A 72,089-nucleotide genomic window follows, 5' to 3' on the forward strand; every position below is an offset into this window, starting at 1 on the left:
GTTTCCCAAGTACAACATGGATTCAACTTTTTAAGTGTTACTAAAAAATATTTTTTTGGATAAAGAAATCAAAAGATTTTGATTTACATTATCTAATTATAGGTTGAGTTGCGCTTTGAATAAGTTTAAAGCCGAAGCTGAAGTTGTTGCCACTCAAACCCCAAAGGGGCTGCACCTGGCCCAGTCCAGGCTGTTTACACCCATGGATCATTTCAATCCTTGAACCAAAGATGAGTACCACCGAGCCTGGAGGGTTCTGTGGGTGGGGGAAACACATTAAAGCAACCACCACATGAAGAACTCAAGTTTTAAATCAGACCATTGGAGTGCTAATGAACAATACCATGAGTTGCATTGAAAACATGAGCTATTTTTTACCTAGAGATAGTATTCCTTTTTTTGATAGATAACAATGCTATGAAGAGAAAATGCAAATTGTGGTGATACTATGAATATAGATTCATGCAGGATAAAAACAATATGGAATTAAAGATTCATGGAACAGCTGTTTAAACAAACAGTGCAATTTACAAAGAGATGATGTTGTGGAGAATGGTTAACAATTTTTCGCTATATACTGTTGTTGGCTAATACATTTTTTTTTTCTGTTTTCTTTTCTTTTCCAATTTCATATGAGCTACTGCATACAAGCAGTACAGAAACTAAAGTACTAAACATCAACATATCATATCCTAAAAAGTTGGAATAGCTTCCAAACTTGGCATAATAAGAATCATTGTAAGAATTTGACATAACCACTTACATATGTGATTTCAAACAGTTCTGAGTCAATGTCTTTGGGTCGTACAAGACCTAAAGCCCTATGGAACACAATGGTGTGTAGAATACCTGCATTCAGTTTGACACCATTTGGCAGTTGAGGAAGAAATAATTAATAATTACAACAAGTACGGAAGGAATGCAAAGTTGATGAAAAAAAGCTTAAAAAGAACAAAAACAAAAAGAATTTATATTTTATGAGACAGGTCATAGAATCAAGGAAGACCTGACCAATAAATTCAACTAAAAGAATCATTAAGTAAATAATACAAGAGTCTCAATCACACTCCAAAGAGGTGAAGTTAAACCCCAGGTGTCTAGATTGATGTTAGGAAAGTTGCATCTGTAGGATAAAAAAGGAGTACAAATGATTAAAAAGTCATGTACAACCACACGATGAAAACCATGAAGCCAACACGCCAAGTACCATTGCATCCATCTTTTTGATCATTTATCATTGCATCCTTTCATTCATAATAAACCCATCCTTATGTTTGAGGAAACCAAGGTGGGATTTGTTTAGCATAAGCAATTCCAGACCTAAATTAAAGTTCTTAGTATAAGACAACCCTGTCTCTTCTTTTCTCTTCCTTAATTCTCCTGGACTTCTGAAGAACCCTTACCACGAGATTGGAAATTCATTTCAACCAATAGAACTACAAATTCTTGTCGCAGGTTTTAGCATGTATAAAATTTACGGCAGAAGTGCACAAAGTAAGAAACAAATGTACTGGAGCATGCATCCATTGTTTAACAAGAACAGCAAAAGGACACAAACAGCCCCATAATACATTAACCACATATTCATTAATTCATTCATCAAACTCGACCTAATTCTGCACAGAATCAGAAGCAATAAGGCATCTTACATCGCAGTACTTCCCGTATCTCAAAGTTCTCCACTTCCTGCAGTCACGTAATGTTGTAATCAGCCAAAAGCTTCATCAATCACTTGAAATTTAGCAATCTGGAGCTCATACCAAAAAGAACGATGAGGAAGGAAAGAAAATGAATTTTCATTGCCAATATAACACATGTAATTGAAGTGAAACTACTAAAATTCAGAGCCTCACCAGCTCTTTAAGTTGGCAAACCTCGCAGTTCATGATATCGTGCACTAAATAAACCCGCAAAATCAGGTCACACTGAATAAATAACCTAAAAGAGGAGGCAGAAGTTGACAAACAAAGGAAAGCCTATATCAAGAAACCCTAAAGTCTCATTAAGACATGGAAGAAAGGGAAGAACAATCACTGTTTCTGACTCGGGTTGAGGCTTGAGAAGCAAGCACAAATCCGAAGTCAATATCAGTAATCAACAAGATCGTTTTGTATTAAATGAGCAGTGATATTAGATTTGGGTGTTGTGCAGTCGGTGTAACGTTTCGTGGCGGCAAATTTGCAATCCGAGACCTCCAACGTACAATAACTCTATCCACATTACATAGCAGCTGTATATTTAGAGCATCGCCATGAATGATAACATGCAAATACTGAGATGTTCTCAATTTGCGGCTGTAGTATCATATGGGCAGGTATAGATAGGGTTCTCGTAGGAATTCGGGCCCAACCCGATCGGGGCTTGAAGTACAGACATGGGACTGAACCTAAGTTAGAAGTTGATTTGAGTTACAAGGCTGAAGGCCCACAGCTAAGGCCACAATTTGGGTTGGGTTAGTCCGAATCCACGGGTTGGGTTGGGTTGGGTTCATGCTTGGGTTAGGGTTAGGGTTGAAATTTATGAACTCAATTTTACTTTGAGTTGGTTAGGATTGACCCCTCGAGCAACCCGATTCAGCCCGAGCCTAATTCTATAGTGTGTGTGTGTGTTTGTTTGTATGTGAGATTATTTCATACATTGATTTGTTTAGATGCATGATAGTTGTATAGCCACCACCATATACTATCATTTATTTCACTTAAAATAATCACTTCACTTAATCCTAATTGGAAATACTAAAACCTTGATAACATATTTTATATTTTCTGAATATTTTATTCTTTATCTCCTCTCTATTATTTGCCACTCATATAGATTGCTACCCATAAAAGATCTATTATAAATCATCATAATAAACTATAGTCATTTCAATCACTTTTTTTTTTCATAATTTTGTACTTAAAGAACCAATAAAAACATCAACAAACAAATACTAATAAAACATAGGATTAATATCTATTATCTATATATAAAGGAAGGTAGTTAGGTTGAAGCCTCCCCCATTTAGACACGTGGTGCTCTAATTTTTCAGAAAATAGTATTTTAGAAGTGGTTAGTTACATTTTCAAATAAAATTCAAAATTCAAATCACTATATCAAATTATTTACATTAATAGATGCATAGAATCATACATGGTGGGACCCATTAAAACTACCACAAATACACTGTTCAAAATTTATAATATAGAATATTTAAAAAAATGAAATGATTCATATCATGGACCCGTACTTAGTACGGGGTCATGCCTAGTATGTAATGAAAGTTGATTTAAGGTCTAAGATTAAGAAGTTCTACAAGATTTTAAGGGATGGGAAGAAGGTTGGGTCGGGCCCAACTCAAAGTTGTTGGGTTGGGTTAGGGTTAAGGTTAAGGTTAAAGTTGGTCTCAACCCAACATAACAAGGTCCGACTTGTAGCCCTACCCACAACACCTCCATCGATTGTGTCACGGTCAATTTCGGATTAGTTCTCACAAACGATCCTTGCACCGTCCTCACAGTCCCTTTGTGCAATGAGAATATTGAGTCCCAATCTGTTGATCACATAGTGCACCTCACATGAATCTCACAACCCCATCACATCATGTATTGGAAATATCTTCCCATGAATAACAACACAAAGGACGAAAGATGTTCTCAATACATGGCGAAGTGGGGCTTTAGAGATGAAAATTTCACATAAATTTTCGGGTATCCAACCCATCCTGACCCTAATAGGACCCGTTTATCAAAACCCTATAGGGTTTGGGTTTTGACTTGAGGGTATATGATACCCAATACCTAGGATGCATAAATATGAACCTGTTATATATCATGCACAAATTTATGAATTTAAAGTACTAAGATAATTATTCTATTATTAATATTTTATTTGTATGAATTTCTTGGGATTAAAATCATCATTAAATGTAAATTTGGATTTGATAGATTATTTATTTCATTTAGTTATAAAATGCTAATTTTAATTATTATTTATTTTAATTTTTAGTTGAATTGTTAATCATATATATATATTGATTGTTTTAATGAACACAAAAGTTAATAAAATCTATTTTATTTCATTAAATAACACAAAGGGCAAGATGGCTTAGTGGTTTAAAGTAGTGTTAAGAGATACGGCATTATCTTTAATTGATCTGGGTTCACACTATAAGCATTAATGGTATGTTTGTTTGCTGTGATGGAGAAGAGAAAATGGGAATATTCCCATATCGGGCTCTTCCTCCTACTCTATTTCTAGACAACCCTCAATGTGAACCTACGTCAACAATGGTCTTCTTGCCGGCACCGTTATTGTTGATCTCCATACAAGGTACGATCACGAACATGACCACTAACAACCGACGAGTATTTTTTATACTATTTTTGTAGTTGTCTAACTCATCTTGTTAGGAAGAGATGGCTGCTCTATGGCCCAAATCCATTATTTCCGACATGTAACCTTGATTTTTTCTATAGATCTACACTTCTATCTTGTAGATCTAACCTTTTTTTTTGTGTGTATGTGTGTGTGTTTTTTAACTTGTAGGGTCCAAATCTCCTTGCTCACTCGTGCAAAGGTAAGATATCCTAACTATTTTCAGTTCCAAAATGATGAACGGCTGCTATAGATCTCCTTACATTGCAAAATTGATCGATTTTCTTAGTAGACAAACGCAAGAAACTGGTTATTTAGCATATCATTTGTCAGGAAGCAAACACGGGATGCAAATCTATGAAAAAAATATTTTCTCTTCCAAACCCAATCTTTCTCATCCCATACTTTCTTGGCAAGTAGAAAGGTAAGACTTTTAATTTTCTTTATTTGGTTCCTCACTCGTTGTGTCATGATCAAATTCGAGCATGTAAAAACGAAAGAAAATAGGAGAATAAATCTTATTTTTCAACAACAGGTATAAGGTATTCTTATCCTCTTCTCCTTCTTTTCCGTTCAAGAAAGAAGAGACGAACCATTGAGAAGCACAAGATCAATCGCTTGAATATAAAAGAAAGGGAAAGACGAAGATTGGTGTGGTCTTGAGGTATAATTGAACTGACTTATAACTGCTCCAATAAAACTTGTAAGGGTTGGAAATAGTGGATGATGGAGGAAGATTTCTCCATCGAGAAGGATTGGAAGGGATTTGTGCTATAAAGGGAAGAACATATAATAGGAACACAAGTGTTGTTTTTCAGGAAGCTATGAGAGATGGATTGGCCTTGGCAAAGAGAAGGGTTGGCAACCAAGGTAGGCGTATTCGAAGGAGGCTAAGAAATCAATTACTTAAAGAGACTAAGAAATGGTGGAGTATTTATATTACTTATTAAAAGGTTTATTTGGTCGGGGTTTTGTGCACCAGGCATTTGGCAAATGAGTTTGGAGGACCGTCAATTATTCTATGCAATAAGGGTTTTGGTGTTTGTGATAGAGAACTTGGGCTTGGTTTCATCTTCTAGAGGAAGAAGATGATGAATAGTGTGTTTTATTTCCAAGGGTAATTTTGATATTTTCAAAAGTCTTAAGTTTCACATGAGGTCATGTGATATACATAATTGAGGTCCATTAACGACAGTTACTAGATTGTCACGATTCAAAAGTTTGGGTACTAAATTGTTGCATTTTAAAGTTTGGGGACCAAATTGTCACTCGAGCCAAAGTACAGGGTACTGATCGAGAATTTCCCCTAAAATAAACTATAAATTACCTTGATATTACCATGAAAAAAATGAATGTAAAGCTTAATTTATTTATATAAATATATTAAGCTGAAATGTATACGAAGGAAAGCATGATGATGCAAAAAAAAAAAGAAAATGACAGTAACTTTTGCCTTTTTTTCCCTTAGAAATTACAAGAATGTCACATAAAGACAAACCCCCTTATGTGATTGACTTGTAATTACTCATATGTTATTATAAAATTACAAAACTATCACATATAAGACAAACCTTCAAATTTAATTGATTCCAAGGCATTCAAAAAATTAAAGGAATGCCACATATAAGACAAATATTCCAATTTAATTGACTCTAAGGCTATGTTTGGTTTGAAGGAAAATGTAGGGAAATGAAGGAAAATGTAAAGAAACCTTTACAAACCTTATATTGATTTCTCTATATTTTCTTTCATTTCCCTACCTTTTCCTTCAAACCAAACATAGCCTAAGGCATTAAAAAAATTACAGAAATGCCACATATAAGACAAATCTTCCAATTTAATTGACTCTAAGGCTATGTTTGGTTTGAAGGAAAATGTAGGGAAAGGAAGGAAAAGGTAAAGAAACCTTTACAAACCTTATATTGATTTCCCTATATTTTCTTTCATTTCCCTACCTTTTCCTTCAAACCAAACATAGCCTAAGGCATTCAAAAAATTACAGGAATGCCACATATAAGACAAATTTACTCTATTTACAATAATGCCTCTATGACATTCGAAAATTACAGCAATGCTATATATAATTATTTACAATTATGTCATCCTTTTTCTCTCTCGCTTAATCCTCTCTCTATCCTCATATTCTTTATCTCAACTTTTATTTATTCATTTATTTATTTTTATTATTATCTAAGCATTTATTTACATAATAAATTATTTTAAATCAATAAAATAAAATATATTTGACATTGAAATAAATATTTTAATAGACATTTATTTTATTAGATTTATTATTATCTAACCATTTATTTAGTTAATAAATTATTTACAAAACTGTAAAATAAAGGAGATTTTATATTGAGAGACAAAATCTAATAGACATTTATTTATTTATTTTACTAAATTATTTATTTTTATTATTATAGAAGCATTTATTTATTTAATAAAATTAAATAAATAATTTAAATATCAATAAAATAAAATATGGTTGACACTAAGAGAAAGATTTTAATAGGCATTTATTTATTTATTTTATTATTATTTAAGCATTTATTTAGTTAATAAAAGTAAATAAATTATTTATGAACGAGTAAAATAAAAGAGATTTGACATTGAGAGAAAGATTTTAATAGACATTTATTTATTTATTTTACTAAATTATTTATTTATTTACTAACAAATTATTCTCTCCCCTTAAGCCCAATATTTAGGTAGGGTTGTCGATGGGTCATGTTCAACCCAATGGACCTGAACCAATTGGGCCGATTCTAGTTCCGGAAATTGGAATCAGTGGGTTGATTATGGGTCCTAATATAGGGTCCCAATTACTATCAGTTTAGAATATATATAATTTATAATAAATTAAATAAATAAATTATATATACTATACATATAATATATATAGAATATTTAATATATATTATACATAGATATTTATTTTTTATTTATTACAATTAGGTCTGTCAAGGCAGACCCAATTGTCTTGAGAACCGATTGGTTCGGTTCGGGTCCAAAAATTACAAAGCATATTGGGTCCAGGTCTAGATCTATGTCCTCAACATTTCATGTTGGGCCGATTTTGGTTCCGATTGGTTTTTACCTAGACCCAACCCATTGGCAGTCCTATGTTTAGGGCTTTCAATAGGTAGGTTTAAGCCCAATGTTTATGAGGGGGGCAAAAATGCAAGTGGAATGGGGCCATGGCTTCCTTGGGTCCTCTTTAGGGGTGGATTCGAGCCAAGATACAAAAAATAAGAATTATAAAAATTATTTAATATTATACATAAAAATAAAAAATATTATTATATAAAATAAAAATATTTATTATATATATGTATATAATACAAAATATTTATTTATTATACTAGGCTCGCGAGCCTCACGATCCAAGCTTCACTGGGCTCGATATTGGCTTGATTAGCACACTAGGCTTATATCAGGCTTGAGCTCGGCTCGAAGCTCAGTTTAAACCAAACCGAACCAAGCTTTTCATGAGTCGAGCTTGAATAGCTCGTAGCCACCCCTAATCCCCTTGGTTTCACCCTTGGGGTTGGGACTAAACTTATTCACAGGTCACGTTGGAATGTGACCTTTGCCTTTATATCAATCGAACATATTCAAGTCCAAGTTTGAGCATGACCGAACCATCAGACTTAGACCTTAAGCCCAAGCCCGACCCCATGTAAATCTCGACGTTCGACCAAGAAATTGAGAAAAAAAGATTTGTATTCTTTATTTGGCAACAAAATTGATTTATTTGTATTAAATTGACTTCAAATGTGAAAATTTTAATTAATTAATTATTGTTTTATTTTATTAAATTAAATATATCATTATCACAATAAATATTTGATTTATTTGTTTTACATAATTAAGTAAGTTATTATTCATATATTTATATTTATTTAATTTACTAAATTATTCAATTAGTTAATAATTTATTTTACTAACAAATTATTTCTTTTTCTCCCTGAGCCTAATAATTTATGGCTATCAATAGGTTAGGTTTGTGTTGGGCAGGGGTAGGAATTTTTTATGAGGGGCTAAAATCTATGTGGATTGGGGGGGGTAATTTAGGGCTATTAATAGGTTATGTCTGGTTGGGTAGGAGCAAAGCTAGGAATTATGACTATTAATTAAAACATTTATGTTTTGCAAATTAATTTTTCCTATACTATAGTCTATAATTTAGCTTTTGCAAAGGGGCCCCTCTGCTAGTATCTCTTTAAAGCATAAAAAGAGATTTGTATAAGGAGTCAGATTGGTTGTCAGTTTGGTGGAGAAGGACCATTGATGAAAAACTAAAGGGTAAAATACAAAAACATCCCCTAAAGTTTATGGCAATCATAAAAACCTCTACTGTAGTTTAACTTTAAAACAAATACCTCCCTTGATCTTTTGAAAAAAGCAACAGAAACCTCTCTTCCATCACTAATCTAGATGGACAACATATAAAGTTACAAAATTACCCATCATTAATTGTTGGGGCATCATAAAAAATATATTAAAATTCTAAAGTTGCTCTGGAGCCTTTTTTTCAAAGCAAAAGAATAGAATTTAAACGCTAACACCACTAAACACTTGCATGGCACCATCATTCAAAATATTCCATTCACATAAGAATATTTCCCATTTTTTGGAAACCGTTTTTCACCAGCCACTGTTCTTTACCGGCAACTGTTCTTCATTGTCTGCAATATCTAGTTCCCTCCTCGAGCAATTTCTCACCAGAGCATTTTTTTTTGGTTTCTCTTGCTATGAGAATTGCATTTCATGAATAGAAAACAAACTCTGCTACCCATAGTCTCTGGCATTTCACCAATACCGCATGGAAAAATAACCAAGGCTCTCAAGGACAAGAAATCAATTCCTCTTATGTGCTGTAATTTGTTAACGTTTTATTTTGAAGGTGTTACTAACATCATTGGTGGCTCGTAAGTTGAGTAAGTAGTAGCCAACCGAAAAGAAATTGGGGACCAAACAGAGTTATGCTTCATCGAATCCAAAAGCACATAAATAATAAAGCCCACAAAAACCAAATCAAAGATTCAATAAATGACATTTCATAAGACCCAAAATGAGAAAAAAAAGATGCATTTAGATGTGTCCATAAATACATAAAACCCAAAAGAAAAACAAGGGGAAAAGTTGAACAGTGTAACGATTATTTTTATTTTTTATATGCAATCAAACCCAATAACTAATCGTTTGGCATTTCCGCTAGAAAACCAGTATCACGAATCCAAGATGTGATTAAAAGATTAGGCAGCCTTTAACACTTCTCAGCCAACCTTCCGGTGAAGAACAATCACCTGCAACAGTTCACCTTCTAATCTATAGCTAAAGTTCAAAATTTATCCTTGCTTTCCTGTGCATAAACCAGAAATGTTGCCTCACTTCTTCAGCAAACAACCTCCAATGCTCAAATGTTGTTTCCCTTCTTGATTGGAGTAAGTTTCAGGACTGAAAGAGTCAAGGGTGGTTGCTAGCTTTTCTTGAGTCGATGGAGTTTTAAGAACGGGATATTGAAATAGGAGAAAGTGATAAATATTCTTCCAGGGTTCTCTCTTCTTGGGTCGATGGAGTTTTAAACAAGGTTCTTAGTTAATGGAGTTAAAGAATGGGAGATTATAAGAGAGAGAGATTGACAAGAGGGTAGAATGGGTATTTGAAAAAAACTGATGTATTACTCTAATGTTTTCCGTTTGGATTAGTGATGGGAGATTTCTATGATTTTTTCAAAAATTTAGGGGAGGTATTTGTTAAAGTTAAATTAGTGGGGAGGTTTTTGTATTTTACCCAAAACTAAACCATATTACCAAACCGTCGGGACTCGGGAATAAATTAATAATAAATAAACCTTCACAATTCAAAATTTCAAACTGGAACAAAGTCTCCTCTAGTGCAGACAGGTTAGTAATATATAGCCGTTAGAAAGGCTGAAGTGGCTGTTTGTCGTCTATTATTATATCACAAGCCCTTTTTCTTTTAATGCCAAAAGTGTCCCGTAATTCAAAACGCAAATGCGCGGCGACGTCTTCGGGGACCTCAAATTCAAACTAAAACACTATCTCAGCCGTTCAATCCAATTTCATAAAATGTTCAAAACCATGAACTCTGTTCAGCGATTTTCAGTTGGAGAGTGAGTGTGAGAGTGTGGTGAGGGGGAGAGGGTGGAATTGCGAAAGAAGAAAGAGAAAAATTCGTGTTTCTGAAAACTACATTCTGTAAATGAATCAAGATCCAAGAGTTTCTAGCCATCCCTCGACGACCTATTTCTTGGACATTTCAAGATCTCCCTCGAAAACCCTAAAACAGAAGCAGCTGAGCTAATTATCAGATCGATAAGATTTCAGGAGTTCGTCGGTTTTCTATATTATTTCTCAATTCCTCTTTCAGGTATACATATATTATCGTGGATAGCTCCATTAATTTTGTGCGTGTGCGTTGGAGAATGTATGCATAAATCTGGCTTACGTCTTGGCGTTATTTCCCTATTCAGAATAGGTTTATAGTTTTCATTTCCCTCAGTAACAAGTCTTACATTATTGTTGGAAATATATTACAGAATGTTAAGGGACTTGAAAATCTTTCGACGGAATTCTGGGAAGAATCCTACTGCAGAGGAAATTGAGAATGTTCCAGTAAATCCTTCTGATTCGTTGATAATTCAACCAGCTGTTGACGTGTCGAGGGCTCCTTTAAACACGATCGCAGAGCTTACTCAGAATCCTAAAGTTGTAGCACCAGAACAAGATGCAGGCGTTAGGAGTAAGGTGGACAGAACTCCTTCTAAGACAAAGGGAAAAGGCTATGATGTCACAGGGCTGCTTCGCACTCCAGAGAAACAAGGAATTGGTCATTCCTCAAGGAATAGATTTGGGTGGTCACAGAAGAATGAACCTAATTTGAATGTCGCTGAAACACGCGACGAAGGGAGAGCTGACATTAGCTACGGACCTTCAAGCCGTGGGAATTTGGGTTCTGCAAACACGACTCCTCGTTCATTTCGGGTCACGGGGAAAGCTACATCAACCCATTCCGAAAGTAATTCAACACAAAGCACACCAACCAAGAGTGTGACCAAGCCTCCTAATCCAGCATTTGCTCCACTTAGTGTCTGTCGCCCTCCTTTGAGCTCAGGTGCTCGCTCGGGAAATAGTACTGTCCTGTCTAAAGGGGTTTCTATCTCATCTGCGCCACAATTGGTTGTAAATACTGTCGAAGTGCCTCACTTCGAGCCACGAGAGGATCCGTCATTCTGGATGGATCACAATGTACAGGCAAGTTCACCCTATTGTGATTGATTTATTTCTATTTTGTGATCATTAACACAGATCAAATAGATATTTATTGATAAAGAAAACCCCTTCTGTTAAAATCAAACATCTTGATAGCTGACATTAACACAAAAATCGATGCTTTAAATCAGCAGAAAATTCATCCCTGTAATTGAATACAGCTTCAGGATTTCCCATAATGGTACCTTCCTAAAAGTCCCTTCTTTTGCGAGACCATAGACTAAGGAGTTAGCTGATCTAGGTATCCAATTGAACAATCTGTTCAGGAAGGTGGCTAATGCCTTTTTTCTAGGGATAAGTAGACTGCACTCCACCTCAGAATTCTGATTTCCACTGCAGACCTACAACAATTCAAAATTTCAAACACCTCCACTTAAACACCTATACCCTTAACCCACTACCCACCCGTGTATTGGCATCAATTCTGAGCTGGTACTTACCCCAACTGTATGGTGGAGCTAAGATTCGTGGAGGTGGACTGAACAGTAAAAACCCCTTTTTTCTAATCTATTATACTGTTGTCATCACCATCTAATCTTTGTCCCAAATATATGGGGTCATCGGCTACATGAATCCTGTTTCACCATTCCGTTCTGTTCAGTGCCATATCCATTGTTAAATTATGCACTTTCTCAAATCATTGTATAATTTTGTAAGTGATGGAAAACAATAACATGAATGGGCATCATTGGCATTTTATTTATGAGTTAACACTCATTGTGTCGCACTTTTCTAGGTTTTAATACGTATACGTCCTCTCAATAGCATGGAAAGGAGTTCTCATGGTTACAACAGGTGCTTGAAGCAGGAGAGTGCACAAAGCATTACATGGATTGGACAACCAGAAACTCGATTCACATTTGATCATGTAGCATGCGAAACTGTCAACCAGGTCTGGTTAGAAAGAGAGATAAAAGATAAGAGGTAGAGAGAGAGAGAGGGAGTAATTGAAGTTCTTAATTTGTTAAATTTGTTCAAATTTTATTTTATGCAGGAAATGCTTTTTAGAGTGGCTGGTCTTCCAATGATAGAGAATTGTCTGTCTGGATACAACAGCTGTATTTTTGCTTATGGTCAGGTATTTCTGTTATATCTAAACTTGATACCACGTCCTTAGCTTGATTGGAAAATTAATGGCAGACATAAATACCGTGGTAGTGTAAGAAAGAAAACTACCTGTAAATACGAAGGTAATGTGACCAAGGTCAAACATAGGAACTCTAATAAGCTTCTTTATTGGCATTTGTTACTCTACCATGAACACAAATGCTAGCCACATGCCCATGTTCTAATCTTGATATATATGCATAGGCTCTAGTCCCCAGTTTTCATCTGTCATATATGTACTGATATATCAATGTTTGGAGAGTGGGTTAGCTGAATTTGGTAACTGTTTTACAGGCTGTGGGACCAATCATTTTGCTCCTTACCAGCCATAAATGCAAGTGAGAGATTGAGTGATTGTGGGCCATATGCCCATATGCACTTTATGGCTGTTGTGGAGCAAAATGATTGGCCCCACAACCATTTAAACAGCTATATAATTCAGCTAATATAACCATTTAGAGAGTATCTACCATTTATTTAGTGGTAATAAGGTATTATTTGACTTGGAAAAATGGGAGAGTTTCACATCTTCCCATCGGCAGATGGTGGACCTTACATGAGTCTGCACAGATTTGTAGAATGCTTTGAGATTTGAATCCTACCATATAACATAATCACATGCTCCAACTAAAGATCCCTAGATTGAAAAACCAGACCAAATCAATATCATAATCACAACTACATCCCCTCCTTTCTAGGTACTTTTCTATATTATTTTCTAAAAGCAAATTTGTTGGAGAAGATGGAGTTGTGCCAACATTTATCAATTTTTATTACAAGATAAATGCAATTATAAATTACAACCTCATGGGGGGTATTAAAAACATATTATATTTTTCATTGATGGGCAGAAATCTATTTGGGGTAATGGTACCCATTTTTCCAGTCTTCATATGTCTATGTATGTGTGTGTGTATACTATGGCATTTGAATCCAGCGATTTAAAAGGCGCGCCTTAGATAGGCGAGGCGCATTTTGGGGTATGCACCTCGCCCAGGTCCTAGGCGTACACCTGGTGCGCCTAGGCATGCACCTGATGCGCCTTGCACCTTAGCCTAGGCGTGCGCCTTTTTAAAATTTTGTGCTTTTTTGCTATTTTTCGAGTCTAATGGCTGGGCCGGGGGCTCTACCCCCAGATCCCAACCATGCGCCTCGAGGCAAGCCCGAACAAATCTATGTTAGGGTCTGAATTTCTTATTTCTCACATAAAAAATAATGATTTTATAACTTTCATTGCCTTTTAAGAATATATTTTATTGTAGTGAATGAATGAACACCATTAGTAAATAGGGGGTGGGTGTGGTACAAAGGCGACTCATAGAATCAAGAATGCAATATGTTTTACATCACATTAGCTACTTGAAGCAATGCAATTAAGGAGAAAAAGAGATTGTGGGTTTTACATGCTTGAAAATGCTTTATATGTTTACTTTTATCTTTAAATTTTCATTTGAATACGCTTTACATGCTATGTTTATGTATTTTAATTTTAGATAATAGGTTTTTTAAAACATTTATTTTAAACTTTAAGTTTATATTTTTTTTATTAACGTTATGTTTAATATTTTTTTTTGATTTTTTTGCATTTAATTTTTTTTGGCTTTTTTTTTTTAATTTTCTGACTTTTTTTTTATTTTTAGCTTTTTTTTTTTTTTGTAATTTTGTGCCTTTCTTAAAAAGGTGCACGCCTTGCCTTGCACCTCAAGCGCAAATTGGCCCTTGCGCTTTTTTTGCGCCTTGTGCTTTTAAAACACTGTTTGGATCCTACCATATCACATATTCCCATGTCTAAAGATTCCTATATTGAAAAGTAACCAAATCATTATCATGATAAAAATTACCTCCCGTCCTTTCTAGGTAACTTTCCATATTCTTTTCTAATTTGAAGAGAAAATTTAATTGTATGAAATGAGATTTAGGGGACAATTATCAATTTATTAAAAGATAAAGGCGGGTATAATTTGCAACATCAGGAGTATTTGGGAAAACATTTGACACTTTTTCCTTGATGAGTAGAATCTATTTGGGGTAAAAGGAACGAATTCCCGAGGGCTAACATAAATGAAGAACTTGCTCCTTACCTCTTAAATGATTTTTTTTTCTTATTGTTTGAATGAATGCAATGCATGATTGCTAAAATGTTATCAGTTAATAATATTAAATTTTAATATAATTTAGAACTTCTGAATGGTGTATTATGTTCCTTCTCATACATGAATCATATGATGCAAGCTCCATAGCATTCCTGTGATTTCGAGTAATAAATTAACTTGATTTTATCAAATTTACCATATGAACTTGTACAATTACCTTTTCTATTGATGTTAATTACTTAATTGCATCTGGGACTGTCTTCTAAGCCCTTTATAATTTGTTACTAAAACACAAATGAATTTATTCATGTAGACAGGAAGTGGAAAGACATATACCATGCTTGGCGAGATTGATGAACTGGAAGTCAAGCCAAGTCCAAACCGTGGGATGACACCACGCATCTTTGAATTCTTGTTTGCAAGAACTAGAGCAGTAACTTTTAAACCTCCATGTTAATCTTGATGATTAGACTTTTAAATTTCATATACTGCAGCTGATAGATGCTTTCTTTTTGGTTGCAGGAAGAGGAAAGCAGAAGGGATGAAAAGTTAAAATATAATTGCAAGTGTTCCTTCTTAGAGATTTACAATGAACAAATTACGGATCTCCTTGATCCTTCATCCACAAATTTGCTTGTAAGTTGCCATTTTTTACAAAGTTCATTCATCATTGTCATCATCATCATCATCTAAGCCTTATCCCAACTATTTGGGGTCAGGCTGGTCAGCTACATGAATCCTGTTTTTTCATTCCATTCTGTCTAGTGCCATATCCATTGATTATATAACTCACTGCCCTTGGAAATTGGATTATTTCTAATTTGATGGTACCTTGATAACTCTAGCTACGGGAGGACATTAAGAAGGGAATATATGTTGAAAATCTTACTGAGTTTGAAGTCCAGACTGTTAATGACATTCTTAAGCTTCTTGCTCAGGTAATCTTTGATTAAGCTTGGTACATCCTCCCTCCCGTGTTTATCTCTTTTGATTAAGATTGGTACATACACCCTCATGTGGTGCCTTAACTTTCTCTTTCTCAACAGGGTGCTGCTAATAGAAAAGTTGCAGCGACAAATATGAATAGAGAGAGCAGCCGATCGCATAGTGTTTTCACCTGTGTGATAGAAAGTAGGTGGGAAAAAGATTCTACTTCTAACCTACGGTTTGCAAGACTAAACCTTGTAGATCTTGCTGGTTCAGAAAGGTAATATTGGGTTCTCTAGCTTGTTGATGACATGCATGCTTTAAGTATGCTTGAGTTGTGGTACTCAATAAAAAATTATCATTCTTTACAGACAAAAGACATCTGGGGCTGAAGGCGAGCGCCTAAAGGAAGCTGCAAATATCAACAAATCATTATCCACACTTGGGTATTTTGCTTGATGTCAAGTTGCTTTGATTATTTTCATATTTCATAAAGTTATTAAATCCTTGTTGGCTGATTCACTTTGCAATTTATGTCATGTTTCTAGTCATGTAATCATGGTTTTGGTGGATGTGGCACATGGGAAGCAACGGCATGTTCCTTATAGAGACTCAAGATTGACATTTCTTCTTCAGGTTAGATTTTAAATTCCTAATAAAGAAGGCTTTTTAAGTTCTGAAATTACCTAGGTATGATGTCAAGTTTCATTTACAATGCATTACAGGATTCGCTTGGTGGAAACTCAAAAACTATGATCATTGCTAATGTCAGTCCTTCAATCTGGTAGGTCTTGCTATTTTTGCTTTCATTGTTGCTGTCTCAGTTTGTCCTATTTTATAACAAATTCTCATAAATCTTCATTGCAGTTGTGCTGCCGAATCACTAAGCACTCTAAAGTTTGCTCAGCGTGCAAAACTTATTCAGAACAATGTAATGGTTTTATTACTTTTATTGCTTCGATTAATATAATATGTAGTGTATTTTTCGTTACGTGATCATAGTTGATTCTTCTTTTTCCTTGTAAATTCAAGGCTGTTGTGAATGAGGATGCTTCAGGGGACATAATAGCATTACAACATCAGATACGGCTTTTAAAGGTTATATGGAATCTTATACATATTTCATATAAGTTCTAGTTCTGTGTTTTAAATTTTAAAATGAACTTAAATTGGAGTTATATGAAACAGGAGGAGCTTTCTGTTCTCAAGCGCCAGAATGTCTCTAGGTCTCTTTCATTTCGTTCAGCAATATTTGAAGATGCTGATGTGGAAGGATATGAAACTTCTTCTGTAAGAAAGACACATGAAATGGATCAGAGCACTACTGATGATTCACATGGTTCTGCCTCTTCGGGCATCATTAGAATGTCCACTAAACAGGTGATGCTGCTTGTTCTTGGCACATTTTGTTTCTGAGATATAATGCTTGTTGATAATCTACAGAAGACGTTTAGGATCATCTTAGGTACAATTTCCTATTCAATATGTCTCCCAGTAGATTAGTGCTAAAACTCCACATGTGTCTCCATTCAAGTGTATTCTGGTTTATGCCTACTTGATAGTTACATTAGAACTCTCTCTGCCCCCAAAACACGGAAGCTTGTTTCTTCAAAATCATCACTCACTTCCAAGGGCTATGGTGGTCTCATCTTAATCTATTTCAGCTGAAATCGTTGGAGACCATACTTGCTGGTGCATTGAGAAGAGAAAGGATGGCAGATACTTCTATCAAGCAGCTTGAAGCTGAAATTGAACAGCTGAACCGCCTGGTAATTCTCTATCTTTGAAGCACCCAATTTGTTTTTTAGCTTATGTTTCTGACCAATGTGCTTGGATAATTACCAAACACCCATTGCTTCTCAGGTTCATCAAAGAGAGGAGGACAACCGGAGCACTAAAATGATGCTGAGGTTCCGTGAGGATAAAATTCGAAGAATGGAGTCACTTGTGGGTGGTATATTGCCTCCAGATGCATATCTGTTGGAAGAAAACAATTCTTTATCTGAAGAGATACAAATACTTCGTGCTAAAGTTGATAGAAACCCAGAAGTGACTCGTTTTGCATTGGAGAATATTAGGCTATTAGATCAACTTAGAAGGTAACACCTTAGAATTTCATTGGATAATTGTATGAGAGCCAAAACTTCTTTACTAATGTACTACCTTCCCTTGTATGCTTGTAGATTTCAAGACTTCTATGAGGAAGGGGAGAGAGAACTTCTCTTGGATGAAGTATCTGAACTGCGAAATCAGGTATGTAGTAGATCTCTGATGAAATTACAGTGCCTATTATGCTGGTGGTGTTATTCCTATTGTAAATGATGAGTTCTTCTTTTACAGTTAGCTCAGTTCCTAGAAGGAAAAACTGGACAGCATGATTTTCCTCACTTGAATATGCTACCTAAGGTTGGTCAATTTCATAATCTTGTTATTTTCCTTCCAAATTTCTCTTGGCGATTAGGTTTATGTTGTATTCACATCTCCCTTTTCGTTGATTCTTTACGCATTTTCTCTACAGAAACAGGAAGCTGTACATGTGACCAAAGAAAATGATGGCTTCCATTTGGAGGTTGCTTATTTATACTAAATTGAAACTATGACTTTTCTTTGAGAAACTGCATTTATGTCTGATATTTACTTTTATTATTGGTCTTAGCTGGAAAACACCTGCAAAGAATTAGAAGACTGCAGGAACAACCTAAAATCTTGCTTGGAGATGAATGCAAAACTAACTTGGTAATTGCAATCTGACACCGTGATAAATTCTGTCTTGTCAGATTGGAACCAACAGAATCTTGCAGCAGTCTCTGATTCTTGACGTCTATCTTTTTGCTTCCTTTTTCTACAGGGAAATAGATGACCTGCGTTTTCAGCTCAAGAACCTTAAATCTTCCACATTTGATGCAAATGCTAAACCAATGAAGGTGAACATTCTTGTATTGGTTTATGATTTCTTTAAATTTGTTGCATGAAAGCCTGCATGTTTCTTTAATGGTAGGTATCTAATTACCTTAATTTTCAGGAGTCCATGGCAGAAGTTCAACTATTTGAGGCTCAATTGCTCAAAGCAGTTCAAAAAGAAAAAATTGACTGGGAGCAACAAACTCTGATGAAACACACAGAAGAAATCATGAATTTGCAGCTGGAGTTGGACATACTAAAGATTATTCTCCAAGAAGAGAGGTCATTGCATGGTGAGGTAGAGAAAAGGACTTTATGCTTGAATAGAGATCTTGAGATAGAAAAAGAAAGATCTTTGCAGATCATCAAGCAATATGAAGATGTGAAGAATGAATTGAAGGATGCAAGAAATGTAATTGAAGCTCTTGAGTCCCAACAAATTTTATCAATCAATGAACTAGGGGATCTAAGAGTCAGCAACAGCCAATATATGGAGCTTCTGAGTAAACAAGAACAGGAAATCTTCATTTTAAAAGAACAACTTTCTAGTCAAGAATTAAAAAATAACCTACTTTTAAAGGTTTCAGATAGAGAGGATTCTTGCTTACGGGCAAAACTGAATAGAATGCATGATTCTCTTGAAAAGGCCAAGAGGCTGAACATGTCCTACCAAAGTGATCAAGCATTTCAGACATCACATGAGCAAGAAATGGATGAAGTTCGCAGGCAGGCTGAAGCTGAAACAGCTGAGGTAATTGTCTGTTTGCAGGAAGAGCTGGCCACTCTTCAGTATCAACTCGAGGAAAGCAGTGCAAAAGAGATGGAGACAAAACAGAGCTTGATGCATCTGGAAACAGAATCTAAGGAGCTCCAGGAAAGGTTACATTTTATGACCCAGAATAATGAAAGGCTTGGGGAACTGATAAAGGAGAAAGATTTGGAAATAAGGGCATTATCTGAAGAGTGGGAAAGACTGGCTTCTGACATGGAAGAAGTTCTTGCTGATGGACATGAGGCACTGAAAGATGCCTCTGATCAGCTTGATTTGATCTCCAGTTCCATCCCTCACAGAAGGACTTGGATTGGTGAGCAGGTAAATAAGATGATAAGAACCATTACTGAGAAAGAATTAACTATTCAAGAGCTCCAAAGATGTGTGGAGGATGCACATGACATAAGGAATGACATGGATTGGAAACTCAGGTCTTTAAGAGGTGCAGTACTGGCTATAACTGAAACACAGCAGCAAGAAAGAAATGAGAAAGAGAAAGAGGTTTTCCTTTTGAAATCACAGTTGAGTGCAAAAGATACAATCATAGCAGATTTAGAAAATAAGATAAGTTTTGAAAAAAGGCAGTGTAGCAATGCAGAGATTTGTGCAGTTGTTGCCTTTGTAATTGTAAACAGATTGTCTGAAATAAACTATGGTTATCTAGATGCATTGAAGAATAAAGATCTCCAACTTAGTGAGTCTGTAGAATTGAATTTGAAGATGGATACTCTTTTCCATGAAAAGGTTGCTGTAATTGAAGAAGCAGAAAAACAGATAAAAGATCTAACAATTGAACTAGAAGCATCTAAGGAGACATGTGCTACGCTTGAAGAGAAACTTACTGAAGAGAAGAAACAAGCTTGTTCCATGGAATGCAAGCTTGAAGAATTTGAGAAAGATTTCCTTTTGAAAACAAAGCAGAAACTAGATGAATTGAAAAGTGGTTTTTTCACACTCAATTCATGCATGAGTGAGTACACAGAGCCAGTTGGAGGGCCTGAGAAGGTACATGCCCCAGGAAGGCATGAGAATATCTGTGAGGAACACGATTCTGATGGAGGGGTAAGCTAATATTTTACTTCTTGTACACAACCAAACCATCTGAAAACTATTTATTTTCCTGGTTTTGTCAAGATGATAATTGTTAGTTTATTAATTATTTTGACTTGGGTTATTGCAGACTGGGACTGAAAAAAGTGAACGAAGCAGAAATGAAGAGTCAGATGTTGCTGTGGATATGACAAATGACATTACACAAAATGATTTAAAAATAGAAAAGGACACTTGTGCATGTGAACTAAAAAGTTTGGAACCTGGAAGGAATTCAAAAGATGTGTTTGATAGAGATATTACTATTCTTCTTCTGAAAAAAGAAATAGAATCTGCACTTGTCAGCTTAAGAGGAGTACAGGTTCAGATGGCCAAACTACTTGATGAGAAAGAGGAGATTAGAAAGTCTGAGAAGAAGAGTCGTCAAAGTGTGGAATGTCTCAAAGCCCAGGTTCTTGCACTTCAAGCAGAGATGAGCAGCATGGAGAAACAATTTAGTCTCAAAATGATGGAGCTAGACAATAAGCTTCAGACAGTTGAAGAGGTAGACACCTATATGTTTTCTTTCTTTCTTTCTTTCCTTTTTTTTTTTTTTTAGAATGTGAGAATGATAGCACTTGTTCATTCATTTTATGCACTTGCTGCATAACTAGGTTTTATTTTTCAAGGCAAAATTCAGACTCTAAATTTTCTGTTTGACCTTTTCCTCTCAACTATACTTGACCCCTTCTTTAATAATCTGTACAGGTGCTTGAGCTTGAGCTCACTGATGCAAAGGTGGTTGCAGCCCAGAAAAGTGCTGAGGCATCTTGTCTTCTTGCCAAATTTGAAGAGGCTCAGGAAACCATGAAAGAAGCAGATGCTGTGGTGAATGCACTGATGCTAGCAAACAAAAGTGCGAAGCTTGAGATTGAAAGGCTTAAAAAATTAGGAACTGCATTAGAAAGTGAGAGGGACTCCTTGATCAAAGAGGTTCAGAACTTAAATTCTTTGAATGATCTGAAGGATCAACAATATGATGACCTAGAAAACCAATTTAAATCAAGTTTATTAGAAACAAGGGGCCTAGTTCTTGAACTGGAGGACATCATTGCACAAGTCCGGGCCAATTTTGAGGAAGAATTTGAATCAGTAGGAGGTGAACTGAATTGCATGAAATCTCTGGTCCTAAGTTCTACAAACTTAATGAGCTCATTGTTGGAGGATGTATGGTCTGAGATAATTGTAAAAGATTGTGCAGTGTCAGTGCTACATCTTTGTCACATGGGAGTTTTGTTGGAGATGGTAACTGGGCTAAATGCAGAAAATGGACTGCTTCATCATGGACTATATGAATCAAACTCCCTCATAGCTGCTTTGAGGGAGCAAAATTTTAAAGCAAAAAAAGAACTTGAAATGTGCAGAATCCTGAAAGGGAAGCTTCTGGTTGACATCAAGAATAACTTTGATCGTATTGCTAGGAAAGAAGATGAAACTGGAAAGCTCAGTGCAAAGTTGATGTCTTTTGAGAAGAAAATCTTGGATTTACAACTCCAAGAAGAGTCCATGTTGGCCAGATCAAATTCAATGGGCTCTGAGCTTGCCATTTTGATGAAGGAGCTGGACATGAGCAAACAGAATTCTTTGAGAGTCACTTTGGATGAAGAGAAACTACTTAAAGACAAAGAGAAGGTTATAAAATCTCTGGAAGAGTTTATCATGACCAATTTGTCTGCAAAAGAATTTGAGTCTCTTGTTTTGAAATCAGAATTGAAATTGATGAACCTTCAAAGAGCTGATCTGGTGAGAGAGGGATGTAGACTTGCAGAAGTGCTTGATAATTTGAATAAAGAAATGGTTTTACTTATGGTAGATTTAGAAGTTGAAAAGCAATTGTTAATGGATACTGAGTCTGAGGTTGAGCTTCTAAAGAAAGAAGCTAATGAAGCACATAATGACAGGCAGGGCATATTGCAGAAGCTGAAGCAAAGTAGCTTAAAAATCACAGAGATGGATAAAGTGAATAAAACCCTTGAACAGGACATTCAATTCTTAAAAGAAGTTTCGTGCTTGAGCCAAAGTGAGCTTGATGAGGCCCTCAAAGATAAGGAAAGACTGTTGGCACAGGTTCAAGTGCTTGAGATTGAAAAGAAAAGACTTCATGAAGAGATGAGCTCAAAGGAAGCAGCCTTGAATTCTTCTTCTAATCATATTTCAGTCCTTAAAATCCAAAATCAGAAGTTGCAGAATGATGCAAGCTTGCTGGACTCTTCTGTTTGCAGGCTGCAAACTGAATATGACCAAGAAAAACACAGATTGCAAGACAGAATTTCTTCCCTGGAAGCTTGCATTTCTAGCCTGAAGATTGATCTGGAGATTAGAAATGCAGAAATGGAGAGGCTTGAGCATTCTCAGTCTGTCTCTGTGGAGGAACTTAGATCCAATAGACGGGATTTAGAGTTCCAAATTGACAATGTAAATGCCTTGAAGGAAGAGAATGGTTCTTTGAAATATGAACTTATGTCTGTTGGGCAGAAGAGGGTTGAAATTCTCTCTCTGATAAGATTAAATGCTAAGAATTGTGTTGATTTATTCAAAGTTGTGGACATGTCAGGGAACAAAATATGTGAAATACTGGAGGAGAAAATTTTGACATTATTAAATAGAATGTTTCAGGAGATATCTGAAAATGAAGAAAGGGTCTCTAAGGTCATAGTAGAGTCGGAGCACTTGGAGCATTTTGTTCAAGAGCTGATCTCAGAAAATTTGTCTCTCCAAGATGAGTTACTGAGGAAAGAAGATGTTTTGAAAGGTCTGCTGTTTGATCTTAGCTTGTTGCAAGAGTCAGCATCCAATGCCAAGGACCAAAAAGATGAACTTGAAGAAATGGTTGCTGCATTGGAGTCATTGGAAGAAGAACTTGCAGCTAAATCAGGCGAGCTTGATGAGGCTGTTGCCCATGGTCAAATGCTTGAAAGTGATTTGCAAGGGAAAATCAACATGATATCTTCCCTTGAGTTAGATATCTCAAAAGATCGTGAGTCACTAAAGCTGCTTTCAGATCAAAATCTTGAACTGAAAGTTCAAGTGGAAGATCTTTTAACAGAAAAAACTTCTACTGAAGAGGAGTTAACAGAGAGAAGAAGAGTGACTGAAAGGTTAGAAGAGGAAGTCCTTGAAATGGGTAATGCCTTGGGAGAAATGAATAATTTCATTGAGTCCTTGAAGAATGACTTGGATAAAGTATCTACAGAGAGGACTGACCTTTACTCTGAGGTTCTTACATTGAAAGAAAAACTAGAAACTGTGCAGGCTCTGGCTGAAGAAAATGAAGCTATTGCCGTGGAAGCTCGACAGGTATGTTTTTATTTGGTGTGGTGATTATTTTAATTCTTTGTTATTTCATTGCCTTTCTTCTTTTCTGATTCATGTTTTTATTCTGTTACAATCAGATGGCTGAGTCAAGAAAAATTTATGCCGAAGAAAAGGAAGAGGAAGTGAAGCTGTTAGAGAGGTCTGTTGAAGAGTTGGAATGTACCGTGAATGTATTGGAAAACAAGGTGAACTTTGAACTTTGTTTCTATTTTAGATGTAGATCTTTGTTCTTGTTTACCTTTTTACATTGGTTTTGCACTTTTCTAGGTTGACATTGTCAAAGAGGAGGCTGAAAAGCAACGGTTGCAGAGGGAAGATCTGGAAATGGAGCTTCAGTCTTTGAGGCATCAGATGCTTACAGTACATAATTCTAGCATTATGATGAGTTCAGATACTCAAAATGTTTCAAATGTTGATCTCCAAAGGTTAGGAGCAATTATAATCAAATGCATGTCAGAATCGTACTGAACTGTTCACTTTAACACTATTATCTATTCTCGCTTTCAACAGGAAGCTAGAAGAAAAAGAGATTGACATGCAAGAAGCCCAAAAACAAATAAAGATTCTTGAGAAGAATGTTGCTGAGAAGGAGGCAGAGGTTCACCTTTCATATGCCTGTTTCATTAGAAGTTCCCAAATTTTTGCAAAAGATGGTAAAAAAGTATTCTAATAGCATACTGGAATTGACAAGTTTACCGTTTACCTACAGATTTCACAGTGCAGAGCTCATATTTCAGAGTTGAATTTGCATGCAGAGGCACAGGCACGTGAGTATAAGCAGAAGGTAGCTCATCACTTCACAGTAATAAGTTTTCAAATGTTACAATATTGTCTTATTTTACTGCCTTAGTTGTTAGATGACACCATACAATTTGCTCATTACTGCCTTAGTTGTTAGGTGACATCATAGAATTTGCTGCCTCCTTGTCCTCCTTTTACCATCTGCAGCTCAACTGACTTTGAGACATGAAAGCAGTTCAAAGCATTGGAAGCCATGGCTGAACAAGTCAAACCTGAGCAGACATTCTCCCATGTTGCAAATTTATCATCGAGTAAACCAGAGAAGAATGCTGCAAAATCTAGGGGTTCTGGTTCCCCTTTTAAATGCATTGGTTTGGGCTTGACACAGCAAATAAACTCTGAGAAGGATGAGGAGCTTAATGCAGGGAGGCTTCGTATAGAAGAGCTTGAAGCATTAGCTGCAAGTCGACAGAAAGAGGTTGGTATTTTTCTCCAGCATGTTTGGCTTGACTTGTTCTCGTTTTGCCAAGATGTGATATATATTCATTCAAATTCTCTATATTTCTCCTTCCAGATATTCATGTTGAATGCTAGACTAGCTGCTGCAGAGAGCATGACTCATGACGTTATTCGGGATTTATTAGGAGTAAAATTGGATATGACCAATTATGCTGTAAGAATACGAATACCCTTAATCTCTTTTCCCTTTTCTTTCTTTAATATTGCTTCATACTTCTTATCTTTCAGAAATTTGACTTGGTTCTTAATCTACTTTATTAGTGTATTTTCTTAGGAATTTCTTCTATTTGACTTGGTTCCCAAGTATAGTTATGCTTACCAACCTTTCCTTGTGGATGCTAGTCGCTGTTGGACTGTCAGCATGTACAGAAGATAACAGAGAAAGCTCGGCTACATAGTGAAGAATCTGTACTGAATGTTTTCTTTTCTTCTTTTAGTGATCTAATTATCTTGACTAGTTTCTTGCTAATGAGTACTCTTATTCCTTGAAAAAATTTCTCTCACGCAGGAGCAGGAGGTGCTGAAACTGAAGCAGCAACTTAATGAATTTATTAAAGAGAGACAAGGGTGAGCAACTGCAACATGGAAAAACTCTTATTCTGATAATTTTTGCTTCAGCATTTCCAAGTTGCATCTTTGTCATCTTTGTTTTGTTTTATAGATGGCTGGAAGAAATAAACCAAAAACATGCCGAGATGGTGGCAGCTCAAATTGCACTGGAAAAACTTCATCAGCGGGATCAGTTTCTGACAACAGAAAATGAAACACTGAAGGTTAAAAAAAAGACTTACAAATTAATTTTAGTGGATTGATATATGTAAAGTTGGATTTTTTTTAGTTTTTATGCTCTTATTCAATTTTTAATATGTACAGATAGAGAATGCAAACTATAAAAAGGAAGTAACAGAACTTCAGAGTGAAGTGAAGAAGCTCTCTGGCCAGCAAAATCTTCAGCAGCGCATCCATCATCATGCGAAAATCAAGGCACATGATCATTCCCAATTGACTTGAGTATTTGGAAATCTTAATATTATTTGTCAAAAAGGAGAATTAGAATTTAGTTTATTGGCCTAAAAAAGCATTTTGGGTATATCTCAATAAAGTAGTTGTGATGTGGGCAATAAATCAGAGTTGACCATATCTATCAAGGGTTTATGGGCACTGAAAAATTAAGGTGCCATTTGGCAAGTCTTTTTAGGAAGATCTTCTGGCAGCCCAGATGGACAAAAGACGTGCCAAAGGCCGCCTAAAATTTTCAGAATATTTGTTGATTTAGTCTTAGGTACAAAGCATTTATTTGTATTTTCAAAGCATCAGTATTTTCTGCATTTTCCCTTCAAATTAATGTTTTGATGGTTTACCCAATGGTACAGGAAGAAAACTATTCTTTGAAAACTCAGAATTATGAATTAGGTGCTAAGTTGCGTCGAACAGAGGGCATTCTTTCTCGTGTCAAAGAAGAGCTTGCCCGCTATCGCGTTTCTAGTGGAAGGAGCCCCTTTATCAATTTTGATGAGGAGCAACGACTCAATGAAAAGCTAAAGGTTAGTATCCAGTCAAAGGATAGTAGTTCTCCATATTCCTTGGGTTGATTGATTTCATGGTGAGAGCTGGTGGCCTAATAGTCTAGGTAAATCAACAACAGGAAACAGAGGAAGAGAGACTCCAATTAGCACAGAAGCTGTTGGGCTTGTGCACCAGCATTTTAAAGGTCGGTGGAACCCTCTCTTTCTTCCTTCATATATGTAAACTTGTGGTCCAGGTTTTTCTTGGTCCTTGGAATGTAATTCAACATTTCAAGTTTTTTAACCACAATTCCAATTTAAATCCACATTGCAGGCAGCTGGGATTAAGCAACCTGTATCCAATATTAGTCTCTCTGTTGCTGAAGAGGCACTTGGCCAGCTTAGGGACCGGGTCACTTCACTGGGAAGAGAGTTGGAAGATTTGAAATTCAAGGTATGGGCATGATTCAACGAGGTCTACTGCTTTTGGTAAAGATAGAATAATATTTCTTCTGAATGCACTGGCTAGTAGAACTACAAGATTGCTAATTATTTTGCAGAGTAAAATAACAAGTGAACGGATTCGGTTGTCTGAGCTCAATCCAGAATCTTCATCGCTAGGCTCAATGATAGATGAAAAAAGTTTAAGACAAAGAGGGGTGTCCCATACCCCATTTCTTTCATCTTTAAGTCGATAATGCAAGGGCAAGTTGGAGATTTTTTTTCCCTTCATTGTTGTGTTAGTTCTTTGCTAACACTTGTGAAGATGAGACCGTACTTATTGTAATTGGTTAAAGCAGGCTTGTCATATATGCCAGTAATCAAGCAATCAATTCTTTTGTATACATTCAAAATCAATGGAAATAAAGAGTCTTGGAGCTTCTTGTAATTTTGTCTGTACCGGTGAAGCTGCTACAATTATAAACTTTCAAGTTTCAATGCCCATACATCGTTTACCAAAAAAAGCCATCTGACAGACATCCAGGGATGAGGGTGATCATGGGTGGCGCCTGGACCCTGGCCTGAGCTGGGACGTGCCTATCTTTTTGTTCCACTATGATATGGGAAAGATATGATATTTGATTTTTTTTTTTTTTTTTTACCAATCAACTTGTATTATAGCCGATAAGTATTATTTATCAAAACTCATGGGTATATTTTGATTGGTCAAATATCGTGTGTGTGTTGTGGGCCAGACATAGAGCAGGCTTGGATTATTGGATTCAGGCCCGGCCCTAAAATCTGTCAGTCTGATGCATGCCTGAGCCTGGAAGGGGTTTGAACACAAAACTTAGGTCCAAAGCGTAGAATTTCCGGGCTGAGCAGGGAGCCTAGCGCAATGGCGCACGGGCCTGCAAATGCATGATCACATTTTGGAGACCAACTTAGTAGGAGAAAGCGAAAAGAATGAGTTGGCTTGTTTTATCATAAATAAGGGATGATGCTTAGGGGAAAGGGAAAATGGTTTGTTTCAGACCATTAAAAATCATTTTTGTGGAAACACTTCTTAATCTCTCAAATGAAAGGAAGAACCGAAATCCCAGATCATGCGATGATATGCATAGTTCTGCTCCTGTCAATTGACCTGGTCAACCTGGTGGCTGGTAGGCCTGAGCATTGCAACCCTCTTTTACATAGGATCTAGAAAAGTTCCCCGTTCTGATTGGTCAGCTCTGGAGATATTTTTCTTTTCCCTTTTCATCTTTTATATACATATATATTGCAATTGCTCCAACCCTCTCCCTTACATTGGATTCCTCTACAGTAAATCCAAATTATCTTCTAGTTTCGACTTCGAAAAATACAAATCACCTACTTGATTCCAGAACTCTTTCTCATCCAGAGTCTACACCTCATCTCCAGCTCCTCTTCCTTGAAATTTCAAATTCTGACACTTGCATACTTTCTCTTGCTGTTGGTTTTCTCCAGTTCCCTTCTTTTTTTTAGAACACTTACCTAGTGCAATAGTGTCAGTTCTTTTATCGTCTTTTGTATTTGATTGTATTTGCAATTGACATCGAGCTCAATCGCCGCACATTTAGAAGTTAGGTTGCTGGATTTAAATAATTTCAATTACACCAGGTAGTCTTTAGAAGCCGCACACTAAAGCCGCACGCGTTATTTCAATTAGTGAGTGCCAGATTCTGTCACATTATAGTCTTGTAATATAATAGAGAATGTGGTTTAATGGCACTCAAGGTTCTAAATATCGATATGTTTAATATATCGGTAGAGACATATTGAGTAGTATTAGTATTTTTTATTTTATTTTATTATTTTCAAAACCGATTCAAGGGGCTGATTTAAGATTCTTCCACCCCCTGAACCAGTTAGAACCATGATACACCTTGTAAGGACATATCGGAATATTCCCAATATGATATATATCGGCCATTATAAACTGATATGTGTCGATTTTTTGAACCTTGATTGGACTTTCCTATCTAACGTATTTGTATATCCACGAGCAATTAGTGTTTACACGCTTTTCTAAAAACATCTATATTTACACGGTGGAAAGTGCATTCCTATTGGGATTAAAACAAAAAAAGGGAAATGAGGTATCTCACTCATTGATAGGGGCCTTGGAACTACAATTCTCCACGTTGTATATAAGCTGCTAAATATCCAATCACGACTAAACATATGCCAGTGCCCTATGTACAAGACAGTGGCAGATTCATAACCTGGGGCAGCATCATCATAATATAAACTTAGTCATAACAGGGTGGATTTGAGCTCCATCCGCCAATCTCGATCCAGTTAAGGAGAAAGGTTAACCTCCCCGAACCCTGATAGGGATGGGTTTAATATCAGGGACCTATAATTGAGGTAGGGAAAGGCGGGGGACTTCACTCCTCAATTTCATCCTTGTCCCTGATCGGGTATCTCCATTACTTCCTATATCCCTGATAAGGAATGAGAAAAAATAAATGAAATACATAAAAGTTAAAACCCTTAGGCTCAATTTGGAAGGAGTATAAATACAAATATGTAAAGTGTAAAATCTTGTATTTTGTATTATTTTATATGTATTTGTACTATACATATTTGCATTTGTATCATTTCCAAACTAAGTCTTAGGTTGGTTGCAATGCAAAGAAATTTGCATTGATGCAAAACCATGACAGTGCAAATGATTTGAGTGTAAATTCGGACTTATTTCTGTTTCAAATTTTAGCTTATTTTGTTTGATTGCAGTACAAATGAAGTAAATTAAGATATTAAGCAGAATAAAATAAAATCCAAAACAAAATTAAACAAGAATTTGCATTTTTTACATTTGCACTCCCATGCATTTGTATTAGTGCAAATAAATTTGCACTACAATCAAACACAGCCTTAGTCACAAACCTCGTAACTAAATCCATAAGGGGTAAGGACATGGGTGTCATTATTGTATATTTTTTCTTTATTTCTTATATATTCACCTCCAAGAAAGGATGCCATTTTAGTGTTTTCAAATTGCCATTGACCTATCCGGTTGAACCATTCAAACTATCACCCAACCAAGATTCTAGGTCTAGTTTTAGTAAAACTAAAAATATGGTAAAAAACCGTCTAACCCGGTGACCAAGTCACAAGTAGCACAAACTAAAAGTTTATATTTTTATTAATATTATGTTTTATATTTTTTTTATTTTTTTTGAATTTTTAGTTTTTTTTTTAATTTTGTGCCTTGCTTCAAAAAGGCGCACACCTCGCCTTGTGCCTTTTGCTTTTTAAACACTATACTCACCAACCTAAATTGAACCATCCAATGCTAGTCTAAATTACCAAATTAGAATGAATGATTTGTGGGAAAGGAAATCATCAAAACATAGATTTCACCCTTCATTGTCCTTAGGGCAAGGCAAAGACTAATAAAGCCTGTAATTTATGATCATTGAACATATAATCAACAATAAAATTCCATAGAGGTGTAAAGTGGGCTGTACCGCCCTCCTCGGTGAAAATTTTGGGAGTCGGCCCAGCCCGGGCCCGTGTCGTGTCGTGGGCCGAGCTTTGGGCCAAAGCTATTTATTTAAAAAAATTGACAAAAAACTTAAAAATTTAATTTTATATGAATTTTGTGTATAAAATTGCTTATATATGCAATAGTTAATTAAATTAGTATAATAAAATTTAAAAAGATTTATTTTATTAATATATTATGTACTATATATTATTATATAATTATAATTTATATGATATTATATAATTATATATAATATATATATATGGGCAGTACCGTACCGGCCCGTGAACCTAAATCCCCAATCCCAGCACGACCTGCATGATCGTGCCGAGCCGGTCCAAGTTCGTGCCACAGCCCAATTTATACCTCTAAATTAATTCCACCTAGATTCATATATTGTATATTTAGAGTCACAAAGAATATTTATTGCTACAAAAGAAACTTTTCTCATGTGGAGCAACAACTTTTTATACAGATGTCTCCTATGGGAACTTTAACGGCTAGCTAGAAAAGAAGATGGTATAATCAAGTTCACTTGCATGTGATTGAAGGTTCCAAAAAATGTTTTACAATCAAGTTTGAAGGTTCCAAAAACAGATGTCTCCTATTGTTTGTATAGCATTTTGGCAGGGCTCTCTTCCTCTCTTTATACATCAATGTAATTCTATTTTCATATTTAATTTTTAAGCATAGTCGTTCATGAAATTAAATAAACAAAAAGAATCCATTGATTAGTAATCCTAGTAATGACTGGTAAATTAAATCCGCACTGACCAGCATTACCCATCATCCACTACATTGTACTAATCACAAAATAAAGGATGAAAATAAGAAAATAAACGAATAAGTGAAATAATTATGGCCAAGGAGATAGAGTGCGTGTTGACAATGAAAAACTCGCCTGTTTTGTCTCTACTTCAACAGTTAAATTGATCAAAGGTCAAATTAGCCCTAAGCCCTGATAGCTTCTAGAGCTTTTTTACTCATTTCACCGATTCTATCCCTTCTTGAAGAAGCTATTTCCCCGGCTTGAGGCACTTACCTCTAAGGCGTATTTGGCTCTTAACCCTTCAAAACCAATACACTTGGAGCGAAACATAACATCTTTCCTTTAATTTCATTTTATTTATTTCCTTATAACACAAACACTTGGACTGAAATAAATACACAAAGCCCATTATAGAGTAGTCTCGAGGATAATGAGAGGAATACTAAACAGGAGAGGAGACAGAGAAATTACTTGGCGTTAGCAGATACTGAGGTGAAAACTAAAGATCGACGCCATTTTCATTTTCACAAAATAGATTATGGTTATTAATTGACAAAGATAAATGGATTTTAAATAGAAAATAATATCAAAAAGCTAGAACAACAATAAGAAATCAAAAGCAAACGATAGAACTCGTCCAACTAATGATAAGGAGAGAAGAGATTCAGCGGTGTTCAACGAATTAAAACCGAAGAAAGATCAGACTTACCTCTCTAAAAATAAAAGGCAGATTGGTGAATTGGATAATAAGGCCAAATCTCTATTCCGACGAGGGAAGCATCATGGAAATTAAAAAAAAAAAAAATCAAAATAAGAGTTCAATGGATTGAAGTAAGAAAAGAGTTACCTTTCTCATTTATAGAAATCGAAGCCAGAGGTCGTTACCTCTATTGCAACCCAGAACTGTTCTCTCTTGAACTCTTGAAAATGGTTTTGGAGAAAACAGTTGAAATCGATGCAATGGGTATGCCTATTTACTTCGACCACAATTGGAGCAAAGCTTTCTTTGGTTTTTGAAGAAGTGCAAATGTTTGGTTGCAGTGCAATTTTTTTTGCATTAATACAAATGCATGAGACTGTAAATAAAAAAAAATGCAAATTTTTATTTAATTTTGTTTAGGGTTTTACTTTATACTGTTTTATGTCTTAATGACTTAATTTACTTCATTTGTACTGTAATCAAAAAATAAAATAAGCTAAAATTTAAAACAAAAATAAGTCAGAATTTACACTCAAATTATTTGCACTGCAATAATTTTGCAGTAGTGCAAATTTATTTTCATTGCAACCAAATACATCCTATTTTCGATACAAATTGTAGTAGTCTATACACATTTTTGCATCGAAAATTAACATATTTTTGAACTCTTACCAAAGGAATGCAAATCTGAACGGAGTGCAAATTTACAATGGTTCAGCATTTGCACTCCAACCAAACACAGCCCAAGTGTTAAAATCATACCCCAGCAAGATAGTCATTGATCATCGCATGAATTATCTTCCACTATACCAAAATAGAAGATTCAAATCTAACGGTTTATCTTTCCCACCAGCCTCGTGATATAAACAAAGACACGATCTCGGCATCAATGTGCTTTGATGGACTTATCATCAGCATCAGTGGACTGTAGATCTCTAGAGTCTAGATTCTAGGTCCTCATCAATCAATCAAATCTCTTAAACCCCAACTCCTGTTTCCCCTGCTTGCAGGTACCGAACACCGGTGGGTGCATGCTCTATCTTCCCCGCTCTTCCCTCTTTCTTTCCGTCCCTAGTATCCTGTTATGAGGACCTTATCTGAAACTTTCTAGGAATCCTCTTGTCAGAAGCTCGTGCGCCGCAGAAATGGCATCCGCTTGCCCTTCGCAGCAGTTTATTGTTTCGCCTTCTTCTACGATGGCTCTCAGAACCGCTTCTCCCCTTCTACAGAGGTTCAAGGCAAGCCCCATTTCATTGTTTAATCTTCTCTTTTCCAAGAACTTATCCTTTTGTGCCATGGGTCTAGCTCCAATCAATAGTTCTGTGCTTGCTTGCTTGGTATTTCTAATTATGCTTTCTTAATGGAATTGATAAGTTTTTCGACATGATGAAAGTGGGGTTACTGGACCTTTATATGACTTGCAGGTTCACCAATTGATGGATGTTCATTATATCCTCGTGTCTCCATGTTTGTGAACTTATAAAAAATCTGAATTAGATAATGCATTTTTTGCTTGAATTGTTGAGGTTGTTTTTTGTTCGTTGTGTTTAAAATTATGGTTGGCTATATTCTGTGTTTTACTCAATTTCATTAATTCTTTTAGTAATAGTTGTTCCCTTCCTTCTCGAGGTTGATTAATTTTTGGATTGATATAATATGCTTCTCTTTTACTTCCTTCTTGGTGTTTTCTTTTTCATTGGTATCTATGTATTATTTACCCCAATTAACAATGAGTCTTGAGGAGCCTTCTATAACTCTGAAAGGACACAGAGCTAGATTGTCGTAATTCATATTTAAGGAAGGGAAAATATTATTATCAATTCAAGTCTACAATTCCTTACCCCAATTAAATGGGATTGGCTTTCAATTACATAAAGGACTATTATCAATCACATACAAAGTAGACAACTGCAGGGAAAGGAAAGTGATGTGCCTAAGCAATTACACTATGGGAGTTTCAACATCTCTAAATCTTCTTACAAACTATTTTGTTTGTCATAAATTTGAAATGAATTCTGGAAGTACTCCCAATCTGGTTACATTAACTGATTGTCCAAAATGGAATTGGTAACTTTTATTGATTTGCCTCTTCTTGTTTTCTCTTTATTGCTTCTCTTTGTTTCTTTACTTTTAAATTCCCAGAGGCCCTTTTGCTTTGTTGTGTTGTCAACTATTTTGGATTTCATTTGCTTATGACATTAATAGGCCCTAAAATACTTCATTGGAGCATTTGGGTTTTCTTATCACATTCCAATTGCAACCTTGGCATCATAGGTTGAGTCAACCAGCCCAAAATGATAAAACTGTAGTATGGGCCTAGTACAAACATAAGAAAGATGCTATAACTTTGCTTAGCTGTCATAAATCATGAACCACTGGTCTCAGCTTGACAAGGCTATCATTTTAGAAGTCTATGTACCTTGTGAGTTGTGATTTGTGAAGGTATATTGTTGCGCTACTGTATCTGCCAAGTCTTGTTGGGATTGCCTGAGGGTTTAGACCTTATTTTTTCCTTTTTTTTTTTTTTTTTAAATTAACAGACCTTTTAATCTATCTGGCAGGGATGGTCTTCACATCCAAGGACCTATTACCACATTTTTAGATCCAGATCATATGGGTTTGGTACATTTCATACTACTAAGTCCATTATCTCATGTGCGCCAAACACGACTACAGAACATTCTGATGGCCATGGGAGGTTAAATGTGGACCATATAATGGATGAGGCAAGAAAAATTTGGGAGACTTCTCCTGAGCCCGTGAAGAATTTCCCTTGGATCAAAGCACTAGAGAATTTTGTTCAGCTCATCCTTGATCTTGTTTGTGCAGTTATGAGGTACTTAAGTGTACCTGTGTTGGCAGTTTCCACACTAAGCGAGATGTCCTACTGTGCACATGAAAGGAAAATGATTCTTATACCCATTCCCCTACTTGTAGGGATTGCTGTTGCTGGGGTTTTAAGGGATACAACACTAGAACTGTCTCCACGTCTAAAGGTTAGTACGATTTCCACATTTATCAGAATTATATTATTTTGTTTAGGCTAGTCCAGTTATGTAGACCATAACCATGTATTACTATTGCAATGATGTTGTTAAACTGTTGAATTGTTAGTCAGTGTTATAACAAATGAATGTTTTGGAACAAATATTTAACCATGTGGCTATTGTAATATGTCAGATGGTCTCCCACACCGACTGTATTATAAATACTTGTCTTGACATTGAAATAATATACAGAAATATTGTTCTCTTTCGCTGCTTTTGATATTGATGAGGGCAGATTTGGCCCTCCAGTGAAATTGCGACACGTGGCACCTCGTGACAACTAGGCAAACACCCAGGCAACAACTTACCAAGTTGGTGACCCACTTGGGCATCGGTCTGGCCAGCCTGGTGCGGCCTTGCACGACCTGCACGTGGCCTACGGGCGACCTGCACGCAGCCTGCGCGCTGCCTGGCGCGGCCTGCGCGGCCTGGCGCGGCCTGCGCGGCCTGGCGCAGCCTGGCCGACTTGGATCAGCCTAGCACATGCGCCAGGCCGACTTGGATCAGCCTAGCACATGATCCGACCTGGCCGACCTAGCCGCCCATAAGACGCCCATCGACAAACTCGGCATGCATACCCATGAGCTCGGTAGTTCACCAAGGAGCTCGCCAAGGAGCTCGGTAGCTCACCAAAGAGCTCGCCAAGGAGCCAAGCAGCTCGGTAGAGCTCGCCACAAGTAGCTCGGCATAGCTCCCCCGGGCATCTTGCCACTTGTATGGTAGCTCGGTACAGGAGTAGTTTGGCGTATTGCAGGAAGATCTCCTGCCTGACAACTTGGCCTAGACACCGATCCGCCGACTGACACAGGCGCCGACTAACGCAGGCGCCACCCTGACAACCTGGCCCAGGCGCTGACCTGGCCGCCTGACACAAGTGCTAGTCTGACGACCTCGAGGAGTTCACCACCGTACCCCGATTCTGACGGGATGTGACAAGTCTTACCGTTTGGAGGCTTTTCACCCACCTAACCCGCGAGAACTCCGGTATATAAAGACCTCACCCCCCAAAGGGGGGGAGGATGGAAAAAATGGAGGTAATCCCTGCTCTCTAGCTCTCTCATTTCTCCAATATCATCTTCAAAGCTCTCTACAATCAGAGTGCTAACTTAAGCGTCGGAGAGCCCCCGCCGGGAAAATACCCCTGGGTCCTCTAATTCAGTTCTCGTAGGTCCCTCAACTCCCGCCGCCTACAAAGAGGAGGAAAAGGTGGAGTTCTCGTAGGTCCCTCAGCTCCCGCTGCCTACAAAGAGGAGGAAAAGATGGAGTTCTCGCAAGTCCCTCAGCTCCCACTGCCTACAAAGGAAAGAAGACCACCTCATGCAGAGGGCAGTTGGGTTGCACTGCACCAGGGAGCTCCACCATTCTCTGAGTCACAGGCCGCCTAGTAGGGAGCTCGCCACCAGGTAGCTCTCCACCAAGGAGTTCGCCACCAGGCAGTTTGCCACCAGGGAGCTCGCCACTAGGCAGTTCGCCACCAAGCAGTTTGCCACCAGGGAGCTCGCCACTAGGCAGTTCGCCACCAGGGAGCTCGCCACTAGGCAGTTCGCCACCAGGGAGATCGCCACCAGGCAGTTCTCCACTAGGCAGTTCTCCACCAGGCAGTTCGCCACCAAGTAGCTCATCACCAAGGCATGTCACCCCCGGGTCAAATAATGAGGTACTTAGCCAAAAAATTTATACATCACAAAAAATGGTAGGTGACCAGAAATGGTTACATCAGATATCATGTTACATGGTATCAGAGTGGTAAACGCTCCTGCCTTTTTCTTGCGATTGTCGTTTCCTGCTCACTTGCCGGAAAATCAATATTCCAAGACTCTGCATCTGTTCTTTTTTCGTTTTCTTGTTCCCGTGATGGCATCAACAGAGTCCAACATGGCAGCATGCCATGAAGATTGCATTACGAGCAAAGAACAAATATGCCTTTGATGGTTCTTTGCCTAAACCAGCACGATCTTCACTAGAGGTGACTACTTGGATAAAGTGCAATGCTATGGTGGTGTCTTGAATCTTCAATTCAATGGCAAGAGAGCTGTATGACAGTGTTGCCTTCATTGATTCTGTTTTTGAGATTTGGAAAGAGCTCGAAGAACGTTTTTCATAGGGCAATGTTCCTCGAGTTCACCAATTGAAGCGTGACTTGGCTCTTTACAACAAAATGACCTCTCTGTCACTGCTTTCTTCACAAAGCTGAAAGCCCTTTGGGATGAACTTGCTTCTCTCTCCTCTTATCCTGAGTGCACCTGTGGAGCTGCTAAAGCTTTCATGGCCGACCGTGAGAAAGAGAAACTCCACCAATTTCTCATGGGACTAAATGACAATTACAATACTCTTCGTACCAATTTTCTTGGCTTTGAACCACTGCCATCTTTGAACAAGACATATTCCCTTATACTACCGGAAGAGCGACATCAGACTTTGATGTCTCTAAGAGGACCGATCAACCCAGAGGCTATAGCTCTCAATGCCTCTTCCCAAACCAACAACCGTGGCAATAGTGGAGCTAGTTCAAATGTTACCCTAGGTCGATCAAAATATCGGTGTGACTACTACAAACGCCAAGGCCACACTAAGGACAGATGTTATGAATTGAATGGATACCCTGCAGGATGGGAGAAAGGTCATTCAAACCGATGATCTGAAAAGCAAACTTCCCAACCTGCCAAGCAAGATTTTGATCATCACACCAATTCCTCTGTCACATGTGCTGCTGCATCAGAAAGTTCTTCTACCGTCACTGGATCTCCACTCGTGGGACTGTCCATGCAGCAATATCAACAACTTTTATCTTTGCTCAACCAAGATTCATCAGAAGTAGTCGCAACTACAACATCTGGTAAGGCTTTTGAACCCATTGCCTGGATCTTCGTCAGTGGGGTGTCGGATCACATGGTGTCTTCAGACTCTTTCTTGGATGATTCCACTCATCTTTCTGGCATTAAACCTATTCACTTGCCAAATGGAATGATTCTTCCAGCTACGCATCATGGTTCAATTCATTTACCTAACGGTGTTGATCTGCAAAATGTTCTACATGTTCCACACTTTACATGCAATTTGTTATCAGTAAGTAAACTAATAGTGCAATTAAATTGTGTGGCCTTTCCTTCATTCTGTGTCCTCCGGGACCTTGCTACGAAGATGGTGATTGGAGTGGGTGAACAACGCAATGGACTGTATTACTTCCACTTCTACTCACCTTCCTCTGTTCATTCTGCAATTTCAATAACTGGTGATAGTTATGACCTCTGTCATAGACGACTTGGCCGCACCCCTGGTCAACGTCTTTCTCTTATCACGGGACTTCCTTCTACTGAGCGGGATCATTGTTGTGATGCTTGTCACAGAGCAAAACAAGTCAGGTTGCCGTTTCCCATCAACACTAGTCACTCTTCAACACCGTTTGAGTTACTCCACTGTGATATATGGGGAGGTTACAAGACCCCCCCTCTCATTTTGGAGCACATTCCTTTCTTACCATTGTAGATGATTGCTCTAGATGCATTTGGATTTTTCTATGAAAAAATAAACCAGAGGTTATTTCTTCTCTGGTATCTTTTTGTAAAATGGTAGAACAACAATTCAATGCTTCAGTCAAGCAAATACCTCAGATAATGGGTCTGAGTTTTGTTTGGGTCCCATACAAGATTATTTTGCAGTACAAGGAATCATTCACCAAACATGTGTGGACACCCCTCAGCAAAATGGGATTACTGAAAGAAAGCATCACCATTTGCTAGAAACAGCTCGAGCGTTACGGTTCTAGGCATCATTATCTATTTCATTTCGGGGTGAGTGTCTTGACTGTAGGGTATCTCATCAATCTCCTCCCCACACCCATTCTTTCAGGCAAGTCACCTTATGAAGTTTTGTTCAAAGAAGTCCCATCCTATAAACATTTGAGGGTATTTGGATGTCTCTGCTATGAAAAAATTCATCCCCGACCACATGACAAGTTTGCTCACAAGGCACTCAAAGGCATGTTCGTGGGTTATCCTTTTGGCAAGAAAGGGTATCGTGTCTATGCCCTTGACACACAACGGATTGTTACATCTTGGGTTGTCACATTTTATGAATCCCGTTTCCCTTTTCAAACAATCCCTGAACCCACCACCACCACTGTCCTACCCCTTCCTCATTATGATGACACTTCCATCTTTGAGATCCCACATCAAACCAATCTAACTACCACTGAGACAGCTGTTCTGAATCCAGCCTACTTCACACATCAACCCATTTCTCCTGAGCCAATCACACAACTTAATCTCATACCTGAAAGGATCCAGCCCACTGATAGCATATGTTCCCCACTTACCGGGACCACAATTGACAACCCACGCCCTCATCGTCTTACAAAAATCCCTTCCCATCTTTATAATTATATTTGCAATCTCGTATTGATAAAAAAAAATTATATTTGCAATCTCCCACCATCCTTTCACCGTACATCACTTATAGCCACATCTCCCCATGACAGTGAACCAACCAAATTTTCCCAAGCTGTTCTTGACCCTCAATGGTGCTAAGCCATGGCTGATGAGATTACAGCCTTTGAATGCAATCAAACATGGACCATTGTTGACTTACCAGTTACCACATGGAAAACGGGCCATTGGATCAAAATGGGTCTACTGCATCAAATACAAAGCAGATGGATCTGTTGAAAGGTTTAAGGCCCGCCTTGTTGCCAAAGGATACACCCAAGTTGAAGGACTCGACTATCATGTCACCTTTGCTCCCGTGGCTAAACTAGTAATTGTATGATGTCTTCTAGCAGTTGCAGCCATAAAAGGACAGGACTTACATTAGCTTGATATCAATAATGCCTTTCTTCACGGGGACCTTCATGAGGAGGTTTACATGACTATCCCCTTGTCTTTGAAAAGAACGTCAATCAACAAGTCTGCAAATTACAAAAATCGCTTTATGGCCTATAGGGGTGTTCGCATTAAATGTCAAACCGATCTGACCCAACCCGAGTTGGTCGGTTTTTCAAAACCACCAGTCGGTTTCGATTTGTATGAGAAAATAAACCAACAACTCATTTTGGTTTCGATCAAACCGAACCGATCCTATATGTTTAAGTAATTATTAATTAGTCCCTACCCTATATGTTAAATGTTGATATATTTTATTTGTGTTTTGTTTGAACTTTGAAAAAAAATGGTTATTTATGATAAAAACCAAAAAGTAAAACCAATACAAATATAATACAATGGTACATTATTTAATTCAGTTTTGTATAAATTTAAATATATATTGACAAAAAAAATCAGTTGTGCATAAAAAACTAAACGATTTAAATATATATTTTGATTTTGCATAAAAACTAAAAAGAAATAAACTTAAATATAAATAGATATTTTAGTTTAAAATATATATAAAAACCGACTAAACCGGTAAACCGACCCAAACCGACCCTTCATGTTTGGGTTGGTTGGTTTTGGTTTAGTCAATAAGTAAACCAACTAGGTCGGGTCAGTTGAAGAAAATGACTCAAACTGACCCAACCCGACCTGTGAACACCCCTAATGGCCTAAAACAGGCCTCACACATGTGGTTTCACAAGTTTACAAAAGCCTTGACATCTATTGGCTTTAAGAAATCCACTACAGATTATTCTTTCCTTAGTCAATTCAAGTACACTAAGGATATCATTCAAGACATTGGTCTCATGGATTGTAAACCTGCATCAACACCAATGGAAGTTCAACGGCATCTTGCTGAATCAACCAGCCCACTAATCAACGACCTAGCTCAATATCGTTGCTTGGTGGGCCGACTGGTTTACTTAACTGTTACAAGACCAGATTTGTGTTATGCACTCAACTGTTTAAGTCAGTTCATGCATGAACCAAGACAATATCATTTTGATGCCACCCTTCGTGTCGTTAGATACCTCAAGGGCACCATGGATCATGGCATTTTCTTCTCTTCAAAGAGTGACATGCTGTTACGAGGTTTCAGCGATTCAGACTGGGCAAGTTGTCTTTTGACTCGCCAATCAACCACTGGCTACATTTCAATGCTTGGAAACTCACCATTGTCCTGGAAGACAAAGAAATAGCAAACTGTTTCTTGATCCTCAGCTGAAGCCGAGTATCGGAACAGCAAAGAGAAGCAAACATACTATAACTGGAAATAGCTATGCATATTACTAATGCAAAGCTTACAATGATACATACAACATATCACACGTGCACTATTTTAAATTAGAAATTACACAAACTTACTGACCTTGATTGGAGGCTACTCACCGCTATTGAAGTCTACTACAGACTACACAGACATACCTTACTCAGAGGCTACTCACTAAAAGACTCTCTTGCACCACACTCTTATTATTTTACTTGGGATTTTTCTACACGTTTAAAGGGGGTGAGCCCCTATTTATACATGAGCTTAGCCGCCTTACATGAGGCGGTTTAACAAAAATTTGGTTTTTAATTGATCCACATGGGATTCTTTAAAACCAAAAACTTCAGTCGGTTTTTGTAACCGACTAAAGAAGTCGGTGCTGACTTCTCATTTCTCCCCTTCAGCAACGACTTCTCTTTAGCTAATCATCCAAAGTCTTCATTTTGCTTTAGGCCTTGAATCTCTTTTCTTGCCTTTTGCCATCTTTCACTTTGACAGGCATCTTCATGACCGATTGGTTCTAAGTTGCTAACTTCTTCAGTGAGTGCGGCGTCTATATACTTAGGTTAGGGCGTCTAACCCTAGTTGACCTTTGTAATTCTTGTCTTGGTTGTTCCTTTAGCTCCTCCATTTGACTTGGTCTAATATCTTTAGCTGTCTTTTACTCATGAACACCAGCGCTCCATGGTCTTGGAGATTTTTGAGTATCAGATGAGCTAGGTTGGGGCTCTAAATCTTCTTTCTCATTTATCTTCTCTTGTAAATTCTCTTCCGTAATTTCAGAATTAGGTAGTATAATCCTCTCAGATGACCACCAAGACGTAGCTTCATCGAATACCACATCTTGAGATGTATAGCAATGATTGGTATTCGGATCACAACACCTCCATCCTTTTCTTTCACTATCATAGCCGGGCAATATACACTGAATAGCTTTCTTATCGAATTTGCTGCGTAGATGGTTTGGCACAAATACATAACATACGCAACCAAATACGCGAAAGTAACTTATTGTGGGTCGACGATTCCATAACTTCTCATATGGTGAGGGAAAGCCAAGTGATGCTTGCGGTAGTCGTTTGATAACATGTGTTGCAGTCTTCATGCCTTCTGCCCAAAATCGTCTTGGCACATTTTTACCATGCAACATGCTTCTACATACTTCAGCTAAATGGCGGTTCTTTCTCTCAGCTACTCTGTTTTGTTGCAGAGTATTTGGACATGTCAACTGTTGCTGTATCCCACATTTCTTGAGATAATCTGAGAATTCTCTTGATGTGTATTCTCCTCCATTATCAGTGTGAAGGCATTTAATTTTATGCCCAACTTCTTATTCAACCTTCTCTTTAAATTCTATAAACTTTGAAAAAGCTTCAGATTTTTCTTTTAAGAAGTACACCCATATGTACCTCAAGAAATCATCAATAAATGTTATCATATACCGCATCCCAGTGTTTGATTCTTGCTTCACTCGTCCAAACACGTCAGAGTGAATGAGCTCCAAAGGTTATTTATCTTGAAACTTTGATTCAGTATATGGTAATTGGTGTGCCTTACCATATTGACATCCAACACATACTGTGTCGGTCTGTACTTCCAATTGAGGGAGGCCTTTCAACATTGACTTTGCCATCATTACTTTGAGCCTGTTATACCCAACATGGCCAAGTCTTGCATGCCAAAGATCAACAGTTTCATTACGTTGAGTCTTTTCTACATAAGTTGATTCAGCAGACATTACGTAGATAGACTCTAATTTCCGTCCTTCCATAAGTGGTGCCTCTGGTGTATGTATTCTCCAATATACTTTAACATCATTTGGAGCACTACATAATTACCAGATGCAGTTAATTGAGATACTGATAATAAATTCTTTTTCATACTTGGCACATGGTAGACATTTTGGAGCTGTGCTTCTTCCTTGTTGAATCGCGGGATGCATAATGCTTGACCGATATGGGTGATTGGAAGTTTTGAATTGTTAGCTGTAACCACAACTCGCTTGCCTTTATATTCTGACATAGATTGAAGTTTCTCTCTCTCTTGTTATATGATTTGAGCATCCGGAGTCAATAATCTAGTCTTGGCTATAGTCAACTACTCCAGGATTTGGCAAGACAGATGGTGCTCATACCAATGAATAAGCTTCAACAGAGCAGCCAGGCTCATCTGGCTCCATAATACAATAGGAGGCTTCGATTTCCCATTCTTCTTCACTTCCTTTATCTCCTTGCTGACTGGCTGATGTTGCTGTATTTCCTTTAGCTGACATTCTTTTGTTGTACCAGCATTCACGTGCATAATGGCCCTTTTTAGAGCAGTTGTAACATATTACATTGCGTCGATTATTCTTGTACTGCTGAGAAGCTCCCCTTTGTTGATAACTTTCCTTCTGCTGATAAAACTTAGCAAGCTTCTGCTGCTTAGGCCTTCTGCTTGGCCCCTTCTTTCGAGTGAGAAGTTCTTCTGTTTCTTTGATTGACACACTAGCCATCTGCTTATTTATTGTCTCTTGATTGGTCAACGTATTTTCTAATTCAACAAGCGATGGTTGTGTTGACCAGCCTCTAATAGCTGTCATAAACCCATTATACTCGGGTCTCAACCCTCGTAAAATTATTCGTCTCACTCGGGTTTCATTGATTGCAGACTCTTTATCTAATAGAGAGATTTCATCACAGAGGCTCTTTACCTTGGTAAAATATTGGTTGATTGTCATCGATCCTTGACTGATCGATGCAAGCTCATTTTCCAACATTTGAAGCCAAGCTTCATTTGTTTTGGTAAATAATTTAGATGAAGTATCCCAGGCTTCACTTGGAGTCTGTGCCTTTTTTATATTCTCTGAAAGTTCCTTCTCAATAGTAATTTTAATAGCGTAAAGAGCCTTACCTGCCTTGATTTTCCACTTCTTTTGAGCATTCTCGTTAGTGGGAGCTATAGTTTCACCTCTGATTGTCACTTCCAACAAATCTTCGCCTTATAAATATGACTCCATGCACGTGTGCCAACTATCATAGTTATAGTGGTTTAGCTTCTCCATTCCCGCAAGTATGCTGGCTAAACCCGCCATTATGATTGGCGAAATCCTTCTCTGTTGCCTTTCACCAAGAAGCTTAGTCCTAGACTAATTGGCTTCACAGCGTCATGCTGCTCACAATGGACGATTCTAATCCGGCAGAGTAATGGCTAGATCTTCGTTACTCAAACGTCAACCTGGCAGAATGACAACTTCGATCAACCTGCTCTGGTACCAAATGTAGAAACCCAACAAGCAAGTGGGCCCACACAGGAAAAGCAAAGAGAAGCAAATATACTATAATTGGAAATAGCTATGCATATTACTAATGCAAAGCTTACAATGATACATACAACATATCACACACGTGCACTATTTTAACTTAGAAATTACACAAACTTACTGACCTTGATTGGAGGCTACTCACCTATATTGAAGTCTACTATAGAGGCTACACACATACCTTACTCGGAGGCTACTCACCAAAAGACTCTCTTACACCGTACTCTTACTATTTTACTTGGGATTTTTCTACACGTTTAAAGGGGGTGAGCCCCTATTTATACATGAGCTTAGCTGCCTTACATGAGGCGGTTTAACAAAAAATTGGTTTTTAATTGATCCACGTGGGATTCTTTAAAACCAAAAAACTTCAGTCGGTTTTTGTAACTGACTAAAGAAGTTAGTGCTGACTTCTCATGTTACTGTAGTTGAACTCCTCTGGCTAAAGCGAATCCTTGCTGATCTTATAATACATCTTTCTACCTCCATACAGCTTCATTGTGATAGCAAAGTGGCCCTCCACATTGCTGCCACTCCAGTGTTCCATTAGCGCACCAAACATATCGAAATTGACTGCCAATTCATTAGGTAACACATCCAAGAAGGCACCATTCAAACATTTCATCCAAGCAGTGAACACCAACCAGCTGACTTGTTCACCAAAGCACTTGGGTCTGATAAATTTCATCAATCAAGGTGGGCATTTCAACTCTCCATTCTTCATCTTGAAGGGGGGGGGGGTTTAACTGTTAAACTGTTAGTCAGTTATAACAGACGAATGTTTTGGAACAAATATTTAACCACGTGGCTATTGTAATATGCCAGATGGTCTCCCACATCGACTGTATTATAAATACCTGTCTTGACATTGAAATAATATACAGAATTATTGTTCTCTTCCACTGCTTTTGATATCATCTTACAGATGTTACTGGTAGGGTGTGGCGGCTGGCCTTGTCTTTCACCATAATACTAGTATTCTTCATAGACTGTTCATGCACTGTATCCTTAAACCTCACTGCATTTGCATCTTCATTTTATCTCCCTTCTGTGTTTTTTGATGATATATTCTGTTTTTGATCACCAGAGAGCAGAAGTTCCATGGCATCTTGTAGCCATGGCGATTTTCTTCACATTGCTCAAACTGCCAGGCCCTTATTATCCATATTGGGGGCGCATATTGATTCCACATTTTGCAAATGGTGGACTATTGAGGATTTTATGGTTTACCATTTTGTGGTATAGAAAGCCACAAGAGACAACCTTGCAACAGACTTCTGTAGATGGTGGCCATTCTGAATAGAGGGAGGTTCTGATATTTTTGCGTAAGAAGTTAAGAGCAGGTATTACAATTTCCCTCTCCTTGAGTCTTGAGATGGACTGCAGGTTTCTTGCTATTATCATCTGGACAGAAATTGTATAAAGAATACTATAATTTTCATTTGGATTTCTTGAATGTTTTTAGATGACAACAATTTTCTGAGGGCAGCCACTATGTGCATAAAAAAGGAAAAAGAAAAATGGTTAGATCTGTATCCGGTACACTCCTCCCAACATTGGGTAATGGCCCTATTTATCTGACAAAAAATTGTTCAGGAATGAATGCTAAATGTAGTCTTGTTTCATATATTTAAAATGTGGGCAGTTATTCTTATCTAGGTTTGTTCTGAAAAGCAACCACCTAAGATTACTATAAGTTTCTATTCTGATCTAGGTTTGTTCTGGAATTCTATTCAAGTTCATCAGTTTGTAATGTAGGTATGCTGATTTGATATTGAATTTTTTTTTTTTTTTTTGGAAAAGGTAAAGTAATTTTATTCAGACCAAACTCACATACAGACTGAAACCAGACCCAGGAAAGCAGTCTGAAAACAGCCAGAATTACAAACTCCACCGGGAGTGGGACTGAAATAGAAAAGACATTTCGATTTCTGAACTCCTCATTAACAGAAATCCAAGAAATCAACTTGCCCACTGCTACCTGTATTACATCGTCAGGACTTTTAGCTCTATTACTGAAGAGTCTACTTTTTTTCTTTTTTTGAAAAAGGTAAGGAAATTTATTCATCATAGAAAAATTACAAGCAAAATCCAGGCCATAAAGGATGCCTGAGCCGAAATCAGACTACAATCTCATACAAAAGATACAAATTCTGATGTTTAAACTCCTCTAACACCGACACCCAAGAGAATAACTTGCCCACAGCTCTCTGCACTATTTCATCTGGACTTTAGCTTTACAACAGAAAATTCTGTTATTTCTCTCAGTCCAAATGGACCAAAGCACTGCAGCCGGATCGGAATTCCAAACAAGTTTTCCTTTCTTGCTAAGACCCTCAATTCTCCAACAGTTCAGCAGCTCCTTCACAGAATTTGGCATTACCCAACTAATCTCCAAAGCCTTAAAGAAATGTCCCCAGACAAATGAGGAAATTGCGCAATGGATACACAAGTGCTCAGTAGTTTCTGCAAGAGTACCACATAAACCACATGACAGATCTGGAATCTGAATGCCACGTCTCGCCAGATTAACTCTAGTTAGACATTTATCAAGAGCCATAGTCCAAACCAGGAAATTAATCTTAGAAGGACTAGATGAATTCCAAATCTGCGTGGCAGGGAAGTCCTCCTGACCTGGACTATACAGCTTAAGAACCATGGATTTAACAGAGAAACAACCATCTGCGTTCCATTTCCAGCTCCATTCATCCTCCAAGCTTAAATCAATCATATGGTTTTGAAGCAACCCCAACAGTGCTGCATACTCTTCCACCTTCCAATCAAACAAGCTTCTTCTACAAAGCGGAGTCCAAATAATGGAATCCCTAGAAGCAATAAAATTCTCAACAATAGAAGAATCCTGATTCACAGAGATTTGGAACAGGAAGGGGAAAGTTTCTTCCAAAGACACCTCTAAACACCAGGGATCCTTCCAAAACTTAATTCTATCCTCATTTCCCACCTTAAATCTGATCCCTTTCAAGAAGATAGGAAGATTTTTCAAAATACCTGCCCATAGGGAGCTAGCCCCTCTTGATGAGGTCACGTGGATCTCCAGTCACCCCGTTCCACCCCATACTTTGCTGCAATAAGGTGTCTCCACCATGCATTTCTTTCAGTAGCGAATTTCCATAACCATTTACTAAGAAGAGCAGAATTAAAATTCTTCAAATTTCTTATTCCCAGTCCACTTGCTTCCTTTGTGAGACACACTTGCTCCCATTTTACAATATGAATCTTCTTTTCTTCATCCCAACCCCTCCATAAAAAATTCCTAGCCTATTTGCAATTTTGATTGGGATGGGGAAGAGAGAGAGGAAATAAGTAGGGAGGTTAGAAAGAGTACTCTTAATCAGAGTCACTTTGCCCCCAAATGATAGATATTTTGCCTTCCAAAAAGCCAAATTTCTCTCCATTCTCTCAACAATTGAAACCCAAGTCGCAGAGGACGAATATTTAGCCCCAAGAGGCAACCCCAAATACTTAACCGGGAGAGAGTCAGTTTGGCAAGCCATCACTTCTGCACATTCTACTAAGTTTGGGACAAGACCCACAAGGATAATCTGACTTCTACTCAAATTAACTTTGAGACCAGACACCACTTCAAACCAGCTCAGAATCCCATTCACTAAATCCAACTGAGGCGGAGGTGCATCAACAAAACATAAGGTATCATTTGCAAACTAGAGGATATTAACTTTTTCCTTTCGAGGAGAGATAGCAAAACCATTCCAATACCCATAATCTGCAGCCTTCTTTTTGAAAAGAGTTTGAATTTCCATCACACAAATAAACAAGGGGGAAAGAGGATCTCCTTGCCTCAAACCTCTAGAACTTCCGAAAAACCCCGTCAATTGGCCATTAATTAGGATAGAAAATTTTGGGGTCTTAACACATTCTGATCCAGTTTCTCCATTTCTGCCCAAAATTCATTTTTTTCCAGCACCAAATCCAGGCAATTCCAGTTGATGTGATCGTATACTTTCTCAATATCAAGTTTACAAATTACACCCAGGGTACCCTCTCTTCTTCTAGACTCTATCAACTCATTTTTAATGAGAATTGAATCAACCATCTGCCTTCCTGGAACAAATGCACTTTGGTTACTGGAAATCACACTGCCTGGCACACCTTTCATTCTTTCTGCCAAAACTTTAGCCAAAATTTTATAGAAACTGTGCAGGAGACTGATAGGTCTAAAGTCCTTAATGTTCACAGCCCCCTCAATCTTTGGAATGAGAGTAATGAATGTAGCATTCAAATTTCTTCGCAGCGATGCATTTGTATGAAACGCCTGGAATACCTTCAGCAAGTCTTTCTTCACAAATGGACCACAAGACAGCAGCAGGGATGGTCCTCCACACCAACTTCCCTTTCTTACTTAGGCCTTTTGTTTTCCAGCTGCAGAGAAGCTCCTTAACTGACCTAGGCATGACCCAACTGATATCCATGGATTTGAGGAAGTACATCCATCCCTGAGAGGAGAAAGGACACTGTAGACACAAATGATCTGTAGTTTCTGTATGAGACCCACAAAGACCACATACTAGATGCAAAATTTGAATGCCCCGCCTCACAAGATTAGATCTGGAAAGGCATTTGTCAAGGGCCATCGTCCAAACCAGAAAATTGGACTTAGAAGGACTTGTAGGATTCTAGATTTGTGAAGTAGGGAAATCAGTAGGGCCTAAACTGCACAATTTAGAAGCAAGAGATTTGACAGAGAATTCACCATCCGGATTCCATTTCCAGCACCATTTATCTTCCATGAACAGGTTTATCTTCTGCTTCTGAAGAAGAGTCATCATCTCCATAATCTCTTCTAACTCCCAATCAAATAGATTCCTCCTAAAGAGGGGGCTCCAAGTGACATAATCTCCAGATAAACAGAAGTAATCAGCCACAAATGCATCCCGGTTTGAAGCACACTGAAAAAGGAGAGGGAAGGAGCAAGATAGTGGGTCATCCAAGCACTAAGAATCCTTCCAAAACTTCGTTCTATCCACTTTACCAATCTTTACTGAAATCCCTTCCCAGAAAATAGAGAAATTCTTCATGATACCTTTCCACAGGGAATTGCCCCAATTCGGAGGAAAATCCCTAGTTTTCCAGTTGCCCCACTCCACCCCATATTTATCAGTTATAAGGGATCTCCACCAAGCATTCCTCTCAGCTGAGAACCTCCAAATCCACTTGCACAAGAGGGCAGAATTAAAGCTCTTCAGCTTCCTTATTCCTAAACCACCTTCAGCCTTGGGAAGACAAACTTGGTCCCATTTGACAAGGTGAATTCTATTCTCCTCATCTCAACCCCTCCAAAGAAAATTCCTCTGAAGCTGCTCCAATCTTTTTGCTACTTTGTTTGGGATGGGGAAAAGAGAGAGGAAATAAGTGGGCGGATTTGAAAGAGTACTTTTTATTGCCTTCCAAGATGCTAATTTCCTCTCCAATCTTTCAATAACTAGGTCCCAAACTGAGGAAGATAACCAGTTTGCCCCCAAAGGCAAACCCAAATATTTCACAAGGAGGAAATCAGTCTGACAAGCCAGCACCCCAGCACAATTATCCAAGTTGGTAACTTGACCCACTGGAATAATTTAGCTTTTGTTCAAATTAACTTTAAGCCCAGAGACCACCTTAAACCAAGTTAAAATCCCAAGGACAAGCTCCAACTGGGTAGGAGAAGCATCCACAAAGCATAAAGTATCATCTGCAAATTGGAGAATATTGACCTTTTCCCCCCTCAGGTGAAATTGCAAAACCTTCCCAATTGCCAGGTTCAGCAGCCTTCTTACAAAACAGAGTAAGAATTTCCATGACACAAATAAAGAGCAAAGGGGACAAGGGATCACCCTACCTCAGCCCCCTTGAACTATCAAAAACCCCGCTGACTGACCATTAATCAAAACTGAGAATTTAGGAGAGGTGGTGTACAAACTTTGATCCAGTCCCAAAATTCATGTGCTGTAACACAAAATCAATACACCTCCAATTGACATGGTCATAGGCCTTCTCAATGTCAAATTTACAAATTAATCCTGGGACACCCTCTCTTCTTCTTGAGCGAATCAAAACTGACATTGAGTTGCAACTATGCTAGAATTTACCAGGGCAGGTTATGAAATTTGTTATGGAGAAAAGGTGGACAGAGTGAGGGAGGAGAAGGGGAAGGTTGATGAGGCTCTAATGGTTAGAAGGAGAAGGTTGAAGTGTGTTGAGGGTTTTCTTGATATGAGGAAAAAAGGAGGATAAGGTGTTGAGCAATGTTGAAATGAGGATGAGAGGAATTATTTTCAAAACTTTCTTAGAATGCATGGTATGTTAACCATGAGAACTAATTAGGAATTAAGAGGCTAGTAGAGAACTGTTACTGATCAAAAAAAAAAAAAAAGAGGCTAGTACAGAAATGCAACTTCGGGCTCATTGTAAAAAGTTCTATAAGATATGAGCAAAGACTTTTGCTGGCACCTAATGCTTATTGTTAGGGCTACTTCTTGTTCTATCTTGTTTATTGCTATAGGTTCATATATTATCTATAGATCCATAAAATGGATGTTTGATAGCTTAAATGGTGAAGTGGAAGAAGTTTTGATGTAATTTTGTTATTGATATGATCATAGAACTAATGAAGATGTGATTAGACCCACCGATTTGGAGAGGCCTGGGTAAATTCCATGGCAGGTTTTTGCAAGGAATAAAGCTGAAAGTGGGACAAGAGAAAGGGAAGCTTCTGAATAGACAGCTGGTGTGACAGTAGGGCATTGATGGATATATTCCTTTCACTTTTTATCCTATCTGACAACAGAGATGCTTGAGTAGCAGAAGTGTATGAGAGTAATGGAAATATAGTGAGCTGGTGCCCTGTTTTCAGAAGGAACTTGAATGACAGGGAGCTAAAAGATTTAATGAATCTTATGAGACTGCTAACTAAGAGGCAACTGTCCTGGGCAAATGTCTCACAATAGACAGCCCAGAGAGAAGGGGCATGGCCCAAAACTCAGCAGGTTGTGTGTTCTCTGGAGAGGAGACGGAAATGGGAGATTGGTTGTTCTTATACTGCTTCTCGGCAATGGATATGTGCAATTATTTCTGCAGAACTCCAAGAATCAGTTGGTGTCAGCCAAGGCATTGAAGAAAAATACTGAGAACTGGAAAGCGACTGGGATAAACAGCAGGGGAAGAAAAATCTTGAGTCTAATACTTTAAGCAGTGGGGGGGGGGGTGTTCTGTAGCGTGGATGAGAACTTGGGTGGTGTGTTCCAATCCACACCACAACTGTGGCATGGACTCATCCACACCATGCCATAGCAGGGTAGGTGTTCTGCACCATTGACAAAAAATGGGTGGACTGAACCACACCACACCCTCTTGGGTGTTCTGCAAGGTATGGTGCAGTTAAGTCCACAGTCTGTGGTTTGATTCCATGCATCTCACATACAACATGTGAAATGATCTACATTATTAATCATAAATAAACAATATATTGTTTTTTAAGTAATATACATTATAAAAAATAATATAATTAAACCATGACAATACAATATATTGCATTTATTTTAAGATTAAAATACAAAAATTAATAAAAAATTATAAGACTGATTCTGATTTTTATAAAAATAATTTGCCAAGCATAATAAACTAATATTTTTATTAAAAATAATAGTTCTATGAAAATTAATATTTCTTTAAAACTTGCCTATAATGTTTATGAAATAATCATGAAAAAATTTTCTTCCCTCTTTTTTTAACTTGCCTATAATGTTTAGAATAATTATTAGTTAGACTGAAATACTTAATAAAGTGGCTGCTCGCACCACACCCCCTTAGGCTTCTTTTTTTTTACACAAAGTGGCTGCTTGCACCACTATACCAAGCAATAGCTCCTTTTTGAGTTGTAAATTAAGGTAATAAAAAAATCTTATCTGTTTGTTATTTGACAATTACTCCTGTTTTTACATTCTAAAAGTGATAGGACAATGATCATTCAAATAGGGTTGATTTATTGCAGTGGCTATTATTTACATGGCCTTGTACATTACTGCAACAATGGATTGTGGTCCTAGCCTGTTATGAGATTGCCATAAACAATTGTACTGGTCATTGCTTGGACCACATTGTAAAGCTTGGTTTCCTTAAAACTTGTAGCCATAAGTTAGGTCTGGTCCTCTGTGGGTTACATGTTAATAATCTCATTTTGAGGCTAACCATTATGTTGGGTTAGTACACCAGTAACTTATTCGTATTTCAGCAGTTTGCCATATCTCATATGCACTCAAAGTTTCCTTTATGTTTGATCTTCATAAGGACATGTGCACCTGGGTACATGAATGAGAATTTTCTACTTGCAACAAGATTGTCCAAGTAGATGTTTAAGACTGCTATCAGCCTTGAACCCTAATAGATTTCAGGTTCAAAAAAGGAGAAAAAGGTATAGAGGAGAGAGGAGAAAGAGTAGAGAGAGAGCAAAGAACACAAGAATTGAAAGGAAGGACAGAATCTGAATGTTCTGTCGCCGCCAGTTCTATTTAGTATTTATAGGTTATGCTAGTTACATGAAAGGACAAATCTGCCCTTGGTATTTACATAACACATAAAATAATATAAAACTGAAATATAAATAACAACTGGAATAACAGATTGACAATCAGCTAACCCTAGGATGACTAGGGCATATTCTACCCTACGGATAGAGTGAGACCACAGCTGTGGGGCCCACATCAGTGTTCTCTACACTCCCCCTCAAGTTGGGAATAAATGTTTATCATTCCCAACTTGGATAGATCCGCCTCTAGCTTCTTTCTTGATACGACTTTAGTGAGGATATCTGCTAGTTGCATACTGGATGCGATGTAAGGGAGGCTTCTTCTTGAGATGAGACCCTCTCTTGTACAAAATGTTGGTCAACTTCAATGTGTTTGGTTCTGTCATGCTGCACTGGATTATGTGCTATATTATAGCTGCTTGATTATCACAATACAGCATCAGGGGCTTCTCATACTCAATACCAACTCCCCAAGTAGATGTCTCAGCCATAGGATTTCAGCCACTCCGTTAGCCATTGACTTGTATTCTGCTTCAGCACTAGATCGGGAGACAACACTTTGTTTCTTACTTTTCCAAGAGACAAGATTACCTCCCACAAGAGCACAATATCCCGAGGTAGACCTTCTGTCATCAACACTCCCAGCCCAATCGGCATCCGTATAGACCTCCACCTTCATGTGGTTATTGTTCTTGAATGGTATACCCCTACCCGAGCATCTCTTCAAGTATGCTAATATTCTTTCTGCCGCAAAAAGATGTGTGGTTCTAGGAGAATGCATGTACTGGCTGACAACACTAACAACATAAGTAATATTTGGCCGAGTGAGGCAGAGATATAAGAGCTTTCCTACCAATCGTTGGAACATAACCTTGTCTTCAAGAGGTTCCACACTCTCTGCACTAATCTTGTGGTTCTGTTCAATGGGTGTATCTGCAGGCTTGACACCTAACTTTCCAGTTTCTGCCAGCAGATCTAGGACATAATTCTTCTGAGAGATAAAGATCCCCTGTTTGGATCTAGCAACCTCAATACCCAAAAAATACTGAAGTACACCAAGGTCTTTCACCTCAAATTCTTGATGAAGGAGCTGTTTAAGGGACTCAACCTCATGGCTATCATTCCCTGTCACCACAATACCATCAACATATACTGTAAGTAGTGTCAAGGAGGACTCTACCCTCTTGATGAATAGAGTATGATCTGACTGGGCCTGTACGTAACCGAACTTCACAAGGGCTAGTCTAGATCTATCGAACCAAACCCTAGGTGACTGCTTCAAACCATACAAAGCCTTGTTGAGCCGGCAGACCTTACCTGTTTCTGCATCATAGAATCCAGGAGGCAAACACATGTAAACCTCTTCCTTCAGGTCTCCATTCAGAAAAGCATTTTTCACGTCCATTTGGTATAAAGGCCAAGTGTGACTTGCTGCAAGGGATAATAGGACTCGAATGGTGGTCGTCTTGTCTACCGGGGCAAAGGTCTCCAAGTAATCTATACCATAAGTCTGGGTGAACCCTTTTGCAACTAACCGTGCTTTATACTTCTCAATAGATCCATCTGCATTGTGCTTCACGGTAAATACCCATCTGCAACCAACTGGTTTCTTTCCTTTGGGCAGATCAACTAGCTCCCAGGTGTTATTTTTCAACAGGGCATCCATCTCAACCTGCATTGCATCTTTCCATTCCGGGGTTCTTGCACTGTTCTTGGAATAGGGACATTGGCAACAGAACTAAGGTAGGACCTGTAGGTAGGAGATAGACGATCATAGGATAAAAACTGGGAAATACAGTGGGCTGTAGATGTGGTACAATGTTGTTTCCCTTTACGGACGACAATCGGAAGGTCAAGGTCATCTGTAGGAGGTGAAATGGCAACAATAGAGGAAGTCTCTGTGGGCCCTGGGATTGTAATACCTGGACTTGCAGCTGCAGATGAGATTGAAGCTGGCCTGGACTGTTGATGACCGGGATCAACCTGCCTACATTGCCTGTGATAGACCCTCAACTCCTGATCCCTCTGACCACCCTCACCATTGTAGCTCTCATCGCCCAATGGAATAGGTAAAGGAACTGCCCCACTCTCACTGCTCTCCCCCTGAAGAAAAGGACTCAAACCCCCACTCTCGCTGCTCTCCCCCTGAGGAGAAGCCCGAGGATAATAGGGTGTCTCCTCAAAGAAAGTGACATCCATGGAGACAAACTTCCTCCCTGAGATAGGATCATAGCAGCAATAACCCTTTTGAGTTTGTGCATAACCAAGGAAAATGCATTTGGAGGCCTTGGGTTCGAACTTAGAGTGACGGAGTCCGAGAAGCTAAACAAAGTAGGTACAACCGAATGTTTTAAGGGGAATAGAAAACAACTCCTCACTTGGGTATAGAAGGGAAAAAGGAGATCTCATATCAAGGACCCGGGAAGGAATCCGATTAATAAGATATACCGCCGTGAGGATAGCATCACCCCAGAAGCGAATAGGGACATTGGAGGTAAACATAAGACTTCTAGCCACCTCCAAGATGTGCCTATTCTTCCTTTCTGCAACTCCATTTTGCTGAGGTGCATGAGGGCAAGAGCTCTGGTATATAACCCCTTGATTAAGAAGGTAAGATGCCAATGGTTTAGTAAAGTATTCCTTTGCATTATCGGATCTAAGAACTTTGATCTTGGCATCAAATTGGGTTAGGATCATTTGGTGAAAGTTTTGGGTCAGGGCAGGAACCTCATCTCGTGAATGCATGAGATAAACCCAAGAAAAACGGGTATGGTCATCAACAAATAACAAGAAATATCTGTACCCACCCATGGAAGGGATGTGATAGGGCCCCCAAACATCAGTATGCACAATATCAAAAAAATTATTACTCCTTTTATTACTCAATAAATAAGACTTTTTACAATGTTTAGAAAACTCACAACTTTCACACTGCAACTGAGACAACTCAATAGACTCAAATAAAGCAGGAAACAGACTCTTTAGAGACCGAAAGGACAAATGATCCAATCGGTTATGCTAAAGCATAACCGGACTCACACTCTGAGAAACAAATGACATCTTCTCTACTGACTCTTCCTGACGAGACCTCTCCCCGAGCAGATAGATCCCATTTGTCTCATGACCAGTCCCAATCACCTTCGTCTCCAAGTCCTGAAAAACACATCAGTCAGGGAAGAAGGTTGTTGAGCAGTTCATATGCTTGGTAATACTACTGACTAAAAGAAGATTAGTATCAAGCTTAGGAACATGCAAAACAGATGACAGGGAGATAGTATCTGATAACTTGATGTCACCTTTTCCAGAAATAGGAACCAGGGATACTTTATCCCTACCAGAAGACAAATGGTAAGTGGTAAACAGTGAAGGCAAGCCAGTCATGTGGTCGGATGCACTTGAATCTATTACCCAACAAGGTTCAGTAGTACCTGGAGCTAAGGCATGGTAGGCTAAAGCTCGAGTACCTGAATGTAGGAAGGCAGATGTGGTAGGAGCTGATGATGACTGTGGTGGCTGAGCTGAATTTCCAACTTCCTTTTCTAACTGTATTTGGGCAGCCCGAACTGTAGTGAAGGTCTCTAAAGGTGTTCCTCTTGTGCCAGATGAGGATGCTGAATCAGTGTTCACGACCACATGAGCATTGCCCTTCTTGCTTCTCAACTTTGCTGGAACCAAGTGAGGATGTAGTTTCCAACATGTTTCTTTTGTATGTTTGGGTTTCTCACAATGTTTACATACCACATCCTTTTTGTCTTCCTTCCTCCTGTCCTTCTCTGAGTCACCCCTTGATTTGGGTTTGACAGCTACAAAGGTTGGTGTGAGAGGCTGAGGTTGCATCATAACTTTCCTTCTGGTCTCTTCACTATGTACTAAGGAGTATGCCTGAGAGAGAGTCACACTGTCTCTAGTCAAAATCTGTTGCCGCGCAATATCGTACTCTGAATTTAGGCCCGCCAGAAACTCAAACACCCGATTTGTCTCGACCTGCTTTCTATATATTTGTGCATCTTTGGGACTCTCCCACTCAAGAATCTCTAAGTGATCAATCTCACGCCACAGAGACTGCAAGGTAGAGAAGTATACTGAAATCGGTTTCTCTCATTGTTTAAGGTTTTTCACTTCACATTTCAATTCATATGCTCTGGCAACATTAAGGGGTTGGGAATAAGTTTATTTCATAACATCCCATTATCTCCTTAGCTGTCTTTGCCCACAAGTAATTTCGGCTAATATGAGGTTGCATAGAATTACACAGCCATGTCATAACCAAGTAGTTTTCTTGGATCCACTTAGTATACGTAGGGTCTCCCTTGGGGGGTTCTTTCACATCTCCCAAGAGGTACCCTAATTTACCTCTTCCCCCAATAGCCATCACGGATGATTGGGCTCGTTCCAAATAGTTTGATCCATCAAACTTTACGATTGTAATCTAACCACCTGTCTCAGAAACACTACCATAACTGTTGTTCCCAAAATTGCCTTCTGCCTGATTTTTAAACTCCATCTCGGTCAAGTCTCAAAAAACAGCACTTGGACTATCAATCACAATCAAAACAATGTAGGACCAATCTGTATTCATAGTGTATGTGCACAAAACAGATATAAATCTGATCTGAAACCAACTAGCAAACACAACAGCAACAGTCCGTACAGTTCTCACCCCTTAAGAGAGTTCAAAAACCCCAAAAGGATATGAAAAATCAGCTTAGAAGCAGGTCAAGTCTCAAAAAACAGCGCTTGGACTATCAATCACAATCAAAACAATGTAGGACCAATCTGTATTCATAGTGTATGTGCACAAAACAGATATAAATCTGATCTGAAACCAACTAGCAAACACAACAGCAACAATCCGTACAGTTCTCACCCCTTAAGAGAGTTCAAAAACCCCAAAAGGATATGAAAAATCAGCTTAGAAGCAGGTCTGATATGCTTGGCAGAATTAAGGTTTTAATCAGTCCTTAAAGAAAACATTTCAATTGCACATTCCAATCAGTACCGTACAGATAGACTTGCAGTAGGGTTAATATGAAACCCTAAAAGCTGATCAATGCTAACAAAACTTGAGGACAGCTCCAGGTAAATAGCAAGGTTCAGTCTAACATTAGGGCTTGCCGCAAGATCACTTTCAAACCCTAGAGTAGGAGAAAAGAACCCTAAGGCAGTTCGGCCCAACAGTAGGGTTTGCTGTAAAACCTTAGAGAATAGAAGGGAGAAAACCCTAGAATGGTTCAGCCGCCCTTTCCAGATAGGTCCAACCTATCCTCTCTGATAGTACTTCTCTTGGAAAATAAATAACTTACAAGGAAAAAACTGTTCGCTGCCTTCCAAGGTTACCCGAACCCTAGTCTTCTTTGATTCTTCCTGATCACCAACACTCTGCAACCGTGACAAGTCTTCAACAGCTGCTAAACCCTTTGGCGATCTCCAAGAATCAGTCCACGAACTCCACTTTCTCAGCTTCCACCCCTAGGGGATTCTCATGTGGTCGGCTGGACTAGACTCACATGAGAAACCCTAACCTTGCTTTGATACCAAGTAGATGCTCAAGACTGCTATCAGCCTTGAACCCTAATAGATTTCAGGTTCGAAAAAGGAGAAAAAGGTATAGAGAGAGGAGAAAGAGTAGAGAGAGAGCAGTAGAACACAAGAATTGAAAGGAATGACAGAATCTGAATGTTCTGCCGCCACCACTTCTATTTAGTATTTATAGTTATGCTAACTACATGAAAGGACAAATCTGCCCTTGGTATTTACATAACATATAAAACAATATAAAACTGAAATATAAATAACAACTGGAATAACAGATTGACAATCAGCTAACCCTAGGATGACTAGGGCACATTCTACCCTACGGACAGAGTGGGACCACAGCTGTGGGGCCCACATCAGTGTTCTCTACAGTCCAGTGCTCTTGAAAGAAGTGAGCTGTAATAATCTTGCTCACGGGCTGTTAAACCAAATTCTTTGCAACATTTTGTGTTTAAAAGTTGGGGTCTATTTCTCTCACAATCATTCAAATGTAACTCCATATGCCTTTTTTTTATATTCACTTTTTTCTTTTTTCCTATCTTTTCCTGGTTAGTATTCACATCCTTCGTACTTCATTGGAAAGAAACCTTCACAATCTGCTGTGACTCCAAATATTAGGGGGTTGATTTTTCTCAAAGCTACATCTTTTTCATGCATACATCTTTTCCAGGAACCTTGAAAATCAACTTTAGTGCAGGTTACACATTATCAAACTTCAATGTTTATTTGCTTGTTTGCTTTGTACGGTCTATAGTATGATGTTTCTGCTCATTTTCATTTGTTTTCTCTGTGCTAATAAAAAAAAGATCCCTGTGCACTGATTCCCTGTTCATTCTATTACCCTTTTATTCTTACAGTCTTACTGCTGGAGAACACATGCTAAAATTTGTCCCGTTACAAGCAAGGAGTTCGTTCTTTCCGTTCTTACATCTGCAGTGGAATCATCTTTCAAAACAGCTTGATCTGATTCTCAAGTCTCCAAAAGCCGAACAAAATCTAGGAAGACAAAGGATGTCAAGAATGTTCAAGAGGTTTTTCTATCTCAACTGTATGTAGAGATGATATGACCAGTTGAACGGTTTCTTGTATTGGAGGACCCTGTAGTTGGTATTTAAAGCTCCTGTTTCATGTCAGCTCTATATGCACGACACTTTTCACAAGTGGTACTAGATTTTGATATGAAAAATTGCCTAAAAAGTTGTTTGTTTTGGGAATTTGCAAGTTAACTTCCATGCTGAAAGTGTGAAACTATTTCTCAATTTAGATGCCTGCTGTTTTGCATTTGGCAAGCACTTTCCCTGGCCTTGGTTACTGGGGCCGGGCGCCTCATCCTAATCCCAATTCTCGTTCATGTTTTGGTGCTTGCCTTTCTGTTTTGATGATGAACGAGAGGCGAGAACGACACTTGGCAAGGTACTGGCCTGCTGGATGGGTCGACTATGGGCTCGAAACTTTCAACAGCTACAACTTAACAAGGTTTATGCTTCAATATGATTGGGTGGTTGAGTGAGAAAGAGATGGGAGGGGGGGGGGTCGGGGGTTCTATGGCCCCATGTCCCTAGTTGAGTAGGTCACTCCATATCACTCTTAAACTTAAGGTTTGGGATCGTAACTTGGAGTTTCACCTTGGTATGGCCATATGGGTCTCAAGTTCACTCTGCCCATTCCTCATTCCTGTGTCCCTATTGAAATCTGACCCCAAAAATATCAAGTGCACCAGTGCAAAGGAAATTGCAAAGCAAACAATCTGGCCCCAAGCATAAAAACAATAGACAGGCTAGAAAGTGGATTTGCTACATGGCACATTTTGTGTCGTAGACTTCTTATCCATGATCCATTTGCCTTTCCCACCGAGGATCATCTCTGATTTAATGAATTTGATGTTTATTTAGAAGTTAGACCCAGAATCCAGAAGTAGTTTCTTATGGCCTATCCCATTGTCTGGGGGTTAAGCTCCACTTCTACCATGAGAACCTACCAAGAAGACTATGCATCCGCTAACAGAAAATTAAATCAACTTCATTCATTATCTGATCGAAAATCCGGTCATGATAATCAGAGTCCACGGTATCCTACAGATAGTTGCCATCAATTGATCTGTCCCATCAGGCAGTTTTATGATTATGTACATATCTGTGGTGCATGTCAGGTACATTGAATGTCCTATCGGGCGGGTCGGATGTTTAGAAATCCAGCAACGGAGAAAGCCCAACTCTAATTCTGCCTGTGTTTTTTCGGCCAAACAGCTTTGGGTTCACAACCGATTCAGATGCACAGAATGAAATGGCCAACACCAACCAAGGCCCTCAACCTCGAAAGATGAAAATGGGTGGCTTATCATTAAGTAGACGATCTGGTTCGGGTTGGACCGTTAGAGGGGCAATTTCTACCAAGGACACTGGAAACGTATGTTATATATAACGCTTGTCAAGGATAGGGGATGGCAATTTTTACCCACCTGGTGCGTACCTGCTCTTACCTTTTCTGATGGGGTGGGTTTTTTGTTTGAAGGATGGGTTTTGGGATTCTATAACTTATACAGGTCTGGATAGGGTATGGTATTATACTAAACCTGATCCTCCCCAATGGGCATATTATTAAAAAGCATATAAGTTTTATGTACTAAGTCTTGAATTTAATAATATTTTGAATTTGATAGCTTATATATTTTTAATATACCTTAATCAAATAATTAAAAATTTTGTTGTTTATCTATATTATTTTACTTATTTATTACTTATATATGACAAAATAATAAGAAATTAGATACAGATTCGAAAATCAATTCACACTATCCTTGAATACAGAAAAGGTAAGATTGAAGAGGATTTGAATTCTCAAAATCCAATTCGTTATGAGTTTTGAAGCGAATTCGGGTTGAGAAGTTTAAGTAAGTAAATTTTAAAATTTATAAAACTCTCTTCGAACCCGCCCCAATAGGCCATTACCATCTCTAGTCAAGTAGTCCCAAGTGTCCAACCTCGTAAATCAAAAGGTCGTCCAACCTCATAAACCTTGTCTCTCAAGTGTGACCAAAGCGACAAAACACCATTTCAGTATCATAATTGACGACATCATTGCATCGAGATGTTACTTGCAGCTAACTAAGCTCTACCATGCTTTTACCACTTCCCAACAACCTCTACACCCCCCAACCCCAACAACCCAAAACCAAAAAGAAAAGAAAAGAAAGCAAAACATCATACATCAATAAATTATCATCTTGCCACGATGGAGAATTGAGGGCCCACATCCAGTTCTCTACTTGTCTATATGATCGGGCACTGAGACTGACCCGAGATCGCACCATCCCGTCATTTGGTTTGATTAGGTTTTTGATTTCCCCTTTTTCTTAATAAATATATTTCTGATAGAGATTTTTATTAATAAATATAATATATAAGAGGAATCCAATATATTAAAGCTAATTCACCCATTTGGATATGGGTCCTGGAGTAGTATTAGTTTTCTGATTTTTTTCTCCGGAATGATAATGATGACTTGTTAAACACGGTTTTGTGGTGGTTCATGATTGATCCAACCCCATTGTTGGTGTATTCATCCAATCTGATCATCCGTTCAGAAAACTCCCAGTAGAGGGCTCACCAAGTAAATGCCTGCTATCCATCAATTAGCTAGTTTGGATACCGCGTTAAGTGGACCCATTTCATTTTCATCTTAGTTTTGCTTGGCATTTGAATCCATAGAGCGGTTACCGGGAACGGATTCATTTTTAGGTTGTTAAGAAATATGTTTGATGTAGTTCAAAATCATGTTGACAGGAGTATTAAATCATTTTAAGATGATAAAACAATTAGGCTTACATATGCATCAAAGTATCGGTATCTTCGATGCTCAAATTTAGGTATCAATGTGTATCAATATTACTGATATTCCTGATATATGTATATGTTTATATTTATAACATGAGCATCCCAAACAGCTAAAGTTTCAAAACTTTGTGTATTAGGGTATCTAAATTGTAAGGTTTAAAGTATTGATACAATATGCCCCATATATATATATATATATGTATCATATCTCTTAGGGTCAAAGACACCTGTTTATATATATAACCGAAATTTGAAAAAAAAAACTAAAAAAATATAAAAATGCATGATTTTCGAACTGCCATTGACCCGGATGGTTGAACTGTTCGGCCTGAGAACCCTTCAGGCAACTGGTTTTATTTTACCCCAAGCCCAGTCTTTGGCAAAAAATTGTTGAATCAGTCAATGATTCATTGACCTGGGTGGTCAAACCATCGACCTGTTTAACGATTTTGACTATTTTTTTATTTTAATTTTTTTGTCAAAATGGGCTATCCAATCAAACCGTCGACCCAAAAACCAATAACCAGAATGATTCTATTTTCGAATCATTTTTTAAAACCATAAATACTGATATACCTCTGTGAATACACAAAGGTGTATGATACTTTGAACCATATCTAAGTGTTTCCATGTCCACCGGTGCAATATTTTGATTAATGGGTTTGCCAGTGAACTTATAACAACTAGTTTATAGTGGGTTTTTAATGGTTACTTTGTTATTAAGTTTTTAACAAACAACTATGTATTAAATACCCTAACAGCAGCTATACTTTTCCCAATGTAAAAGGCATTTAGACGGTTTTAGCTTTGTTTTTGTAAGAACTTAATACTTTGTTTGGAGAATTAAGAGAATTTTCTGTTGGATGAATAGAACCTCTATTCTTATCATCTTTCATATAATCCATTTATATTAATAAAGTAATATTCAAAATTCTCTTTTCTATCTCACTTTCTTCTATGCAATTTCGTTCATTTTCCTTTATCACATAGTAAATAAGATTCCTTAAGAAAAGAAAAAGAAAAACTACAATTATCTCATTCCAATATTTTAGTACCCAAGAATGGAAAAACCATAATCAAATTATTTCATTTCATGTAGTACCCAATTAACAAGCGATAGCGATACGCACATTTTGATTAGAAATACGTACCTGCCGCCTTGAAAAGCATAAAGAATTGTTTTTTCAGCGTGGTGGTTATGGAAATCTGGTATGTATGCAACTCCAAAAGGATTTTCTTTGAACTTGGTTTACAGATGTTCATCACTTCATCTTAATTAAATTAAGGGACTGTTTGGTATCATTGTCGTTTCCTAGAGCAATGGTGCTACATCAGCACCGTATAGAAAAAAAAGGTGTTACAGAAAATGGGTATTTGTTTGGAATAGTTTTTTTTTATAAAAAATGGTATTCTAATCCATGCTTCAAAAATCGGAAAGTCATGGCTTGGAGCAACATTAAATTTAGCGTTTCCTGGAACTGTAACTTATTGTTGCCAACAGGACAATGATGTGACACTGACAAATAGGTACTAGTGCTGAAAACGTTTCCTAAAATAATGGTACCAAACAGAAAAAATTATTGTTACTCTAGAAAACATTTTATCTGACAACAACGATCTTACACAAAAATAAAAACAAAAAACGATACTCCAAACCAGAGCATCGATGCCAAACTTATACTAAATTTGCTTTCCAATAAAAGAGTGCTGGTTTATGAATTATCTTCTGGAGACCGTTGCTAATTACTGTGAGAGCTGTAATAGAACCAATCTTTCTCCATCACCCAAATCATGTTTCAATCTCTTCTTTTGGCTCAATTAATCTTCATGGGTGCAATCCATTCAATGATTGATTCCAACTTCCAACCCCATATAATGAGACATATGGGCGGTTTTCAAGCCTATTTTTAATCCTGTAGCCCCAGATATATCCTTTTTGGCTAAAACTTAAAAAAAGAGAAAACCTATATATTTCAATCCTTTCATTCCATCCATCCATCTAACAGTTACATAATCACTTCAGTTAAAAGCAAAAAAAAAAAAGAAAACCTAGACCAGTGGTACAGTGAAATAATGTGAGTTTGTTGACCCAGAATGACCACTCGTACAAATTAAAGGACATTATAGTAAAAAGCCAACTTGATCTACAATTCTCTTTCTATTTCCTTTCCTTCTCAAGAAAAAAAAGAGAAAGATAAATTATGGATGGAAAGTCTGAGGAAAGATGAAAGGTGATATAGATGTAGTAAATTAAAAACCCCAGACAGCCATTCCTTCAGTCTAATCAAGTCCAAAAAAAGGACATGGGTAAATTTGATTTTCTTTTTTTTGCTTGTAACGTAGGGTAAGGTTAATGAATTTGTACCATGACTGTACCCTTAAAAAATCATAGTGTGGACCCCATAAAGCATAACTATAAACTATTATTTAATTTTCTTTTTCTTTTTTATTACTTTTATTTTTAGGGTAAAGTTTCTGGTCTGGTGTCTATCTAATCTAGTTATCTCGTTAGGGTTAACAAAGTAGTCAAGCAATAAAACCTATTAATTTGTATTTACATGGGAGGCAGGCAGGCAGAAAGCAGAAGGGCAGTCCCCACTCTCATGGGATTCAATGGTGTTGTCGTTTTCTGTCAAGCACGGTGGGCTCCACGTGTTATTCCTTTGGAATGTAGCCAACTACCACAAACCTTGTCGTGTTTGCCACGTGTCCAATCACTATCTCATCAATCTCATCTTGGATAATGCTTATGTCACACAGCATGGAAATTAGATATGAAATGACACATACGAGCTTTTGGGTACACTCAACACCATTGCCATCCTTTTAATTTTTTATGGTTTGGTGAGTCTGGGAAATATTCCGGTTTCCGGGGGGGTTTCTACACTTGCTGGTCAGTAGTTGCATCGATTTAGCTAGCTAAGGGGCTCTGAGATAAAAGCTGGTATTTTGCTCTTCCACTCTACTAGTCTAATCTAATCATTTTAAGATAAAAAGAAGTAGGTCCATATATACTTACATGATATGATTAGAGGAACCACAATAATGCTTGACAGACCGGCCCACTGGCTGAACCCTTACCGGTTCAGATTGTCCTAACCCCAAATAATTAACAAAAGTGGGCCGCTCTCCTACCCACTACTATCAGTTGCGGAGGCCCAACACAAAAAACAACCCATTGCAACCCACTACTTAGAATCTGTAAGAATATCATTATTTATATTGTTTGAGTGATTCCAAAGGCTTATAGTATATATGTAACCTATGAAGCTGATATATATATATAGAGAGAGAGAGAAAGAGAGAGAGCCTCGGATAACGAGACCAGACTCCAGAGAATGTTATCACGAAGCAGAATAGTTGAGGGCCCAAATCTAGTCTTGGTAACAGGAACTGAATCAAAAACCTTGAGTGAGTAATGGGGTCCTTAGTATGTTGTCAGTGAGAAATTCTGTCTGACATTCACTCATCATCCCTCCACACACCTTTAATAGTAAGCCGCTCTCGCCCAATGACAATCTACCCACATGCCTACCGTAGGCAGAGAGACATGATCTATGGGTATTCCTGCAAGGGATCTTGTCCATCTTAGCTTTTGTCAGTTGAATTTCCATTGGAGTTCTTCCCGTTGCAGTAGAGGAATAACCATATATATTCGATTATGTTACTGGATGTGGGCCCTTGTAGAGAGATGGATAGAGAGAGAGAATTAGGATTTAGGAACCCTCTATTTTCCTTCTTTCATGGAGTTTTTCTCATTCCCTGATCACTTTTTCATTCCTCAAGAAGACAGAGACATGGTGGCCCTTATCGATGCATACATTACAGACGTATGGCTAAGCTAGCCAGACGCTGCCAAAATAATTCTTGACCCAAAACCTGCATTTGACTCACTGGATGCCTGAACGCTGAAGAACCCGTTAAGAATGAAGTTTGTATACATGCAGTATCTATCTATCTCACTATCTGCTGAACAACCACCATGCACCCATCCAGCCCATTTGGCCTGTTTAGTTTGACATTTATATTTGGGCTGTTTGACATGGATGAGATTGGCCGGTCGATGTTTGGACGTAGTTGGGGAGAGGAACCATAATCATCCCTACTCCCTACTCCCTACTCCCTACATGTAGTGGTGTCTTTGGCTATAACTTGGCACAGAAAAAGATCTCATGATCCCAAGGAAAATTAGCAACTATTTAAAAGGCTAAGTCATCTATGAGCACAACTAGTATTGGCCAGTCGAGATATCCTTTGTTTTGATTGAGTGATACTGATATGGGCCATCAAAGCCCCCCCTCCGGCCTCCCCTCCCCCTAGAGTCTAGAGAGAGAGAGACGAGACCAACATGTATGTGTTGTTCAAACTCTAAAAGTAAACTCCACTCACAAGGCAGTTGGGTCCCATATAATTATCAATAATTATCTTTCACGACCCACTTTTTAGGGTTTATTCTTAAATTTGTTGGCAAATACAAAAGGACCCCATGGAAGAGAAATCCAATTTGTTTTACAGGACAAAAACAAAACCATGGTCTATTGGTTCTTTGCCAGAGAGAGAGAGAGAGAGAGAGGATTTGTGTAGCGTCTACAGCATAGAATGAATGGGTGGATGAATCACGTTATTGATAAAAAGCAAGGGAAGGATGTAGTACCTAATCCCCACTTGAGACGTCGATGGTGAGAGACCCTAGAAAAGCTGAATTGCCGCATAAGGGGAGACATAGGGTGGGGCCCACATGGAATGTGGGGTAATTCATCCATGCAGTGATCAGTGATAGTTGTCATGTCATATCATGGGAAAGCATCGGATGCATAATTGTAGCTGACATGCAGGATATATAACTTTAAGTATTTAATGTCCATATAGAGAGTGGGAGAGATAAAGCTCTGTTCCTCTTGTTTGGGTTTGGCCCTAGTGAGAGTGTCTTGGATGATTAAATATCGACCATTGGATACGAAGCTCTTGATATTGAAGTCGACAATCCAATGGTGAATGTATGGGGTTCGCCATGGTTCACGACTCACATAGCTATCCCTCCGTTAAATAAATTAATAATTTTCAATTTAAGCTTATATAATTATGCTTAGAGCTTAATTTATTTGTTTATTTTTATGAGAGAGATTCGGCGGGAAAAGAATCTCAAGGAGGAGGACTGGAGGAGGAGCCGAGGAGCCGAGGAAGAGGAGGAGGCGAAGGAAAGAGAAAGCGGCTGACAGCGACAGAGCGAGTGGGGGAGGGGAGAGATGAGGGAGCCCGGGCATCGAGGGAAATCGCTCCTTCTCTTCTTAAACCTCTGAGCTCAGCGTTGACGGCGACTTCCTGCCCGACTGACCGGCATGAGTAGCCAGGGGTGGCGCTCTCTTCCGTCGTTTTCGGCTGCCCGGCCCATATTGAAAAAAGTCGGTGCAGTCACCGCCATATCGTGCCGGTCTTCTTAACCTCTGAACGCGTCTCGCGTTCCGGACGGCACGCGCGGTCAGGTACGTTGGTAGGACATGAGCCTGCTGCGGTGGGGCTGGGGGGTCGACTCACTTCCCCCACGGCCAAACGGAAACAAAATAAATAAATAAAATAAAAAGGAAATGTGTAAACAAATCCAATGTTTTAGAAACAGAAACCGTTGCATGGTTGCAGCTCAGCAGCTCCTGTCTACGTTCGATCCACCATTTGTGAACAAACATCATTTTTATCCTTTTCCTCCTTTTCCTTTAACCTGAAAATTTTCATTTCCCTTAGACCCACTACGTGTTTGTGTACGAGAGAGAGAGAGAGAGAGAGAGAGAGACTTCCTGTTTATGATGGGTTTCAGTTTCTGTCGCGAATGGCCAATTATTTCTTTTCTTTTCATCTCTTGGGGTGACTAACACATGTAATGTAGTACTGTCACTTGAAAACAGATAAAAGATGGAGCCTTTGACGTTTTAATACTGAGCTTGCATTAGTGGGCAATGTATTATTCCTAAATACCCTCATCAGAATATATCTATAATATCTCCTGTTTTAGAATCTGGCTCCAAATTACGATGTAATACGCCCCAACCACCATTTAAGACTGATGAAAGGTTGTCTTGTGGACTAACGACTGTAACTTTTAAGTTTAATGCTATATTTTCTCAGAAAATAAGATGAATGGTGATCTAGTGAACACCTTCTCATTTAAGTAAACCATGAACACCCTACCGTGTTCATCACTTATTGGCTAAAAATTGGAAGAACTCACTGTTTTTCGCAATTATTTTGGCTGTCTGAATTTTAATAGAACTGTCTCTCACTGGATCACCATTACCACTGCTAATAAAACTGTCTCTAATCAGTAATCACAGGTGCCTAGAAGTTTCTGTTTTGGCTATTGAAAATGGGTTCCACTTCCACACATGTGAGGAATTTAAACCCCACATCAGACCTCTAATATCACATCGATCCAGGAGGGACTCCTTACCAACTACAACTTCCTTTCGGTAGGGTAGCTCCCTACTGTGTACATGTTCCACAAAGCGTTCATGCGTATCATGTACACATATTGAGAGGGTTACATCAATTGGTCAATTACACTTTGTTCTATATCTTTGTCTTAGTAGGAAAGCTATAGGCCTAGTGCAGACCTACCTCACATCCCTCTGGGTCTCAGCCCAAGTCCAGCACCGTGGTCCTACTAGCTATTCCTGCCACCTTCAACATCATGGGGTACAAGTCAACACAGACATGCTCAAATTAATGGACGTTTAGACACAAACAGAGATTAAAGAAACGATTTTTATTGTGGTTACTGGTTATCCTTTGCATTTGAAAGAACAAGTTCACAATTTAAAAAAATGGGCCTATATATATTATTCCTCTTGTTTATTAAACATGGCTTTTCTTGAAGAGAAATTCACTCACAGAATCCCTTGGCAGAGCACCAAATGAACCCATTTCGGTGACTGCATGCATGGTGGGTTCATCAAATTTAATGCAGAGGAAAACTTAAATGAGATGAACCCATTTGAGGTAATTAATACAGTTCAAACATGTTAATGTCTTCTGCATCCTTACAGCCCCAATTCATCCACAATTCCGTGTTGATTTATTTAATGAACTGACCAAGCCATGTTAATTTCTCTCCTGCTTCCTCAAAACAAAAGGCATAGGTAAAAGGTTTAAGCCATGCTAGGTTTTATCTCGATTTGGCAATATTGATCACATGCAGCTCTTTTCTTTGTTTGAGACCATATTCCTTAGAGCCCAAGTAAGAAGACCTGATGCCAACCAATATGTGGCACGTGTGAGCAAGCATGTGAGCCTAGACTCGCTCGTAAAAAACCACACGTGTGAATTGTGATCAATTAATTAGCTTAAGCTCAAAGCCTCAAAGGGGTACTCATATATAAAAATATACATATAGCACACCAGACCACACGGGAGCAATCATCTTGCTGGGTGTGTGGGGAAGGCTAAATTCAAGCCATAAGTTTCGGGCAGTGCCTTTCTACTCGATCGGGACATCAACTTTACACGTATTTCCACGTGACAAGCCCTCTCCTTGAACTCGTAATCATTGTTTTTGAGCGAGAATCTTCAGGAAGGAGCACAAACCCCTTTATAAAATTCATTTGTTTTTTGTTTTTTCTTTTTTTCTCTCTAATGTTGTGATTAGTGTTGTATTAAATAATGAAACCCTAATTAACTTATTCTCCCCACTTCCAACAAAGTAACTTAATTATATTATCAATAAAAAAAAACAATTAAACCAATCGTTTTCATATGAAGTGAAAATGAAACATCACTTGGATTTGAAACCAGAAGAAGAATCATTCCTTCCCAACACAAATATGGAGAAGACGACCAATACATCCAACCACAAGAGAATCATCCATGACCCATCTTCTTTCAATTGTCTTATATATTTATATCTTATATTTAGCAAAAGAAAAATCCTTGTTTTTTCTTCAATTGAAGAATTGAAAGAGGGGAAGAAAGTGATTTAATGATTAATTTGTTTATATTTCTTGTGACTGTCATTGAAATCATGAGGATAATAATGTAGTCCTATCAATGGTGGTTTTATATAAGAAATTAAAAAAAGGATCGATCATGATCAGAAGGGTAGGTTGGGAATGGCCGGAAAATAAAGATATCATCTTATTTTAATTAACTATTGCTTACTTCCACAGTTCCACGCTAGATAAACCGCTTACAGCCAAACTCCAAAACCACTTTTTTGGGACAGAAAAAGTGGTTTCTTTCTTCTTATCAAGTTACATCTATATTAAAGCTCCCAATCTACAATCCCTCTAATTCTTTTACACCCACGAAAACCGTCCAACAAAAACCAAAACCATCTAACTGGACTCTTCGCACTTCCAAAGGCAAGTGAGTGAGTACTCCTGTTTCCAACCTCTTCTTCTCATGTCTCTTGCATATGTTCAAGCACCACAAAACCTACTTTCGTCTTCATAGCTTTTTCACGCTCTAAAGACTCACAGATCTTTGCTTTTCTTTGTTTTGGGTTTGCAGTAGAATTGCCAAAAAGAAAAAGATGATTCAAGAGCTGTTAGGAGGTGGTGCAGGACTAGTAGGAGGAGAGAGGAAAATCTCCATTGGTGGTGGAATTTTAGAAGGGTCACCATCTTCTTCTCCTTCTCCATCCCCTTGTTCTTCTTCTACGACAAGAACAGCAACAACAACTACAACTGCTACCACGACCACAACGTCATCAGCTTCTTCAGAGCACCAAAATCTGAGGTGCCCAAGATGTGATTCTTCAAACACCAAGTTCTGTTACTACAACAACTACAACCTCACTCAACCTCGCCACTTCTGTAAGACCTGCCGGCGATACTGGACCAAAGGCGGCGCCCTCCGCAACGTACCCATCGGGGGTGGCTGCCGGAAGAGCAAGAACACAAGCGCGTCGACGGCTTCAGCTGCAAAATCAAGCACGGGAAAGGTCAAAACTGCATCAGACATCATCAAATCGAACCTTGGAAGTGGGTTTGATCACGAGCCACCCTCCAACCCAATCTTATGGGCTTCTCAGCAGAATTCTCAACTGCTAGCCTTACTGAGAGCTACCCAAAACCCTAATCCTAACCCTAATCCCATATGCAATTCTGTTACTGTCAAGGATGAGGGGGGTATTATTGGATCTCACATGACGTGCGAGCCACCAGTAGCAGGTGCAGTAAATGCACGAACCCTGAGCTTAGATCCTCTGAGTCAGGTTCCAATTGGACTGTGCAGTTCATTTTGGAGAAACAATCAACATCAACTGCAACATCACCACCACCACCACCAACCCCATCAGCAGCAGCACACCTTATTACTGGGTGAAGTTCAGAATGCAGGGCTTCAGGAGCTTTATCAAAGGCTCAGACAATCTGTGAATTACTACGATACTTCCGCAACAGTACTCAGCAATGTGGGTTCAACCTCGTCGTCTTCTTCGTCCATCATGGAACCAGCTCCCGTTGCTGGAGGTGAATTGGGTTATTGGAATCCCACATTTTCATGGTCCGATCTACCTACGACCAATGGTGCATTTCCTTAAGTATCTCTTCCTTTTTATTTTTCTTAGTAAGTTAATGTCCTTCTTCCATTGCTGTGCTTGTTTGGGGATATGGTATATGAATATGGCTGTAGTATCAGTATGTTCTTTCGC

General features: G+C 38.3%; 4 protein-coding genes across 9 annotated transcripts in view; 3 read left to right on the plus strand and 1 right to left on the minus strand.

Moving 5' to 3' along the window:
- LOC148851091 (autophagy-related protein 101-like) overlaps positions 1-2,333 on the minus strand; it is an 11,942-nt gene extending 9,609 nt beyond the window's left edge. The window contains exons 1-3 of one of the 2 annotated variants that reach the window (XM_088944962.1): positions 1,854-2,333; positions 1,650-1,686; positions 764-849 (exon numbers count right to left, since the gene is read on the minus strand). In XM_088944962.1, the coding sequence (XP_088801088.1) occupies positions 764-849; positions 1,650-1,686; positions 1,854-1,886 (156 nt within the window). In that variant the 5' untranslated portion in view covers positions 1,887-2,333. The remainder of the gene's footprint in view (positions 1-763; positions 850-1,649; positions 1,687-1,853) is intronic. The other variant, XM_088944963.1, reaches the window with a different exon arrangement.
- An 8,123-nt stretch (positions 2,334-10,456) lies between these two features.
- Positions 10,457-27,515, plus strand: POK2 (phragmoplast orienting kinesin 2). 2 transcript variants are annotated; one of them, XM_088947729.1, is made up of 38 exons: positions 10,457-10,755; positions 10,925-11,639; positions 12,394-12,549; positions 12,652-12,735; positions 15,171-15,290; positions 15,380-15,493; positions 15,703-15,795; positions 15,904-16,064; positions 16,156-16,230; positions 16,333-16,420; positions 16,510-16,568; positions 16,652-16,715; positions 16,817-16,882; positions 16,973-17,164; positions 17,449-17,553; positions 17,648-17,883; positions 17,968-18,037; positions 18,125-18,190; positions 18,303-18,353; positions 18,441-18,520; positions 18,633-18,708; positions 18,807-20,519; positions 20,638-21,051; positions 21,255-23,843; positions 23,939-24,046; positions 24,129-24,286; positions 24,372-24,459; positions 24,571-24,645; positions 24,838-25,080; positions 25,177-25,275; positions 25,464-25,529; positions 25,630-25,688; positions 25,783-25,894; positions 25,995-26,105; positions 26,495-26,665; positions 26,767-26,832; positions 26,961-27,080; positions 27,187-27,515. In XM_088947729.1, exons 2-38 carry the CDS (start codon positions 10,926-10,928, stop codon positions 27,322-27,324), a joined length of 9,000 nt encoding a protein of 2,999 aa, XP_088803855.1. In that variant the 5' UTR covers positions 10,457-10,755; position 10,925; the 3' UTR covers positions 27,325-27,515. The 2 variants fall into 2 exon arrangements, 1 of the variants encoding a protein (XP_088803855.1); XR_016099928.1 differs by lacking the exons at positions 26,495-26,665; positions 26,767-26,832; positions 26,961-27,080; positions 27,187-27,515 and having other exon boundaries at positions 24,810-25,080; positions 25,995-26,106.
- A 5,524-nt stretch (positions 27,516-33,039) lies between these two features.
- Positions 33,040-59,833, plus strand: LOC148851093 (uncharacterized). Of its 2 annotated transcripts, XR_016099265.1 has the most exons (5): positions 33,040-33,291; positions 34,615-35,049; positions 45,627-45,882; positions 46,005-46,099; positions 59,474-59,833. XR_016099265.1 is itself a non-coding variant. In XM_088944773.1 (4 exons), the coding sequence occupies exons 1-3, from the start codon at positions 33,199-33,201 to the stop codon at positions 45,840-45,842; spliced, it is 744 nt and encodes a 247-aa protein (XP_088800899.1). In that variant the 5' UTR covers positions 33,040-33,198; the 3' UTR covers positions 45,843-45,882; positions 59,474-59,833. The 2 variants fall into 2 exon arrangements, 1 of the variants encoding a protein (XP_088800899.1); XM_088944773.1 differs by lacking the exon at positions 46,005-46,099.
- A 10,390-nt stretch (positions 59,834-70,223) lies between these two features.
- LOC148851094 (uncharacterized) overlaps positions 70,224-72,089 on the plus strand; it is a 2,042-nt gene continuing 176 nt past the window's right edge. The window contains exons 1-2 of one of the 3 annotated variants that reach the window (XM_088942551.1): positions 70,224-70,801; positions 70,946-72,089. The exon at positions 70,946-72,089 is cut by the window's right edge and continues 176 nt beyond it. In XM_088942551.1, coding sequence (XP_088798677.1) covers positions 70,968-71,978 — 1,011 coding nt within the window. In that variant the 5' untranslated portion in view covers positions 70,224-70,801; positions 70,946-70,967 and the 3' untranslated portion in view covers positions 71,979-72,089. Of the gene's footprint in view, positions 70,806-70,945 lie in introns of all 3 variants that reach the window. The other 2 variants (XM_088942550.1, XM_088942552.1) reach the window with 2 other exon arrangements.

This window comes from Nelumbo lutea, chromosome 5, assembly GCF_056320005.1.
Source record: "Nelumbo lutea isolate HS-2025 chromosome 5, American lotus-T2T, whole genome shotgun sequence".
NCBI lineage: Eukaryota > Viridiplantae > Streptophyta > Magnoliopsida > Proteales > Nelumbonaceae > Nelumbo > Nelumbo lutea.

Excerpts from the sequence above, each read along its gene's own strand:
- POK2 (XM_088947729.1), top strand. The coding sequence starts at position 10,926 with ATGTTAAGGGACTTGAAAATCTTTCGACGGAATTCTGGGAAGAATCCT. Across the intron at positions 11,640-12,393 it reads GGATGGATCACAATGTACAG|GTTTTAATACGTATACGTCC; the intron begins GCAAGTTCACCC and ends GCACTTTTCTAG. Across the intron at positions 12,736-15,170 it reads GTATTTTTGCTTATGGTCAG|ACAGGAAGTGGAAAGACATA; the intron begins GTATTTCTGTTA and ends TTATTCATGTAG.
- LOC148851093 (XM_088944773.1), top strand. The coding sequence starts at position 33,199 with ATGGCATCCGCTTGCCCTTCGCAGCAGTTTATTGTTTCGCCTTCTTCT. Across the intron at positions 33,292-34,614 it reads CCCTTCTACAGAGGTTCAAG|GGATGGTCTTCACATCCAAG; the intron begins GCAAGCCCCATT and ends TCTATCTGGCAG. Across the intron at positions 35,050-45,626 it reads AACTGTCTCCACGTCTAAAG|AGAGCAGAAGTTCCATGGCA; the intron begins GTTAGTACGATT and ends TTTGATCACCAG.